Source organism: Lygodium microphyllum, unplaced genomic scaffold, assembly GCF_053477565.2.
Source record: "Lygodium microphyllum isolate KBCC unplaced genomic scaffold, Lygodium_microphyllum_v1.1.10 scaffold_31, whole genome shotgun sequence".
Classification (NCBI taxonomy): domain Eukaryota; kingdom Viridiplantae; phylum Streptophyta; class Polypodiopsida; order Schizaeales; family Lygodiaceae; genus Lygodium; species Lygodium microphyllum.
In genome coordinates, this window is record NW_028229514.1 from 18392048 (window position 1) to 18464136 (window position 72089).

At 38.2% G+C, this 72089-nt stretch overlaps 1 pseudogene; it reads left to right on the top strand.

Annotated features, from left to right (window-relative positions):
* Window positions 1-32186: 32186 nt before the first annotated feature.
* On the top strand, window positions 32187-34503 carry LOC148009388 (threonine synthase, chloroplastic-like; annotated as a pseudogene).
* Window positions 34504-72089: the final 37586 nt, after the last annotated feature.

Consider the following 72089-nt stretch of genomic DNA (forward strand, 5'->3'; position numbering starts at 1 on the left):
ACCCCGTAGGTACACCAGATGTACAGGGGTCTCCTGGGTATGCCCAAGAGCGTGATCCCATGTGGGAGAGGACACATCTTAGGGACACCCTAAACGAGTATGGATACCTTTTAGATGATAGCATATGAGTCATCATCATGAATGATGAGGGGAGGAGGGTGATGGCTCGTATGAGAGAGTTATGCTAACAAGTTTTTCAGCACAACGTCTTGGATCATTGGAAGAACATACTGGAGGGAAGCAAGGACTACATAGTAGCATCCTTGCATGAGGAGTTTTTGATACCCGCCGTAGCATATAGATTTTCCAAAAGTTGGATGATGGAGTGCATACATGTGTACATGGCACACAAATGATCGGACACATGTAAGGCACTTAAGAGTGGGGCCTCAAAGCCTGAGTGGCTAGACGTGAATGATTGGCACCGACTTAGGGAGGAGGCTACAGATTCTCCAGGATGTTGGAGATAGTAGTGCCAAGCGGCAAGGGCACGACTGGCACAATGTCGTATTGCTGCGCATTCGAGGTGTGAAAACCACCCAAAAGTTGTGTGTGGGTTTGATACCTTGTACATATTTAGTTGTTGTGTTTATACTTTTGTTCTACGTGGAAGAGAAATTGGAGCAAGAGGAATTAATTAATAATGCTCTGGTTGACATGTATGCAAAATCTGGTATGCTTGTAGATCAAGATGTTGTTTCCTGGAGTGCCATGATTGCAGGCTACACTGAACATGGGCTTGGTCTTGTTGCTCTTGAATGTTACGAGAGGATGAAACAAGAAGGCACTAGACGAGACAGAGTGACTTTTCTGTTCCTTATGAAGGCATGTGGCAGCATCAAATGCATAAGGCGAGGTAGTCTGTTAAATGATCATATGATACGGCAAGGAATAGAATCAGATGTTGCTATTGAAAGCACGACTGTGGACATGTATGTCAAATGTGGAAGTTTAAACGAAGCATATAAAGTCTTCAAGGGCTTGCTGGAAAGAAATAAAGTGTCATTGAATGCTTTAATGTCAGGATATATTGAAAATGGGTTCAGTTTCACTGCCTTGGATCTCTTTAGGGACTCTGCTGGATGGTAGGGGTGTTTGTTTCTCTCTCTGGTACTTGCAGCAACTCTTGGAGGCAAATCAAGAAGGTACTGCTGCATATGTTTTAATGGTTGACATATATTCAGCTGCCTATAGGTGGAGGGATGCAGAAAAAATAGAGGAAATGAGGATAACTTTAGGGGCAAAGAAAAAAAAGCTGGGAACACATCAATTGAGGTAAACCTACAGTTGCAGGAGTTTGTCGTGGGTGGTAGTCAAAGCGAAATTGTGTTGGGTTTGTTAGAACTTATAAGTCCAGGCATGAAGCATGAAGGATGTGTCCCAATTCTGGACTCGATATCTAGGCACATGCTTGATTAAGAGAATGAAGAAGCTTATGAAAACAGTAATTTGTAGTCTGGTTCATTGAGGATTGTGCCTGCAAATTGGTGGTTTGGTGTATACAGGGTTAATAATCCTTCCAGTCCACTTCGTAAACTAGCCCTTAATACAAATATAAGTGTGGTCTGGATATGCAATAACTGGTTCTTTGGGTATTGAAGGCTTTTTCGAGAGGAAGCTTTTCTGGGGGGCCGCTTTATTAGTCTGAAGGCAAAAGAGGAGTCACTGGAAACAAAGGAGGATGTCGTCGGTCGGAAGGGGGGGCTTCTGTTCCCTTACAGGCCATCTAGCTGAGACTCTAGAGCTGATATTGTCATAACACAAGCAAGTCATCTAGTAGCATATGTCTCTTGGAAACTGAAGCCTTGTGAGAAGAATTCTGCTACCCACAACCTTGAATTATTCGTTGTTATCCACTCATTGAAGCTACGGAGACTACCTGCTGGGCTGAAGATTCACCTTAGTGACTAAGGCAATGCCTAAGCTGTCAAAAGATTAAAATTACCAGTATCCTCCCAGGACAGAGAGATTCCACAACCCCATGTTTCAGAGACTTATGAGCACATTATTTATCCACTTGTGTCAGTTTTTACAGGCCACTAGTTTTTATGCGACTGAAATCCTTCGACAAGAGGGCTGGTGTTCTCTTACATGATTCAGAGCATTTGTGGAGTTTTGGAGAGATGAATAGAGATCTTCAACTTCAATTAAAGCAAGCAAAAGAAGACTTGGTCTACAACTTTGGAACATGAGCTTGAAGCATGCCAACAGAAACTGAATTCTGTCAAAAAGGAAATGGGCAATACTTGGGAAAAAAGAAAGACAGTCACTGAGCAGGCGCAGAGAGGGGAGCTTGGACAATTCATGGTGATATTAATCTCTGATTAGCCTACAGATCAGAGATTTGCTAGAGATGTATGAATCAAGAGAAGAGCTTGAAGAATCCAAGGGGAAGAAATATACTTCTACTGTCAATGCGCTCTGTGTGCTGAAATCTAATTAGAATTGTAATCCCACTCTCTCATATCTCTCCATGGCAGATTGCCTGCTTCCTAACATTCTGAAAATCTTTAAGTCTGACTTTAGCACATTCAATAGCCCCTTCATGTGTCAAAGCTAGATTTGCAGTGGCGGTGTTTATTGGAGATGAGCAAAGATACAGAATTGTTTGAGTGCAAACAACCATTTACATCTGTCAGACTGTATACAAATATCCCAGAGTTGGAACTGGCATGCTCGCTGGCAAGAATTGATTCTGAGTATCCAGACCTTTTCATTGATTGTTATCATGAATTTCGACAATTAACCAGAAAGGAAAAATTGCAGAACAGGGTACTTTAGCCTGCCTTTCCCTCCGGTGCTGAATATACTTCAGACAAATACAAGTGTTGCAAGCTCCCTTGGATAGCCTTTCCTTACACAAATATCACTTATCTACCTGGATATGCTGAATGTATACAGGATGTACAGTGAATTCATATTAAGTAACATAGCGACAGAGAGTTTAGACCAGACCCTGACTGGTTCTATACACTTATGGTATTGACATTTGCACTTTTCAATAAGCCAGCCTTCAGAAACCTTGTATACAAAGGTCTAATTCTTGCTGAGAATGGGAAGGTGTCCTTTTACACCTTGTAAGCTCAGGCTTTCCTAAGTGTGGCCATGAATTGCAAAATCCTTGGCAAACTGTTTGTGAATACATCTCTGCTGTTGTGATTTTCAGATTCAGTTTCTCCTTGAACTTGGATTTCATATTGTTGGGAAGAATTTATTTTTGAAACCTTGTACTTCTCAACTGTGCACGGCTTTGAATAGAAAAGATCTAACACAAGATGATCCATTGATCCATCTTTTATCACCAATATCTCTTATTTTAGAACTGATCTTCTATCTTGAAATTTATCAAGGACTTCTGAATTCGCGACATTGCTTTCGAAACCTTTCGACAACGAGTGGTCCATCATCTTAGAAGTGGCAGCCACAAGACTGATTTGGAGGACTTTGTAAGTTTTTCTTTTGTTCTACTTGCTTATTTTTATGCAATCGTGTTTCTAATAATTATATTTTCTTTTCTTTGCAGCACTCCATTACAAACCACGATCCCACTGCCCTAGAGACTCGATATGCAGAGAGACATGGTCTCACGGCATTCATGGACCGATTGTATGGACATGGAAGCCTTGTAAGTCACTCATCTTTCTTATCTGTAGTTACTAATTTTAGTTAAAATGCATTATTGTATGGTGGACTGATGTGTAGTTGTTTCTTTTTTTGCAGAGTCCGTTCGATGCTCCTTTTTAGCGGGACGAGCTTTGGGATGGCAAGGATCTATAGCTCGCCCTTTGATCTGTGTAGCACACATGCTCTTCTTTTTTGGTCATGTGATTTATGTCACTTTCATTACATGAACTTGTATTTATTTTATGTATTAGTTTTATGGATTCAAGTACACTTTGCCTTCATTTAGATGAGCATTGTACACATTAGTGAAACTCTTTTATATGGCCAAAATAAAGCACATAGTACTATTTGTGGTAGGGCAGCTTGCCACAATTTTTTTTTTCCTTTTACCATTATTATTAGCGTTTCAAAGTGTCATAAAGCGTCGCTATTAGCATCACAATGTGTGTCATAAAGTGTCGCTATTTGCATCGCATACATGACACTAATAGCGAGATAATTAGTAACACTGATAGAGATTGTTCTATGGCATCACCAATATCGACATTTTTTGCAACGACGGGGGAAAATTTCTTTATGGACATTTTCATCACTTTGAATGTCAGTATAAGGCCTATATCTTGTAGTGCTAGTCTCACAAATCCATAGGGATTGTGCCTTCAATTGACCCTTGTGACTAGTCAAATTCAATCCATTTAATAGAGATGGCTAGCCCCTTTAAAACTATGGCGATTTCTCAAATTCGAGTTGTTGCTAATTTCAAAAGCTAACTTTCAAATTTCTAGCCTAGAACTTGAGGTGGCTATTAAACCCTAATTTTTACTTGTAAATTGGGGTTTTAGTAGCTAGTGCTCTGATGCACATATTCTATGGTTAACATGTGTTCTAAATATTTGAGAAAGGCTAAGGGAATGTTTGAAGATTAGATACAAGATTGACAAGAGAAGAGTATCATGATTTTTCCTTTTGAAAATCCTAAAGATCCCTAACTTACTATAGATATTTAGGTTTTTGAGACCTTGTACACATGTATAGTTGACATTTATAAAACCCAAGTTTCTCAATGCCTAAGAGCTGAAATGATGTTTTCTCTTTAAAATCACTTATACATGTACCCTTTTTCTTGTGAAGTTTGAGTTTTTCTATTTGTAAACAAGGGAGTTGGATGCTAGAAGCTAGGCTACAAGGAAATTTTTTTTTTCTTGAGCTCAAATTCATGTACTTGACTACAACAAGAGGGACATGTGTATCACTGTGCACAAGGTTCAAAGCATTGCATAGGGACCTAGTAAACCCCATCTCATATACTTGAATGCCATTGGGTTGAAGCCCACTATAACTATATTTAGTAGACTTAAATGCACATGCACATTAGTTTGCAACCTCATTGAGCACACAACTTAAGGGTCATTCAAGAATAACATCAATTGAAAGTTACGGTTTCTATTGCTTAACACTATCATTAGGAGTTGCTTTTGAGTGTGAGTGTTGAGAGGAGTCCTATATTCAACTAAGAGGTTAGAACTTGAGTGGTAAATGACCTAAAATTAATCAAGGAATGCTACTTCCATAATGCATTAGGCATTCAAAACACTAAGAATATAAATTTTCAAAATTACATGCATATTTTCTTGTAAATATGGAGTGTTTTGGCATGTATGGCGGGCATGATCTTCAATGAATTTCTTTACACCAACATCAAATGATTGGAAACATTTTCCAGTACGACACAAGCATGTTTTTTAAGGATTGTACTAATGGTCATGGAGGTAAACCCCTAGCAGGCATTAGTGTAAGGTTTGGGCTTCATTTCAAACTTCATACATTGAAAGTTCTATGAGGGGATTGGGTGAGACTTGCCCTTTGAACAATGGAGAGGTAAGAAAGAGGATAGTATATGCATTTATCTATGTATATGTGTTTTTGATATATAATATATCTTGGTGTTTTTGAAAAGAACGTGTGTTATATATTTACAAATGCACTTTTTCCCGTAAACACTATATTACGGAATTTGGGAATTCTTATATAGTTTGGGAATTTCCAATATAGTTAATATTTGGTCACATGATCAAATCTTGTTCCCTTACTTGAAAGTGTAGTCTACCCTAATTACTATATAGGTCATCACAATCTAAAATATTGCCATCATCAATTAGGCCATTTGTCCTAGATTTCTTTTAGACTGAAAAATCCATTGCTCAATTGGTAGAAAACTACCATTACATGCCTTCACTAGCTAAAGTATGTTGACTTATGCAACTATAGCTAGTAGATATATCATCTAAGGAATTTTTTATATGTGTGTGGTACTATTTTATGGGCTTTCCTAAGCTAGAAGAGTTAGGAATGTAGGCTAGTTTGAGTAACTCACAAAAATGTAGGCATCATTACCATATGAATTGTGGAACTTTTTTTCTTGAAAAATGAATAGCCAAATCAACCATCCAAAAAGATAGATAGCATGCCATGCAAAGATCAAGGGCTATTAGTCAAACCCAAGATACATGGACACATTTGAGTCACTATCATCATATAGCTTTATCAAGTTAATATTGAGATTATGGAAACAATCCTATGAATGATGGTGCGCAGATCGGTCGCAGATAGCTCACGTGGTGAATCCCGGAAGGTCCCCAAGAACAAAGTACTCTACTTTTTAGCACAAAAACCCATGTAAAAACAAGCACGACATGAGACAAGAGACAAATTGGGTTCAATCTCCCCCATGCCTTGTGTGAGCGCTTCACAAAGCATGTATTTAATATATATTTCCAATCTTTATGCTCAAAAATAGCCCAATTACAAAAATATGACAAGCTTTTAGCTTTTGAGTTTGCTTTCTACCAGAAATAAGAAAATAAAGCTAATGGACGGTGCCCATAGTGTCTGGCACGCCCAAACTCAATGTCCAAATAGAAATAACATATCCAGGCGCATAAGCGCATACAAAATAATAATAAATAATCGATGTCTCTATAGACATAACAAAATATAGGCGTGGCGCCTATCAAAATATAGTCCAAAGGTCGAAAACCCGCTAGACTCCAATGCTTTCCTCCGCCACTGCTGCTATCTCTACACATCAACTGAAGCATTCACAATCGTTAGTAAAATAACACAATTAAGCCGATAAAAGTGAATACCTAGCAATCTTCAGCTACATAAATAAATCAACTGGTTAGAAATAAATCCTAACCTTAATTTATTACGAGTGCGCACTCTAAACTCATAAACGTTTATTAATTTAATATGCATTTTGCGGAATCACCCGCTATGGAATCACCCATGTACACACTAAATTAATGAAACGCCCGAAAAGGACAGGCGTCCCCATCAACTTCTCGCACAAAGAATCCTCTTTGCGTATGAGTCCCGGTCATCTAAGTTTACGGAATCCACCGTAAAACCTCACGGAATCCACCGTGGAATATGCCTCCTGGCATCATACCCCCGGGGTGGGATAGCAATTGACCTCAATTGCTATTAGCTCAATGTGGAGCTAACAGAGTGGGGAAAGCATTTAAGTCTCTAGCGTGCATCCATTGTGCTTCCTCTACAGGATGGTTCTTAAATTTCACTAAATATCTAGAATACCTTCGGCCAGTTCTAGTGGTCATGTAGTCAGTGTCTATGATGGCTTCTGGTTCAAGTATTTCAGTCTCTTCTTCTAGTAAAGGTGGGTTTTCATAGACAGGGTGGATAGGTAATTGTCCTCTAAATGGTCTCAATAAACTAATATGAAATGTATTATGAATTTTCCAATGGGATGGCAGTTCTAACTTGAATGCATTGTCATTAATCTTATGAATGATTCTAAATGGTCCGTAGAATCTAGGGGCTAATTTGACAACTGGATGTCTATCTACACTTTGCAGTCTACGCTTTTCTATTCTAAGCCAAACATAATCATCAACTTTGAAATTCATGGCTTGTCTGTTCTTGTTGGCTTGTTTGGTATATGATTGTTGAGCTTTAGCAATCATATCCTTGACCTCATCAAAAATAGTGTTATGCATAACAGCGATATCATCGGCACTTTGTATTCTATTAGACAAAGATGCAACAGGTGTAGATAATCTATGTCCATAAATAACTTCAAAAGGTGCTTTCTTTGTAGATGTGTGCGGTGTATTGTTATATGCAAACTGTAATAAATGTAAATGAATATTCCATGTCTGAGGTTTAGAGATAGTGTATGCACGTAAAAGATCTAGAATGGTGCTATTTGTGGCTTCTGTTTGTCCATTCGTTTCTGGATGAAATGCAGATGAGAAATCAATCTTTGTGCCTAGATTTGCAAACAGTGTAATCCATAAATTATTACAAAATCTAGAATCTCTATCTGAAATAATCACTTTCGGCAATCCATGGTTAGTAAAAACAGTTTTCAAAAATAATTGTGCTGCTTGTGATGCTGTTAGAGTTTTCTTACATGCAATGAAATATGCTCGCTTACTAAATCTATCTACAATTGTCCAAATCATGTCATGGTTAGATTTAGTATTTGGTAAACCAGTAATGAAATCCATAGATATATGTTCCCAAGGTTTAGATGGAATAGATAAAGGCATTAATAATCCATATTGTTTACCATGATGTCTTTTTATTCTTTGACAAATCAAACATTCAGAGACAAAATTAGATACATCTGCATCCATATGCGGCCAATAAAAATCTTCAGTTAACATGCGTAATGTAGAAATGATACCTCTATGACCTTGATATGGGGGACAATGAATTTCATTCAAAACAAAAGATCGGAATGGAATAGTAACACACAGTCTCTTTTCAAAAAACATGAATCGATCATTATATGACAATGAATCAACAGGAATGAAATTATTTTGAACTAATTTTTGCCAATCAGAATGAAAAGTAATATCCTGGTGATATGTGTCTTTCATAGCAATCAATGAATCAAAAGATATGATAGAAATGTTATGAATTGCAGGTCTTCTACTCAATGCATCAGCAACTACATTTTCTTTTCGAGGTTGGTATTGAATGATAGGATGGAAACTTTGAATGAATGAAGCCCATTTGATATGGCGGTCAGAAATTTGGGGTTGGCTAAGTAGATGTCTAATGCTTTGCTGGTCTGTCTTTATCATGAATTCTGAACCCATTAAATAATGCTTCCATTGTTTTAATGCTTGGACAACTACTAAGAGTTCCTTGTCATAAGTGGAATATTTAAGCTCAGAGGGTTTCAGCTTAGAACTAGAATATGCTATTGGATGGTTGTCTTGCATAAGCACGGCTCCTATTCCTGATCCGCTAGCATCGGTCACAACTAAAAAGAATGGTCTGTTAAAGTCAGGCAATTGTAGAACAGGGGCATTGGTCAATGCACGTTTAAGTAAATCAAAGGATTTCTGTTGGTTTTCAGTCCATTGATAAACAATGCATTTCTTAAGAAGTTTGGTCAATGGTAAAGCAAGTAATGAGAAATTACGTACAAACTTCCTATAGAAACTAGCAAGACCAAGGAATGAGCGTAATTCATGTACATTTTTAGGAATAGGCCAATGCAATATTGCGTCAATTTTCTTAGGATCAACTTTAATTCCTTCTTTTGATACAATATGACCCAGATATTCTATTTCTGTCTTAAAGAATTCACTCTTGTCAGGATTTGCAAACAATTGATTTTCTTTCAGTAATTGAAAAACTAATGATAAATGCTCATAATGCTCTTTTTCACTTTGACTGAACACTAAAATATCATCAAAGAAAACAATCACACAATATTGATATTTTAGAAAAATACGATTCATCATTCTACTGAAAGTGGCAGGTGCATTAGTTAATCCAAATGGCATAACTAAGAATTCGTAATGGCCAAATTGTGTCCTGAATGCAGTCTTAAATATGTCGGATCTATCTAACCTCACCTGATGATATCCAGATTTAAGGTCAATTTTACTAAATATAGAAGATCCTTGCAGTTTGTCCATAAGGTCATCAACTCTAGGTATAGGATACCTATTCTTTATAGTGATTTTGTTTAATGCTCGGTAGTCAATACACATTTGATAAGTATTATTCTTTTTCTTGACTAAGAGCACAGGTGCACCGAATGGAGAACTGCTAGGTCGAATTAAGCCTCTATTTAGTAATTCTTCTACTTGACTCTGGATTTCTTTTTGCTCTATTTGATTGTGCCTATATGGGGCTTTGCAAGGTGGTTGTGTGCCAGGTATTAAGTCAATCTTATGGTCTTCTGGACGTGATGGAGGTAAACCAGGTGGTAGGTCTTCTGCAAAACAGTCCTTAAAATATGCAAGAAATTCCTTATGCCTAGGGTGCATATGAGTTTCTTTTGCGTGCAATTCATTCACCCAAATGAGATATGATTTAGTATTCTTGCGTAGTGCACGTTTTGCTTGAGTATGCGAAAGCAGTGGAAACATATGAGATGCATGCATACCAAATAATGTAATAGATTTTCCTTGAAAATTAATATTCATTGTGTGTGTGGAATAATCTATATTGGGATTATGTTGGTGTCTCCATGGCATTCCTAGAATAATGTCGCTTGACTGTAATGGGACAACTAAGAAATTTCTTCTTTCAATATATGGACCAATTTGAATTTCTAAATCTTGAACTTCTTGTGTGCTATTGTACCTAGTGCCTAAAAATGCAGCTTTTATGCGATTATACGTAGGTACAGTATGCAATTTCAATTCCTTTACCAATTTTGCTGAAATAAAGTCATGGGTACTACCGTCATCATGCAATATAATTCTTTCTTTTCCATGCACCATACATTTCATAGTCAACAATGAATGTAAAGTAGGCATACCTGGTAAAGTGTCGGAAGTAGTAGTAGGATCATCTTCTTCTTCAGTGAAATCCGGCATATCCTCATGCTTGTCTTCGTCCATAGCTCCAAGGTAGTTGATATGTGCTGATGGCTTCTTTGAATGACAATTTGCTACGAAATGCCCTGGCTGGTGACACTTGTAGCATACGATGGGCTTGGCTTTGGTCACATTATTTGCAATGGCTGGGAGTCTGGGTATATTTGGATTTGCTTGAGGAATAGGCTTAGGATTTGGATTGACAGTGGATGGTAATGCAGGTGATTTAGGCCAATTCTTGCGAAAAGATGGTGATGAAAAACGACCTGGATTAAACCTTCTGAAATTTGAATTGAATTGTTTAGATCCATAATTACCGTTTGCTTGAAATGGCTGTGGTCGTCGATCTCTTCCACGTAACTTATCTTCAGTGTCGTGAGCTAAGGAGATGGCGTCTTCAAGGGTAGCAGGCTTAAACATATTCACTTCAGCGTAGTAATGTCCAAGAAGTCCAGACATGTACTTCCGCTTATGTGTCGTCTCTCGTACGTCTTCAAGCATGTGTAGCTGTAGGAGTGCATTCCAAAAACGCTCTGTATACTGTGGAATAGGCTCACGATCGCGCTGTTGAAGTAAATCCCATTGCTTGATAGCCTTCTCATGAAATTGCGGTGGTAGAAAATTTTGCATGAACTTCTTCTTGAAATCTTCCCATGTAGCAGGACATTCTATGCTCTTGCGGACTACAGTCCACCAAAGTGATGCTCTATCTATCAGATGATTAGTAACACACTTGATTTTATCTTTCTCGGGATAAGTTTCCTCATGGAAATAGTCATCAAACTGGCTAATGAATGATAAAACAGTCTTTCCTTTTCTTATGCCATTGAAAGTGCGAAACTTGAAACTTCGTTTACTTATCTTGGATTCCTTGCGAATGGTTTGTGCTTCAAGAGTGGCGTCGATGGTACGACGAATCAGATCTTCAGCTTGTGGTTCTTCTTTATCAGTGTACGCTCCTTGTAGCTTTGTCAATTGCGCTTGCAAGGCTTGCCTAGCTCTTCGCTCTTCTTCCAATTGCAGCATGATAAGATCCAGCTTTTGTTCCATGGTAGGCTCGGGTAGGTCGTCTTCAGCCATAGGATCATCCATATGTGGGGTAGTCATCCTGTAAAACTCAACAAACCTTTCTCACTCAAAATCAGTTAGCGGGATGAGCGTAGCTCAAAATTTGGGGTTACAAGGCTATGTATTTTTGGGTATTTTCTTCTTCAATTTTCAGAAATTCTGCAATATTTCTGTCTCCGTTTGCTAAAAGTTCTTCAACGAACTTGTAGATAGGTAGAACAGCTTGCTGCGAACAACTTTCCAGTTCAGAGTTTTTGCAAACGAACAAGTCTTCTATGAGTTTTAAGCACTAGTCAGTTCTGATTTAGTCTGACTTGCAGAGTTGCAGACTTAACAGACTTGCAAAGTTGTTGACTTGCTGGACTTAGCTGACTTGCAGAACTTGCAGGACTTGATTCCAAGTGACTTACTGAACTTGACTTCTGGAGTGTGTGACCCGGAGTTTACAGACTTGTTTGCCTTAACTGACTTGCAGAGTTTGGAGTGACTTAAGCTTAATGAGTTAAGCTTAAGCTTAATAAGCTTAAGTTATGGTAGAAAGCAGCACGTGGTGAATTTTCGTGGGGGGGAGGGGGGGGCGTTTTGACAGCGCAGAAATTTCGGGCTGATCTTCTTACACCTCGAGATGATTTTGAGAAGCTTAGGCTTCTCTTAAGCTCTTAAAGCTTTGTAATTAAGCTTTTAATGAAGAAGATTAAGAGCTTTCTCACTGTTTTTTCAACGACTTGTTGATGGAGGTGTTTGAGTGGTCCTCCGCCGACAGAGCCTGGTCCTTCGCGATCTGACAGTGGAAACAGGGGTTCTTGATCGCCAGAAGTCTGCCTGTATCGACGGTTCGCGACGAGATTGACTGTAGAGGCCGTTTGTTTCTGGAGCTCCGCCTTCGCCCGAGATTGGTAGCGATTGGAAGCCCTTGATCTCTGCTCCGCTCTGATACCACTGGTGCGCAGATCGGTCGCAGATAGCTCATGTGGTGAATCCCGGAAGGTCCCCAAGAACAAAGTACTCTACTTTTTAGCACAAAAACCCATGTAAAAACAAGCACGACATGAGACAAGAGACAAATTGGGTTCAATCTCCCCCATGCCTTGTGTGAGAGCTTCACAAAGCATGTATTTAATATATATTTCCAATCTTTATGCTCAAAAATAGCCCAATTACAAAAATATGACAAGCTTTTAGCTTTTGAGTTTGCTTTCTACCAAAAATAAGAAAATAAAGCTAATGGACGGTGCCCATAGTGTCTGGCACGCCCAAACTCAATGTCCAAATAGAAATAACATATCCAGGCGCATAAGCGCATACAAAATAATAATAAATAATCGATGTCTCTATAGACATAACAAAATATAGGCATGGTGCCTATCAAAATATAGTCCAAAGGTCGAAAACCCGCTAGACTCCAATGCTTTCCTCCGCCACTGCTGCTATCTCTACACATCAACTGAAGCATTCACAATCGTTAGTAAAATAACACAATTAAACCGACAAAAGTGAATACCTAGCAGTCTTCAGCTACATAAATAAATCAACTGGTTAGAAATAAATCCTAACCTTAATTTATTACGAGTGCGCACTCTAAACTCATAAACGTTTATTAATTTAATATGCATTTTGCGGAATCACCCGCTATGGAATCACCCATGTACACACTAAATTAATGAAACGCCCGAAAAGGACAGGCGTCCCCATCAACTTCTCGCACAAAGAATCCTCTTTGCGTATGAGCCCCGGTCATCTAAGTTTACGGAATCCACCGTAAAACCTCACGGAATCCACCGTGGAATATGCCTCTTGGCATCAAATGATTCTTTTGAAAATGAAGCTACCAACAAGACTTACATGGAATAGTAACACACTAGCATAGGAACAACTTAAAGGGACCTATTTACTATAATGGGAATATTAATGACTACCAATATGTATAATGCTTTGAGGCATAGAGAACCGCCCAACACCCAAGCAGTTAATAACTACAAAACCATTGGAATGCATCCGGCAATTTAAGCCAAGAGATTGAATAATTATGCTACATAAAAAGCATAACATGTAATTAGGGATAAATGGTTCTTACTCAAACCAAATATACATGAACACATTTAAGGCACTATTGTCATGTATATTTACTAGGATAATGATGAGATTATGAAACCAATCCTACCAATAACACTTCCATTGATTGTTATGAAAACAACCATAGTAACAATACTATGGTAGAAACATTTAAAATGGCACTATCTACTACAATGGCAACTTCAATAGAATGACTAGAGAACTACCCAACACTAAAGCAACAAAAACTCCAAACCCACAAGAAAAAACCATGCACTTGAACCCAAAGGAACAATGATACAAAGATTAATGGTCAAGTATAGAACTCACATGCATGCAATTGTAACATATTTATAGCTCAATAGAGGGAAAAGAATAACAAATGCTATGGCCACAATCACTCGAACACAACATATAAGGGGATATCCACATTCCAACCCAATCTTCAATGAATTTGATGTATGCTACTTTCATAGGAAAATTATTTGGAAAATTATTTTGTCGAAGAACCAACTATAAAATATGTCTTCACATCGAGCATAATGGTGCCTCTATAATTTTATCCCTAATTCAACAAAATGACATTCTCAATCTAAGGCTCACACACCAATAGAGTTGGCATCACATTTCTTTAACACTCCACGTGATGTGGAGAAGTAGAATCACTTGGGATATATTCAAGGAGATTTCAACTCCAAGACATTTCCAACCAAAAAATCCACAAGCCACTTCGATACTTCCATTATCACACTTGTAGTCACCAGGCCTTTGATAATAGCATTTTCAAAATTTTTGTTGGGTCTTTGATGCAAGTGAGTATACTCCTCTCCAACTCCATAGCTTCACAAACTCCTTTCTTTAGATAACAATAAAATAGTGGCACTAACTGGCTTTGGCTCTTACACTCTCTCCACCACAACTTTGACTATGAATAATACCTTACCTTCAATCGCATCTCTCTATTGATGGCCACTCTCTTTCACAATCAACCTTGAAACTCCAATAATAAGCCATTAGATAGATCTAGACCAAGTGGAATTGCTTTAATTATCTCATTAAAGATAATTGTAATATGATTTTATAACATGAGCAATGATGAAGAATCTCCATGATCTTATCCCTATTTTTTTGCTTAATGTTGGCCTCTTTTCCATTTCCGGAACATCAACATCTCACCTTTTCTTTCTTTCCTCTCACTAGCATATGTTGCCATGATTTTTCACATTCTTACTATCCTTTGTCTCAAATCTAGAATTAACCTCCACCTCAATTGATTTGGCACCATCATAGGATCAAAATACCTACCTCACAATTGTGTAAATAATGGTGTAGCATAGACAAAACTATTCCATTTAGGGGAACATCAACATCTCACCTTTTCTTTCTTTCCTCTCAGTAGCATATGTTGCCATGAATTTTCACATTCTTACTATCCTTTGTCTCAAGTCTAGAATTTATCTCCACCTCAATTGATTTGGAACCATCATAGGATCAAAATACCTACCTCACAATTGTGTAAAGAATGGTGTAGCATATAAAAAACTAGGCAAAATACGAGAAAATGGCTACATGGACAAGGTGTAAAAGGTGTAAGGGGCTTAGTAAGGGTTATCTAGAAATATGAATCAAATTAGTCTCTTTATTTTCCTCACATCTTCCATGACTTCCCTTCCTCCCTTCTCTTTCTTCCTACCTTTCTCTCTCTTTCTCTAGTATTTTTCTCTTCTTTTCTTTCTCTTCTCTCTCCTTTCCATAATATCCTCTCCTCTCTCTCAATACTCTTTATTAGAATTGGTACCAGAACCTCAATCTTTGGTCCCTTCCTCTTTCTCTTTCCTAATCTAGATAAGTATAGTAGGTGGGACATGACCATTAAGGAGTAGTGATTGAGTACCATAGGGCGTTTGTAGTGTTTGTTGGGGATCTCACAAGAGCCATGGACAAGTTGTAGGTATGTAGATCATCTTTAGCATTTTGTCACCAACTTTGAGGTAAATTTTTAGGGGTTCTTAGTTCAAGACGGCTCACAAGACATGGAGAAAGGTTTAAGTGTCATTACTTTTTCAAAAGAGATTCCTTCTTCTTCATACTTCAAGGCTTCCATGAAAAAATCAACAACAGCAAGAAATCTCTACTCACTAGATCTTATGTATTGATATCCTTCTATAGCTTGATTCTTTGGAGTGTCTTGTGAGCAAGGAAACTATCATAGCACTTACATCTTGCAAAACATGGAGATGGAGTACATGATCATATTTTGTGCTATTTTCATTGATTTCGAGCAATGTAACAGTAATGAAAATTAGCAAGGACCCTCCCCCATGGGTTTCTAAGCTTTCTCTTGCATGTAAGGTATCATCACAAATTGATATAGAAAGCTATCAAATTTTCTTGAGAATTTCTCTCTGGAGACTCGTATACATAGCCATGTTTTGCAAAAACCAAACACTTCATTCATAAATCTGGCCAACAACAAGATGTGGACCAAAAATTACATTTATTTTAATCGAGATAACAAGTGGCTTCTTTGTTTTACTATAGCCACAGTTATAGGATGTCACCCTTTCCTACTATGATGATCATAGAGCAATACAATGTGCAACCCTCATATACCAACCATGATTAGTGTCCACAGGCCATGCTCCAATCTCATACAATCCATGCTCAATGACATTAATCTCAAACCCATGGTGGTCAAGCAAAGCAACACAAGGAGTCTCATGCTCCCCTATTTTCACTACCATTTTGGTGGTAGCCCCTGCCTAGTGATTTCTTATGTAATGACTCTGAGGAATAAATCTTGGAGTCTCTTCCCCGCATTGTTGCATTTGCTTTACTCCACCATGCATATTGATGAAATACAACACATTTTCAGCCACTTTCTTCTCTTTTCCACATACTGCACCCTCTAATTAGTAGCATCATCCATTGATAAACCAACACTTACATCATCATGCTTATTTTAAGCCTGAATGCCCAACAAACCAATTTCCTCTTGAAATTGTAGCAATGTGCTAGTGGTATCTATAAGAAAATGATACTTCCTCTTAATTATGTCAATAATTTCGTCATGAAATTTTCTCTTGGCGATGCCAAGCACCTCTCCAAGGTGAATTTCCCTTGACTTTTTTAAATCCACTATTCAAGAACCATCTTCAGATCCATGGCTATCTTAATATTAGACTACATCTTGTATATCGGTTGCTTGTTCTTCTTTTTACCCTCTTGTTTGCTATCTTATTTTTTTCCATACACGAGCTCTTCCATAACATTCTTGAAAGGAAACTAATTTGCAACTTTAGGCTGATCCACACTTCTTCTTGTCACTCTCTTAGATAACCTTGCATTATCTTCATCTCTCTTCTATTTCTACTCCACAAGTACATCCATGTTTTTTCTAAATATGCATACACTGAATATGCATCTACTGGTGGTTCCCAATTAGTCATGTCGTCATGAATATCTTGCCATGCATGAGACATTTTACTATTAGTAGTTTTTCTCTTTTCAAATGCATGAAAAAAGCATGTGTCCATATTGCAACCTTCGGACGAACCACACTTGGCCAAGCATTCTATCCAATTAGAGACCAAAAGTAGCAGCATGTACAACTGTATAAGCATTTAAAATAGCCAATCCTTCCAATAACTTTTGCATATCTCCCATTCCAAAAATTCAAAGAAAGAGGAAATCCCATTTCTTATGCATGGATCTTGCCATCTTTCCAAAAGATGAGCTAGCATACCAGGGCCTCTTGAAAAGCAACACAATCCTTCCTTTGATACTGCGAACTATCATACCACATACATCTTTTCCCTAGTTTAGGGGTTGCTACCCTTCCCCTTTCCTCTTATCCTTCTCATCCAATTTTGTGACCTTCAACTCAAGATCCCACATACCTTTAACCAATTAATCTAATACATCTTCCCTAATTGTGGAAACTACAGGTGCAACTCTATAAGGTTAGCCATGTAAGCAGGTGGCTTACTAGATACATGATTTGTTTTGCTTGTAATAGTGGGCAAGCTAGATATATGCAATCTTTTTCTTCTTCTATGCTTTTTCATCAATGTAGAAACAACATCCTTAACATGTCTCCACTCTGTTTTAAGCCATTTCTCTGTAGTCTAATCCTCTAATAAATTATCAAGCTTCTCTTGAAGCTCAAGGTCTACCACTTCTAGAAACAATTCAATTTTTTGACTTGCAAGAGCCTACTATTTCGCAAGATCTAACTGCTCAAACTGACTTTCAAATTCTCTTAATAACTCTATAGCATAAGACCCTTATTGGGTTTTAGGACCCACTCCTAAAAGGTCTTGTGGGTAATCAAATTGGTGTCTTAAATATAGAATTCTTCCTAGAGCATTTTCTTAAAAGCTACCTAATCAACATCATGCATGTACAATTCAATAACTCAGGCTTTAAATTCATGCACAATGACCCGTACAAAATACAAACCCTATGCAAGTTGAGACATCCAAAGAACTCCCTCTTTTCAGCATAGATATGCAAAGACCATGGAATCAAAAGATAGGCTACATGCACATGTACACCACAAAAACATAGTGTGGGTGAAAGGAAGAATAGGATTATTGGAGAAGTAACAAGGGCAATGATGAATTACATGCATATGTCCTTGACTTATTAGGCGGAGGTAGTACATACTGCAATCTATATAATGAACAGGACACCTAGAGCTTTGACTCATCACATGTCTCCATATGATAATATGTATAGAAGGTCACCTATAGTTGCATATCTTAGGGTGTTTCGTTGTGTATATTATATTCACATCCCTGATGGTTTGAGGAAAAAGATGGAACTAAAGTTTTCTAAATGCATTTTTCTAGGGTATCCAAATGGGAAGAAGGGTTACCACTACTATGATCCTATCAAAAAAGAGGTATATATAAGCAAGAATATGAGATTCAGTGAATATGAATCTTGTTATAGATGGAAAGCTATAGTTAAGATAGATGCATATGAGAGTAAAGATGACTATGTTTATGGAAAGAAAATTACAGCAAATAATGGTCAAAGAAATCATTATACTAAGGATATGTTTAGACCTCAAGATTATGAAGAAAGTAGTGGTAGTTATGGTCCATGCAATGGCAGGTCGAGGAGTGCACAAAATGTTAGCTATATATAGTCTGTCTATATATAGCGCCCCAAGTCCCCTCTATATATTCCTATCTTGTGTGCTCACTTGATGCACTTCTGGGGTTCCACTTCTGGTGTCTCGTGTCTCTCTTCTCCTCTCTCTTCCTCCGTTCCTTGTCTACTGTTCAACATGGTATCAGAGCGAGGTTTCACAATTACGCAAAGATAAGTTTTTCTTCTTTGTTCATTCTTAGATGTTACTTTCATGTATATGGTTTCATATTTATGTTGGTCATATATATATTGCTTTTATATCATATATATGTTAATAAATCTTTATGGCTATACTTTGTTGCAAGTTTTGACTTGAGTTATGGCTTTGAAGATGTGATATAATCATGGTAATTATGGCTTTAGGCTGTTCTCTGTGAGAGACAAGCAGAGCCTCACGTCCTCTCTCTCTCTCAAGAGCCTTGCATCCTCTCTCTCTCTCTCTCTCTCTCCCCGATCTTGATAGTGATTACCTTAGGTTTTTCAACTATTCGATCATCTGGTTAGTCTTGATGACCATAAACATAAATCTCTGAGGTATGGCGTCTGCTTTACTTGAGATCCAAGGATGGATTTTCTGGATGAGTTTTACTCGAAACCAGACTGTAACACCAGGTAAGACCTTCGTCAGCCTCAGAGTGTGCGATCTTGCGAAGGTTTAATAACTAGTTGCTCCTCAAGGAGCGGTCTCAGAGTGTAGAGCAACCTTAAACCTAATTAATCATCGTAATCATCATCATCAACAGCAGCACCCGCTGCCACCCCACATTACCGGTAGCTGGAGCAGGCTATCACGACTTGGTCAATTTGGGATTACGATGTGAATCCAGACTATCACGACTTGGTTCATCGGCGATTACGGTCAGATTCACAGAATTGAGGGCAATCAGAGAGATTTTTACTGTTGCATTAGGCTATTAAGGCTTTTGATTAGTCCTGGATTAAGTTTGGATTCACAGAATTGAGGCCAATCGGAGACAGATTTCTTTTCGATCCAAGCAAATAATGAGACAGAGCCATGACGACCATCTCAGGCCATCTTCTTGTGGGGAGGAGGGCCAGATGCTGCCTCCTGGAGAGAACGGCATAAGGGGGGGGTTCATCAAGGCGCTCGGGAGGGAAGGGCGAACCCTTCTCATCCCCGCGGAAAAGCAAAGAAATAGGCAGTGCGTTGCATAGAACCATGAAGGCCACAAAGGCGAGCTCTCGTTTAGGGGCTCCCTTGGAGGTGAGCTTCCTCCGCTCGAGGGAGCAGCCAGGGCAACCTTCCACGTATAACCAATCCTTCTCGACGTTTGTGTCTTTTATCTGCAATAGAGGCTCCTGATGGTCTGCACTTGTGCTATACGTCCCCATGGACGATTGATAGAATTGCAGAAACCTAGAACCGGTTGCCTGTCTTTCCTCTCCAATTAGTGTTTCATGATAAAGCATGCACGCTATTCCTGGATACAATGCGAAGCTCATGTCATTGTTTCATAAGTTTCATAGCTTATATTTCATATTTTTCATGTGGTTTCTTTTCCCTTAATAATTTTTTCATGTGGTTTTTTTTTCACGTAAATGAATAATTTTTCTACTATGATGATCTTGCAAATTAATCCATTCTTGTGCTTTCGGATGTTGATATTTCCATTTATTCAATCAAGGTTTTATTCAATGCTTTGGGATGTTGATATTGCATTATTCAATCGCTTCATGCTGCTCGTTCTCATCCATTATTCAATCAATGTAAAATTTAATGCTTTTGGATGTCGATATTTCAATTTATTCAATCGATGTTATTCAATTACTATTTCATTTAATGCTTTGGTATGTTGGTATTGCAATGCTTCATGATGCTTGCCCTCGTCGCGTCTATATTCTAGCTGATAATAAATTGTTTTGTTTATATTCTTTCCAGCTGATGAGGGTCTCTATTCCGGCTGATGACAAATTGTTTCGTTTATATTCTTTCCTAATGAGCGTCTAAATTCCAGCTGATGACACATTATTTCATTTATATTCTTTCCAGCTGATGAGCGTCTATATTCCAGCTGATGACAAATTATTTTATTTATATTCTGTTCATGGGGCCCCACATGTGTTATGTTGTCTATAGAGCGGCGTCGTGAACCGTCTCTATAGACCTTGTGTTGTTCTAATATCACTATAACGTTTTTCTTTAAGTTTTGATGTGACAGATATACTGCTTACATCCCAAGTTCAGTTGAAGGAATTTCTTGGAGATTTTATCTTTTGCAGTGATGTCGCTTATCCTACATGTTGTATATTTAGGAGGCCTCTGAATAGGCTGTTGTAATTCATGAGTGATGTAGCTCCTTTGATGCCTATGAATAGGCTCTTATAAGTTCAACTTTGTAATTTTATATTTTGAATATTAATATAACGGTAGGCCTATAAAGAGCTGTGGGTTTTTCCCTTGAGCCCCCAAGGGTTTTTTTCATCCATAGTAAGGGACATTTATTTGAGCGGGGGATATTAGCTATATATAGTCTGTCTATATATAGCGCCCCAGGTCCCCTCTATATATTCCTATCATGTGTGCTCACTTGATGCACTTCTGGGGTTCCACTTCTGGTGTCTCGTGTCTCTCTTCTCCTCTCTCTTCCTCCGTTCCTTGTCTCCCTCGCGCACTGTTCAACACAAAATAGGGTAGAAACTGCACAAGGACAGAAGACTATGGGCTAAAGTTCTAAGGATAAGTCTATGGATGATGAGTTTGGCATACTACATGTTATGACTCCAAAGATAAAGAGTTCAAGAAATTATGTTCCAGCACATGTAAGGATGATTGAGACACCACCTAATGCATCTCATTTGTGGAGATTAGATAAAGTAGGGTATCTAGTATTTAGCATGTAGAGTCTACTTTTTTTGAAGAGGTGGTTGGAAGCAAAGATTGGAAGAATGCTATGGATGAGGCAATGGATGTATTGATAAAGAATGAGATATGACATCTATTTGAGTTACATTATGGCAAGAAGGCAATTAGCTGCAAGTGGGTGTATAAAGTCAACTACAAAATATATAAAGCAAGGTTGGTTGCGAATGGTTATGCACAAACATATGGTTTGGACTATGAGGAGACATTTAGTCCAGTGACTAAGATGACTACAGTGAGATCTACAATTATGCTAGCATCTATTTATGGCTAGAATTATACCAAATGGATGTGAAGAATGCTTTCTTAAATGATACATTGAAAGAGGAAGTATATGTGGACTAGCAAGAAGGGTATATACACACTAAATATTTGCATTATGTGTGTAAGTCAAGGAAGAAATTGTATGCATTGAATCAAGCATTTAGAGCTTGGTGTAAGAAGATCAACAAGTTTTTATGTAGCATGGTATTTCAATAAAGCATGGATAATTATTCACTTTATGTAATGCATATAGAGGATGGAATGTTTGTGATAGCCATTTACGTTGATGATCTCATCATAAAACATAGTCTTGAGAGAGAGATTGTTGAAGTAAAGCATGGGCTGCACAATGAATTTGACATTAAGGACCTTGGTTTATTAAGGTACTCTCTTGGCATTGAGGTGATTGAAAATCCACATAGAGTTTGGTTAGTGAAGAGGCAATACTCATTGGAGATGTTAGAGAAGTCCATGGAGAGTACAAATTGATTAGCATACTATTTTATCTCTAATAGACAGAGGCTATGGGGCATGTACATTCTATCTAGCATCATTATGATGACCCACTAGAGCATCTAATATAGGCTATCTAGCTAGTTGTATAGGAGCAAGATACTCCTCCTAAAATATCACCTTCCATACCTCAACTATCTACTTAGGCTACTTTTGCATCTTCTCCTTATGAAAAACAACATATGACTATGAATGAACTTCCTAGCTTGCATATCCCATATGTGATAGCCTATCTCAACTACATCCCCATAACCAACAAATATATATTTCACTCATTTAGGATCCAACTTATTGCATTTTTCCTTGAAAACATGGCAAAAAGCTTCACATCCAAAGACACACAAATAAGCATATGATGCCAATACCAGTGCATGGGAATCTCTTTATTAAGTGTGCAATAGTAGCAATTTCCTCTACTAAAAAATATTGTGGTAAGCTCATATGGCTAAGCATACTATAGACTCTCTCTTGAATCATCCTATTCATATGCTCAACAATACCATTTTGGGGTAGGTGTGTATAACGTGCGGTCAACTAATGCTTAATACCCACCCATCACAAAACTTCTCAAATTCTTTAGAGACATTTTTACCCCCCTAATCTAAACTTAGGCATTTCAGCCTATACCCAGAATCAAGCAAAAGCTAAAAGATAGCCAATGCATTTGATTTTTTCTTTATGGGATATGCCCAAACCTTATGTGAATCATCATCAATGAAAGTCACAAAATATTTTATTGCACTTAGATTTACATGGCATAAGACCACATACATCACAATGAATAAGAGCCAAATTCTCATCCATGTTCATAATGCCAGACTTCTTATGAATACTACATGTCTAAATCACCATAAATACAATGGTCACAAGAATCACGATATTTGTAGTCAAGGGGTAAAAGATACTACAAACAAGAAAGCATTTTCATTCCTTTTAAGGACATGTGCCCAAGGCAACGATGCTATAAAGCTAGATGTGGTATTTCAACCACAACCAAAACCTGGTCAATATATCTACATATAAATAAACAAGTGATAGAGGTTGCTACCTTGGCACCTTAAGCAAAGACAAGATTTCCATCAGTAATCTTCCATGCAGAATCACAAAAAGATACATGATATCCTATATCAGCCAATGTCCAACAGAGAGTAGGCTTTGGTTCAAAGTTGGAACATGGTATACATCATGCAAAACAAAAGTGCTACATGAAGCAAACTATAGTGTAACATCACCAATACTAATAATATCCTATGCTAGTCATTTCCTAGTCTCATAGAACTTGTCATGTTTTGTTATGAATGAAATTAAACCCTATATGTCATAACACGGAAAAAAGCCTCTGAATCAAGTAGCCAACACTGACCCACTAACTAGCATTAAGAGAAGAAGTTTCCAAGATGTAATCATCATCTAACTTAGGCTGCACTACATTTCTCTCTTTAATCTTTACATTGCACTTGGTATGGAAAATGTTGTGATCATAAAAAATTTTCTACACTTTTCCCTTGCCTTTGTTTTTGCACGTATCATCGCACATCTTATGGCACTACTACCAAATATGACCCTACTTATCATAGTACTACTGATATGTAAGAGAGGCCTTACAACCAAGTTACAACCACATGACTTACTATGAGACCGAGAACTTTATGAATCACTACCACAATAGTCATTACTATTCTTACCATCATGTTAGTCCCTAACAATCAATGCATAAGAAGTACAGGTTCCATCTACATTATTCTTGTTTATCTCCTCTATGAGTAAGGCACCCTTAACATCCTGAAGTTTCAAATCATCCTTAGGTATATTAGTATACATGGCACTACACAAAGTGTCCCATGACTCACGAAGTGTCACATACAAGAACAAGGTAGGGAGATTATCCTTAAACTCAACGCCCTATGAAGTCAAATGTTTGAAAATTGAATAAAAATCATTCAAATGTGCAGATACACTAGTCCCTTCCTTCATATAAGTGGGTCCATAACTATCAAGCGTTATCCTTACGTGCCACAACATTGAAGTACAACTCTTTAGACAATAGCAATATAAGAGTGGAGTTACATACCTCATCCAACTCATCCCAAGTATCCTAATCAATGCCTTCAAGCTTTACACTCTTGGTTTTCAAAGGCCTAACCTGCATCTTTTGAACCAATACTTTCCATATTTGTGTCTTTCAATCGGTGAAAATTTGTGCCATCAAGCTTTTCAACATTAAAAATAGTACTATCATTCGAAGAACCATTTATAATGATAGTATACCAATGTAAGATACAATAGAATGGACCATTGTTAATGATTACAAATAAGCCTATAAAAACTCAACCAAAACAAGGGAAAAAGAGGAGGGAATAATAAAGTATAGAGCTATCCACAAACTACAAACAATAGACTGTCAAACTACAATGTTTACTCTCCAAGTCAATGTAGAGAACTATAATTATAGTAATGTTGAAATAAAGATAGTTGTATATGTCAATCCAACTTTAGGTAAATAGCCAAGAAAGCAAGCTTCCACTACCAAGGATTCCATGGCATGTTATGCTTCAATTAGAGCAGATTGCATGTGAGACAGATATGGTTCTATGTTCCTTTTCTATGATTGGTGCACAGATCGGACGCAGGTAGCTCACGTAGTGAATTCCCAAAGGTCCCCAAGAACAAAGTACTCTACTTTTTAGCACAAACACCAATGTAAAAGCAAGCACGACATGAGACAAGAGACAAATTGGGTTGAATCTCCCCCATGCCTTGTGTGAGCGCTTCACAAAGCATGTATTTAATATATATTTCCAATCTTTTTGCTCAAAAATAGCCCAATTAGAAAAATATGACAAGCTTTTAGCTTTTGAGTTTGCTTTCTACCAAAAATAGGAAAATAAAGCTAATGGACGGTGCCCAAAGAGTCTGGCACGCCCAATCTCAATGTCCAAATAAAAATAACATATCCAGGCGCATAAGCGCATACAAAATAATAATAAATAGTCGATGTCTCTATAGACATAATCAAAATATAGGCGTGGCGCCTATCAAAATATAGTCGAAAGATCGGAAACTCGCTAGACGGAAACTCGCTAGACTCCAATGCTTTCCTCCGCCACTGCTGCTATCTCTACACATCAACTGAAGCATTCACAATCGTTAGTAAAATAACACAATTAAACCGACAAAAGTGAATACCTAGCAGTCTTCAGCTACATAAATAAATCAACTGGTTAGAAATAAATCCTAACCTTAATTTATTACGAGTGCGCACTCTAAACTCATAAACGTTTATTAATTTAATATGCATTTTGCGGAATCACCCGCTATGGAATCACCCATGTACACACTAAATTAATGAAACGCCCGAAAAGGACAGGCGTCCCCATCAACTTCTCGCACAAAGAATCCTCTTTGCGTATGAGCCCCGGTCATCTAAGTTTACGGAATCCACCGTAAAACCTCACGGAATCCACCGTGGAATATGCCTCCTGGCATCATACCCCCGGGGTGGGATAGCAATTGACCTCAATTGCTATTAGCTCAATGTGGAGCTAACAGAGTGGGGAAAGCATTTAGGTCTCTAGCGTGCATCCATTGTGCTTCCTCTACAGGATGGTTCTTAAATTTCACGAGATATCTAGAGTACCTTCGGCCAGTTCTAGTGGTCATGTAGTCAGTGTCTATGATGGCTTCTGGTTCAAGGATTTCAGTCTCTTCTTCTAGTAAAGGTGGGTTTTCATAGACAGGGTGGATAGGTAATTGTCCTCTAAATGGTCTCAATAAACTAATATGAAAGGTATTATGAATTTTCCAATGTGATGGCAGTTCTAACTTGAATGCATTGTCATTAATCTTATGAATGATTCTAAATGGTCCGTAGAATCTAGGGGCTAATTTAACAACTGGATGTCTATCTACACTTTGCAGTCTACGCTTTTCTATTCTAAGCCAAACATAATCATCTACTTTGAAATTCATGGCTTGTCTTTTCTTGTTGGCTTGTTTGGTATATGATTGTTGGGCTTTAGCAATCATATCCTTGACCTCATCAAAAATAGTGTTATGCATAACAGCAATATCATCGGCACTTTGTATTCTATTAGACAAAGATGCAACAGGTGTAGATAATCTATGTCCATAAATAACTTCGAAAGGTGCTTTCTTTGTAGATGTGTGAGGTGTATTATTGTAAGCAAACTGTAATAAATGCAAATGAGTATCCCATGTTTGAGGTTTAGAGATAGTGTATGCACGTAAAAGATCTAAAATAGTGCTATTTGTGGCTTCTGTTTGTCCATTTGTTTCTGGATGAAATGCAGATGAGAAATCAATCTTTGTGCCTAGATTTGCAAACAGTGTAATCCAGAAATTATTACAAAATCTAGAATCTCTATCTGAAATAATCACTTTCGGCAATCCATGGTTAGTAAAAATAGTTTTCAAAAATAACTGTGCTGCTTGTGATGCTGTTAAAGTTTTCTTACATGCAATGAAATATGCTTGCTTACTAAATCTATCTACAATTGTCCAAATCATGTCATGGTTAGATTTAGTATTTGGTAAGCCATTAATAAAATCCATAGATATATGTTCCCAAGGTTTAGATGGAATAGATAAAGGCATTAATAACCCATACTGTTTACCATGATGTCTTTTTATTCTTTGACAAATCAGACATTCAGAAACAAAATTAGACACATCTGCATCCATATGCGGCCAATAAAAATCTTCAGTTAACATGCGTAATGTAGAAATGATACCTCTATGACCTTGATATGGGGGACAATGAATTTCATTCAAAACAAATGATCGGAATGGAATAGTAACACACAGTCTCTTTTCAAAGAACATGAATCCATCATTATATGATAATGAATCAACAGGAATGAAATTATTTTGAGCTAATTTTTGCCAATCAGAATGAAAAGTAATATCCTGGTGATATGTGTCTTTCATAGCAATCAATGAATCAAAAGATATGATAGAAATGTTATGAATTGCAGGTCTTCTACTTAATGCATCGGCAACTACATTTTCTTTTCGAGGTTGGTATTGAATGATAGGATGGAAACTTTGAATGAATGAAGCCCATTTGATATGGCGGTCAGAAATTTGAGGTTGGCTAAGTAGATGTCTAATGCTTTGCTGGTCGGTCTTTATCATGAATTCTGAACCCATTAAATAATGCTTCCATTGTTTTAATGCTTGAACAACTGCTAAGAGTTCCTTGTCATAAGTGGAATATTTAAGCTCAGAGGGTTTCAGCTTAGAACTAGAATATGCTATTGGATGGTTATCTTGCATTAACACGGCTCCTATTCCTGATCCGCTAGCATCAGTCACAACTAAAAAGAATGGTCTGTTAAAGTCAGGCAATTGTAGAACAGGTGCATTGGTCAATGCACGTTTAAGTAAATCAAAGGATTTCTGCTGGTTTTCAGTCCATTGATAAACAATGCCTTTCTTAAGAAGTTTGGTCAGTGGTAAAGCAAGTAATGAGAAATTACGTACAAACTTCCTATAGAAACTAGCAAGACCAAGGAATGAGCGTAATTCATGTACATTTTTAGGAATAGGCCAATGCAATATTGCGTCAATTTTCTTAGGATCAACTTTTATTCCTTCTTTTGATACAATATGACCTAGATATTCTATTTCTGTCTTAAAGAATTCACTCTTGTCAGGATTTGCAAACAATTGATTTTCTTTTAGTAATTGAAAAACTAATGATAAATGCTCATAATGCTCTTTTTCACTTTGACTGAATACTAAAATATCATCAAAGAAAACAATCACACAATACTGATATTTTAGAAAAATACGGTTCATCATTCTACTGAAAGTAGCAGGTGCATTAGTTAATCCGAATGGCATAACTAAGAATTCGTAATGGCCAAACTGTGTCCTGAATGCAGTCTTAAATATGTCAGATCTATCTAACCTCACCTGATGATATCTAGATTTAAGGTCAATTTTACTAAAAATAGAAGATCCTTGCAGTTTGTCCATAAGGTCATCAACTCTAGGTATAGGATACCTATTCTTTACAGTGATCTTGTTTAATGCTCGGTAGTCAATACACATCCGATAAGTATTATTCTTTTTCTTGACTAAGAGCACAGGTGCACCGAATGGAGAACTGCTAGGTCGAATTAAACCTCTATTTAGTAATTCTTCTACTTGAGTCTGGATTTCTTTTTGCTCTATTTGATTGTGCCTATATGGGGCTTTGCAAGGTGGTTGTGTGCCAGGTATTAGGTCAATCTTATGGTCTTCTGGACGTGATGGAGGTAAACCTGGTGGTAGGTCTTCTGCAAAACAATCCTTAAAATATGCAAGAAATTCCTTATGCCTAGGGTGCATATGAGTTTCTTTTGCGTGCAATTCATTCACCCAAATGAGATATGATTTAGTATTCTTGCGTAGTGCACGTTTTGCTTGAGTATGCGAAAGCAGTGGAAACATATGAGATGCATGCATACCAAATAATGTAATAGATTTTCCTTGAAAATTAATATTCATTGTGTGTGTGGAATAATCTATATTGGGATTATGTTGGTGTCTCCATGGCATTCCTAGAATAATGTCGCTAGACTGTAATGGGACAACTAAGAAATTTCTTCTTTCAATATATGGACCAATTTGAATTTCTAAATTTTGAACTTCTTGTGTGCCATTGTACCTAGTGCCTAAAAATGCAGCTTTTATGCGATAGTGCGTAGGTACTGTATGCAATTTCAATTCCTTTACCAATTTTGCTGAAATAAAGTCATGCGTACTACCGTCATCATGCAATACAGTTCTTTCTTTTCCATGCACCATACATTTCATAGTCAACAATGAATGTAAAGTAGCCATACCTGGTAGAGTGTCGGAAGTAGTAGTAGGATCATCTTCTTCTTCAGTGAAGTCCGGCATATCCTCATGCTCGTCCTCGTCCATAGCTCCAAGGTAGTTGATATGTGCTGATGGCTTCTTTGAATGACAATTTGCTGCGAGATGGCCTGGCTGGTGACACTTGTAACATACGATGGGCTTGGCTTTGGTCACATTATTTGCAATGGCTGGGAGTCTGGGTATATTTGGATTTGCTTGTTGGATAGACTTAGGATTTGGATTGACAGTGGATGGTAATGCGGGTGGTTTAGGCCAATTCTTGCGGAAAGATGGTGATGAAAAATGACCTGGATTAAACCTTCTGAAATTTGAATTGAATTGTTTAGTTCCATAATTACCGTTTGCTTGGAATGGCTGTGGTCGTCGATCTCTTCCGCGTAACTTATCTTCAGTGTCGTGAGCTAAGGAGATAGCATCTTCAAGAGTAGCAGGCTTGAACATATTCACCTCAGCGTAGTAATGTCCAAGAAGTCCAGACATGTACTTCCGCTTATGGGTCGTCTCTGGTACGTCTTCAAGCATGCGTAGCTGTAGAAGTGCCTTCCAAAAACGCTCTGTATACTGTGGAATAGGCTCACGGTCGCGTTGTTGTAGTAAATCCCATTGCTTGATTGCCTTCTCATGAAATTGCGGTGGTAGAAAATTTTGCATAAACTTCTTCTTGAAATCTTCCCATGTAGCAGGACATTCTATGCTCTTGCGGACGACAGTCCACCAAAGTGATGCTCTATCTATCAGATGATTAGTAACACACTTGATTTTATCTTTCTCAGGATAAGTTTCCTCATGGAAATAGTCATCAAACTGGCTAATGAATGATAAAACAGTCTTTCCTTCTCTTATGCCATTGAAAGTGCGAAACTTGAAACTTCGTTTACTTATCTTGGATTCCTTGCGAATGGTTTGTGCTTCAAGAGTGGCGTCGATGGTACGGCGTATCAAATCTTCAACTTGAGGTTCTTCTTTATCAGTGGACGCTCCTTGTAGCTTTGTCAATTGCGCTTGCAAGGCTTGCCTAGCTCTTCGCTCTTCGTCTAATTGCAACATGATAAGATCCAGCTTTTGCTCCATGGTAGGCTCGGGTAGGTCGTCTTCAGCCATAGGATCATCCATATGTGGGGTAGTCATCCTGTAAAACTCAACAAACCTTTCTCACTCAAAATCAGTTAGCGGGATGAGCGTAGCTCAAATTTGGGGTTACAAGGCTATGTATTTTTGGGTATTTTCTTCTTCAATTTTCAGAAATTCTGAAATATTTCTGTCTCCGTTTGCTGAAAGTACTTCAACGAACTTGCAGATAGGTAAAACAGCTTGCTGCGAACAACTTTCCAGTTCTGAGTTTTTGCAAACGAACAAGTCTTCTAGGAGTTTCGAGCGTTAGTCAGTTCTGATTTAGTCTGACTTGCAGAGTTGCAGACTTATGTGACTTGACGAGTTCCAGACTTGCAGAACTTATTCGACTTACGAGACTTGAAGAACTTGATCAGAAAATACTTGCAGAACTTGACTTCTGTGGTGTGACCTGGAGTTTATAGCTTGCAGAGGTGACTTGCCTTAGATGACTTAGGGGAGTAAGTAGCTTAGTGCTTCTCAGGAAGCGTCGCGTTTTTTAGGACAAGAGGATGTCCACGGCGGAATTCGCGGCCTTCAGAACAGCCCGCCGTCACGATTTGATTCGTTTTTCTTTTTTTTTTATAGGCTTTAAGTCAATTAACTAAGCCTTTGAAACTTTGAGGTTTAAGCTTATTTAGCTATGGAAGATATGAGCTTATCTCTGATTGTCCACGACTTGATGAAGGAATTGAAGAAGTGGTCCTCCGCCGACAGAGAGTGGTCCTTCGCGATCTGAGAGTGGAAACAGGGGTTCTTGATCGCCAGAAGTCTGCCTGTATCGACGGTTCGCGACGAGATTGACTGTAGAGGCCGTTTGTTCCTGGAGCTCCGCCTTCGCCCGAGATTGGTAGCGATTGGAAGCCCTTGATCTCTGCTCCGCTCTGATACCACTGGTGCGCAGATCCGACGCAGGTAGCTCACGTAGTGAATTCCCAAAGGTCCCCAAGAACAAAGTACTCTACTTTTTAGCACAAACACCAATGTAAAAGCAAGCACGACATGAGACAAGAGACAAATTGGGTTGAATCTCCCCCATGCCTTGTGTGAGCGCTTCACAAAGCATTTATTTAATATATATTTCCAATCTTTTTGCTCAAAAATAGCCCAATTACAAAAATATGACAAGCTTTTAGCTTTTGAGTTTGCTTTCTACCAAAAATAGGAAAATAAAGCTAATGGACGGTGCCCAAAGAGTCTGGCACGCCCAATCTCAATGTCCAAATAAAAATAACATATCCAGGCGCATAAGCGCATACAAAATAATAATAAATAGTCGATGTCTCTATAGACATAATCAAAATATAGGCGTGGCGCCTATCAAAATATAGTCGAAAGATCGGAAACTCGCTAGACGGAAACTCGCTAGACTCCAATGCTTTCCTCCACCACTGCTGCTATCTCTACACATCAACTGAAGCATTCACAATCGTTAGTAAAATAACACAATTAAACCGACAAAAGTGAATACCTAGCAGTCTTCAGCTACATAAATAAATCAACTGGTTAGAAATAAATCCTAACCTTAATTTATTACGAGTGCGCACTCTAAACTCATAAACGTTTATTAATTTAATATGCATTTTGCGGAATCACCCGCTATGGAATCACCCATGTACACACTAAATTAATGAAACGCCCGAAAAGGACAGGCGTCCCCATCAACTTCTCGCACAAAGAATCCTCTTTGCGTATGAGCCCCGGTCATCTAAGTTTACGGAATCCACCGTAAAACCTCACGGAATCCACCGTGGAATATGCCTCCTGGCATCAATGATCAAGGTATGTCTATGAGATACATTGACATTTATGCTTCTTTGGAGATGGTGTCTAGAGTGGAAGTGGCTATCCCAACTAGCTTTCTAGAGGTTCTTTTGAGATGTTGGAAATATGGTGATGATAAAGCTTCTTTGGTGGCTATGGTGGTAAGGGCACATTGTGGTCATCTTGAGGTTGTTCTAGGGAGCTAGCAGATGGTGGATCTCTAAGATATGCCTATGAGCTACATTGACATTGGTGCTTCTTTGAAGATGGTGTTTAGAGTGGAAGTAGCTATCCCAAATAGCTTTCTAGATGCTCTTCTAAGATGTTGGAAATATGGTGATGATTAAGCTTATTTGGTGGCTATGATTAAGCTTATTTGGTGGCTATGGTGACAAGTTTTTAGTGTAAAGGGTTCTTTTATCACAACAATGAGTTAGTGGGATAGTCTATTTTTCCCCATTTTGATGGGTGCATTTGATGGTTGATACACTTTTGAAATAATTGCATGCATTAGGGCCACTAAAATAAAAATTTCCCTTGCTCATGTTTCAATGCATTTGTAGGAGGTACTCGCATTTATCATAGCTATGGAAGTGCTCAGAAGAATTTCCAATGCAAATTTGTGGCTACTACAAACTCCAATCAAAGGTCATTCACTTTCTTTACTAGGGTGTGCAATGGTAAATCACAATTACAGTATTATGCTTTGCATGAAACCTTTTTTCCATGCAAAGCTCAAAGAGAATATTTAATAACATAGTTATCTATCTAATGTAGCTTGCATAATGTTTTTTCTAGCTGAACTAGTAAGAAGAGTTAACGAATAGTATTTTTTGACAAATGTTTTTAGCTAAACCAGTAAAAAGAGGCGGAGTCTGAATAGAGCACTATTCGTGAGATCTGATCACCCATGGAGACTCGCCTCTTCTACTTCCACCTCTAGGAAAAATAAGGCAATTGACATTTGTGACAATGCGTGCCACCATGGTTTGTTTGAGCCACCTACTACCTTCTGTGCCAACTAAGTTCCTTTTAGTCCACATGACCCTATCGCGACGAGGGGTATTTGTTGGACAAGGTCATTTACAAAATCAAGGATGGTTTGCTTCTTGATGTTGAGCATGATATGGAGGCCCTAAGGAAGGTGATGTGAAGTACTTGAACTCTATTTGATTCCTATGTCAGTAAAACTACTTGGCCGTTTTGGATCAAGTGCTTGGAGTAAGGAAAATTGTGTACTTCCTTACATGGACAATGATGATATTGTAAATGCTTTTCAAGGGAATTTGAATTTGTTCCATGCATAGCAATTTGACAATGAGATGTTGAATTTGAATGACTTGTGGGTTAAGTAGTGTGGTATTAGTCACACATGGAGCTTTAAGGATCTTGGCATGACGGTCTTGTTGAGTCAAGAGAAGAGGTTAAGGAAAATGAATAAACCTCTCATTGATGTCAATTGTGCATCAACTATTGATACATCTGTAACACTTTCAACTTACTTTTCTGCAATTGGCATTCCTCCTATTGTGTTTCTTCCAGCGAACAAAATTTGAATTGCCCAATTGGTGCAACAAAATGCCAATGGGGTAGTCTTATTGAGCTTGGACACCAATTTTGATAGGTGCATGCATCTAATTTGAGAAGTGATAGAAGCAATGCACATATACTTGGCTAATTCTTTATAAAGCCTTGACTTGGAAGGCCAGAAAACTATAGCCATAGAGATTTTGAGTAGGACATTCCTCACTGGGTTATTGTACCTCGAAGAAATCATGGGAACATCTATGCTTTCTGTTAGGTGTTTATTACGTGCAAAGAACTTGTCTTGACTAATTGGATTCCCAGGCTAGTTGGTGCACAAGCTGCAATAACAAATGCCAATCCAGTGTATCTATATTATAAGACTAGGTGGAATAATTATACACCTATGAAGGCCAACCCCACTTTTGCATATGCTATTCAAACTAGTGCTTTAGTATCCATTGATCATGTAGTTTATGCCCTTTGAAATTTTGACAAGATTGTAAGAGGTTATAAAAGAAGAACCAATGGGTGATGGTGCTTTGGCTAATATGACTGAAATGTTTACTTGCCCATGTACTTACATGGCACTATCTGCCTTGATGAAGTTGTGTGAGGGGAATCTAATTGGGCCCAACCAATCATACTATTGTTATGAGTGCAGCTCAAGGCCTCATGTTCAGTCATTCCAAAATTGCTTACCAATTGAAGGATATACCAGACTTGCAGTCAAAGTATGCTACCCTCCCCATTGAAATAAATGTTAATTTAGGGTCTCTCTCATAGGCACATTTCTAAGAAGGAAACTAACCTAGAGTGTCAATATCTTTGAGGTTATTTGCACATTTCATGTTGACAAGTGGAATGTGCAACCACTATTTCTATGGTAAATCACATCTCTCATTTTGGTAAGAGCATGGTGTTTCAGATTTATCTTTATGGTGCAAAAAAATGCTTTATGGGTTGGAATTTAGCATATCTCTGACATTGTGTAATAAGGACAAGCTAATCATGGAATTTTGCATATCTTTGGTATTGTGAAATAAGGACAACTTTATCATTATGATACCCATAAGTTTGTTCTTATGTCTCCCATTACAAGCTTCATACTTCTTTATTATCTTTTATTACTTCCTAGTCTTTTGAGTTAGCTGGTGATTATATCTTTGATGTTTTGAGCTTTATAGATTTGAGTGCTAAGTCAAATACTACTATGGAGCTTATATGATACCTATGAAATGGGCACTAATGGACTATGGCATAGGCACAATTTTTAGCAGCAAACTGACCCAAATTTCTACTATCTTTGAGGTCACATGCACATTTCATTTTGACATGTGCAATGTGCAACCACAGTGTTTTTGTTGTAAATTTCATCTTCCATATTTTGATAAGTGGCACATTTTTCTTTGGAGTTATCTTTATGCTACACAATAATTAAGATTTATGGGTTGGAATTTTGTGGATCTTTGATGTTATGTACTAGTAATAGTGACACTAGTAGGCACTTTTGTTTTAGAATAAAACACTAGACATCATCTCCTATTGCCATGCCTTTTGAGGGATGTGTGAATTATAGTAAGGTCAAGTTGATCATTAAGGTACCCACAATTTTTTTCATATGTCTCTTGCAATAAGTTTTGACCACAATGAATATTATTATGATGATGAAGTCCTTGATTGATGCCCTTTGTTAGTGGTCATTGAATTCAATAGAGAGTGTCAAAACTATTACTCACATTTGGAGCTTACTTAAATATTTTGGATATGTATGGAAGATGCCACGTAGATATTCTATGCAATATTTCCTCAATTTGAATGCTTTTATTCAGATGTAACTTATTAATGTTATGCAAGGTGAAGTAGAGAAAATCTCTTTGAAGAAGTCTAAATCTCAAGGACTCGCAATGAAGGTTTTGTGGAGTATCTCCAAGATACTATTGGTTCTAATTAATACATGGAAAAGATTCAGGAAGGCACCAAATAGTTTGTGACTTTGTTGAGACTTTCGTTTTACTTTCTAAATTATCCTTGAGATCTTTATCCTTGTAGCATTGGTGTTTTTCTTTTCTTCTAAACTAGTATAACACAAACATACAGAGTGAGTAAACATGGAGATTAACAATTTGAAAAGGTTAATTGTCTTATGTGTAGGGTACATACCTTATTACATCTATGCCTCCATATTTCATGACTTTTTAGACGGATGTGCAGTGTGTTTCACGAGACTATGTGCAAACATAAGAAGCATAGCTATTAGCTTTCGTTTTATGCATGTGTGCAAACATGCATTAGTCTATTCATTCTATATCCTTTTGCTCATGTTGATGGATTATGCATAAGGCTTTATAACTACTATAAATTTTTGCCAGGATTTCACTAGATTCAAGGCATGGATAAGCTTTAAAGCTAGATGAAGGTGTTTTAGGAAAAATTGAATATCTAAGCCCACGTCGCTTTTAGAAAACTTCAATTTTATATCCTCCTAGTTGAGAGGACAAGAACTTAATACAACATGTGTAATGTATGCTGGTATATATACTTATTTATCTTAGTTCTTTTTCATGTTCCTCATATCTTGTTGTCAACTTAATTTTGTGGGAAAGATACTAGTGTGAAGACCAACAAAATCATAGGAAGAAGGGACTGTTACTGCAAATAAAAAATGGGAGACATTTGTAAAGTCTTGAGAGCTTGTATAGGAGACATGATGGTTGGATTGTTGATTAAAAGATGGAATGCCATATGGAGAAGGCGATTTTGCAGCTTGGATTCCACACAAAGCTTGCTAAGACAAAAATTCATGGGGCATTGTATGGACTATGGAAAATGGTGACCTATCTCACCATAATCTCTTAAGTAATGGATTAGATTTGCAAAGATGTAGATCTAAGTCAATTCTTAAAAGTTTTTGCAATCACGTGGGTTCGAAATAAGGTATTTTTAAAATACCATTTTTATATATTTTTTACACACACACAAGGATATAATATAAAGAGGTTATTTACACATTGAATAGAAAAGGGTTGTGTTTTATTCAAGAAAAATTCACAGATAAGGATATTTATAAATAGGCCTTGAACGCACCTGATGTCTATATACAGATAGTAACTTCCCCAAGGACTATTTGCATGATTGTTTGCAATAGTCAAATGCCAAATCTGTTAATGTAGGTAGTTGTTCAATGCTGGCTATTTCCAATACTCACAGACTTGGACGTAAGGTTTTGATACGTGCTATATATCAATTGTACAAAAAGAAGCATCTCCATGTTCAACATCCTAGGCTTGCAAATTGCGATAGGAGAAGAAGTAGCATTGATCCCCATAAGCAAAAGGAGTTGAAACAATTATCTTTTCAGTCAATCGCATGATGAATCAACATGTATATGGATTTTCTTTAAGATTTCAATTTTGTAAGGCTAGATATTCTCAACATGTTATCAATAGATTCAGGTCCTTGGAGCTACTTTAGTGGAGCTTGGAGCTTGATGGATACCCTATACAATAACAACATTAATATAGCATGTCACATGCACCTTACATTTGTAGAGCATGAGATCATTGCTACAATTTCCCTCTCTTTTTATGTTTTATGGAACCAAAGGCTCTTGCCATACTAAAAAAAGGCAACCCCACATGTGAACATGTGAGTGGGCTTACTGAACTGCTATGCAGTGTAAGGGCCTTTATGAGCTCACAATCATCATCATCATCACCATTGGTATCAAACTATTCAGCCCTCTCCTTATGCTATTTTTCAAGGAGGAATATGTGAGAGGACCATTTTTTGGAGCCCATTTGCAATTTTGCTGATGGCATTGGACTATAGCTTACCTGTAGCTCCATCTTTCCCTAGTTGTGACATGTGGGATTGATCTTCACAATCTTGCAAGCTTTGTTGCTTCAAGTGGAGATCCTTGTGGCTTGAAATAGATGCATGTTATGGCTTCTTATTTAGAAAGATGGACACAAAGGGAGAGGAATCAAGAGTTGCAATATTTGGCTATGGTTGCTTTCTTGGGTGAAGTAATAGTAGGAGAAGAGACTACTGAAGTAGGTCATAGAACCTTAAAAGCTAAAAGTAAGAGTGGATTTGAGAAGAGAATATAGGCTTTTAGCTTGTGTCAAGCTCCAAGTAGAATGAACATTGCTAGAGTGAGCTAAAGAAAGGCTGAGAAATGCTTTGCACCTACACATGATGTCCAGCAAGAAAGGCATACAACTCTTGAGTGTTTTTGGTCATTGTACATTCACCAAGAAATATTTGTGAAGAAATAGTGGAAATGCTCAGTGTATTGCAGTATGGATTCACGATCTCTTTGTTGTAGAAGATCCCATTCTTTGATTGATTTTTCATGAAATTGGGAAGAAAATTCTGCAAAATTTTCTTTTGAAAGGCCTCCCAAGTAGTAGGACAATCAATACTCTTGCAGATGACTGTCCATCATAATGATGCTCTATCTATTAGATGGTTAGTGACACATTTGAGTTTATCTTTTTTAGCATACTGCTCTTCATGGAAATAATCATCAAATTGACTAATAAAAGCGAGAATATTTTTTTTGTCACGTTGTCCATTAAAAGTATGGAGTTCGAAAATTCTTTTACTTATCTTGGCTTCTTTCATGAGGGAGTGTGCTTCAAATGTCGCATTGATCATATGTTGTATAATATCTTCGGGTTGCACTCCATCTTGATTAAAAGTTGATCGTTGAAGAGTACCTAGTTGAGTTTGCAAATTTTGACATGCTCTTCATTCCTCTTGAATTTGCATGATAATTAGGTCCAGTTTTTGCTCCATGGTTGGTTCTGGTGAATCACCTTCGACCATACAATCTTCCATATTTTTGTGATCTTGCTTCTTTTGTGAGTATGGTAATTGATGACGGTTTTCTTTCAAGTGGGAAATAGATTGTGTAGCAGTGTGCTTGCTGGAAATTGACTCTCTCGATATGTAGGTGTGAACAGAGGCTTGTTGAAGTTGTAAAGCGAGTTCGGGATTGGTTATGTATGAACTTCCAATATGGAAAAGATTGCAGATTGAGTTTTGAGCCTTAGTAAGGCTTAAAAGCTTAAAGATTTAGATAAAAGAAAGCTTAACTTAATCATTCATTAGTGTGAGGACATGGACAACTTTTTCAAAGCGACAATGACAATCAGTACATGCTATCGCCGCCGATTGTCAAACTTTGGAGGGCTTAAGCTTTTCATAAAGCTTATTAAGCTTTATAAACTTAATCTTATTGGAAGCTTCTTATTTACCAACGTCTTTATGAAGGAGCTTCCCAAGTGGTCCTTCATTGCCAGAGAGTGCTCCTTTGCGATCTCACAACACAACAGGGGGTTCTTCAGCGCTAGGAACAAGGTGGTATTGACGGTTCATCGCAAGACTGCTTGTGGAGCATGTTCATTCCACGATCTTTGCCTTTGCACAAGATGGTAAACAATTGGAAGCCCTTGATCTCAGCTTCTCTCTGATACCAGTGGTTCATAAATTGGATGTTGTATGCACGCGTAGTGAATGCCAGAAGGTCCCTAAGAACAAAGAACTCTACTAAAACTCATAAAGTAAGAAGAAGGTTTTACATGACATAAAGAAAAAAGACAAATTGGGTACAATCTCCCCCCATGGCTTGTTTGAGCACTCCACAAGGCATGTATTTATAACTTTATTAATCTCCAAGATAAAAAAAATCCCAATTTACAATTAGCATGCATTGGCTTTTGTGTTTGCTTTTGTCCAAATAAAGAATAAAGCGGTTGGGCATCCCTAAAGTCGGGTTGTGCCCAAATACAATGTCCAATAATGAAATATTTAAATCGAGCACCTATGCGCATACAAAATAATAAATGTTTGTCAAGCACTTCAATAAATAAGTGGGCCTAAATAAACATTAGTCCTACGCCTTTAATGATGAGGTGTGCACCCATAAAAAATGATAATTTCTTCTAGGTAATTCGAATACACACCATCACCTAGTGCTTCCCAACGCTACTGTTGCGTGCTCTAGACATCAACTAAAGTATTCACAATTGTTAGAAAATAAAAAAATTATACTGACAAAAGTGAATACCTAGCATTCTTCAGCTACAAAATAAATAAATAGGTTGAAACTTTGTCCTAACCTTAATTTAATATGAGTGCACTCTAAAATCATAAACATCCATTAATTTAAATATGTATTTTATGGAACCACACACTGGGAAATCACCCTCATGTACATTAAATTAATCTGACACCCGAAAAGGATAGGCATCCCGTCAACTTCTCGTATAAGGAATGCACCTTGTGTACAGGCCCCGACAAATATAGTTTTACGGAATCCACCGTGGAATAAAAACCTCACAGAATCCACCATGGAATATTCCTCCTAGCATCAGATGATTACCAAGGCTGCTTAGTGCACCATATTGCCCACTTTGAAGGGGATAAGATTTGATCATGTGGCAAAATATTAACTACGTTGGAAATTCCCAAACTATATGAGAAGTGTCAAATTCCCTAATATAGTATTATAATTAATAACCCCCTATATATTGTGAGTTTTCATGCCCTATAATTAAATGAAATGGCATATCTACTTAGCCATAGGACCAGTTAGAATAGGAAGCGGTTCATAGCACACACGAAGAAATGGATTTAAAAAGAGTAGGGAGAGAAATATTAAATCGACCTTTGACCACTAAAAGGGCAAAAGACCTTTCGACACCTTTCAACCTTTGACCATGTGGTCAATGACAACCTAGAAACTTCACTATATAGGATGCAAAGAGTAGGGAGAGAAATATTAAAAAGAAATGCAATTTATGAGTTATCACATGGTTTTAGGACGAAAGGTATGAGAGTATCGAGAGAAAGAATAAAAAGAAATATAATTTATGAATCACCAAAGTCTAAGCATACCAATTGAGGCCAAATCAAAGCCTTTTGATTGATATCTTGTACAACCTATGAAGATCTATGCATGCAATGCAAGTAATAGTACAAACCCTTATGATGGGGGATTGGCCAAAATCTTTGAGTCAATAGTTTAGAGAATACCCCAGCATAGATCAAATCCTTGTTCCACATAAGCTCTAAGCATTCACATATGCAATGTCCCTCCTAAGGAAAATTGGAGCATGCTCTTCTAATTTAGACACATATATCATCTAACCTCTTTCTCAACAATGACATGCTTCTCCATCTTGCAACATTAAGCTAAAATTGGTAGAAAACTACCAATACATGCCTTCACTAGCTAAAATATGTAGCTACTACACATCTCATCTTGGGAAGTTTTTCTATGTGCACGGCATTATTTTGTGAGCTTCCCTAAGTTAGAAGAGTTAGGAATCTAGGCTAGGTTGAGTAACTCACAACAAAGTAGGCATCATTACCATATCAATTATGGCACAATATATTTCCATGAAAAATATCTAAGTAGGCATCATTACCATATCACTTATGGCACAAGATATAGCCCAATCAACTATCTAGAAATATAGATAGCATGCCATGTAAAGCTCTAGGGCTATTAGTCAAACCGAAGATACATGGTCCCATTTGAGCCACTACCATCATATAGCTCTATCAAGTTAATCATGCGATTATGGAAACAATCCTATGAATGATTCTTTTGAAAATGAAGCTACCAACAAGAATTACATCTAACTTTACAAACACAAGAATAGTAACACACTAGGGTAGGAACAACTTAAAGGGACCTATTTACTATAATGGCAATACTAATGACTAGTAATATGTAAAATACTTTGAGGCTAAAATAAAATAAGAGATATATAGAACCTCCCAACATCCAAGCACCAAAGAACTACAAAACCATTGGAATACATCATGCAATTTTTGCCAAGAGATTGAATAGTTGGGCTATATAAATAGCATAACATGTAATTAAGGATAAATGGTTCTTCCTCAAACCAAATATACATGAACAAAACCTAAGGCACTTTTTTCATATATATTTACTAGGATTATGACAAGATTATGAAACCAATCCTACCAAAAACACTTACATTGAGTGTTATGAAAACAACCATAGCAACAATACTATGGTAGAAACAATTAAAATGGCACTATCTACTACAATGGCAACTTAAATAGAATCACTAGAGGACTACCCAACACTAAAGCAACAAAAACTCCAAACCCACAGAAAAACACCATGCACTTGAACCCAAGAGAACAATGATACAAAGATTAATGGTCAAGTATAGAAGTCATATGCATGCAATTGTAACATATTTATAGCTCAATAGAAGGAAAAGAATCACAAACGCTATGGCCATAATTAGTGGAACACAACATATAAGGGGATTTCCACATTTCAACCCAATCTTCAATGAATTTTATGTATGCTACTTTCATAGGAAAACTATTTGGAAATTTATTATGTCAAAGAACAAAATATCAAATAGGTCTTCACATTGAGCATAATGGTGCCTCTATACTTTTAGCCCTAATTAAGCAAAATTACACTCTCAATCTAAGGCTCGCACATTAGTAGAATTAACATCACAATTCTTTAAAACTCCAAGTAACATGGACAAGTAGAATCCCTTGGGCTATATTCAAGGATATTTCAACTCCAAGTTATTTCCAACCAACTAGGAATCAAATCCATGAGCCACTTCGATACTTCCATGATCACACTTGTAGTGACCAGGCCTTTGACACTAGCATTTTTGAAAATTGTCATAGGGTCTTTGATGCAAGCAAGTATAATCCTCTCCAACTCCATAGCTTCACTAACTCCTTTCTTTAGATAGCAATAAAAGAGTGTCACTAACTGGCTTTGGCTCTTACACTCTCTTTGCACCACAACTTTGACTACGAACAATACCTTACCTTCATTCTCTTCTCTCTATTGATGGCCACTGTCTTTCACAATCAACCTTGAAACTCTAATAATAATCCATTATATATATCTCCAAGTGGGTTTCCTATTGTATCCTAGTGCCTAATCCTTTCTTGAGTTAAGTTGGTGAAGCTTTTTGCTTTGATTATCTCTTTGAAGATCATTGTAATATGATTTTATAACATGAGCAATGATGAAGAACCTCCATGATGATTTGATACCTTATGGTTTTGTTTAATGTTGGCCTCTTTTTCATTTAGGAGGACATCAACATCTCCTCATTTCTTATTTTCCTCTTAGTAGGATATGTTGCCATGATTTTTCACATTCTTACTATACTTTGTCTCAAGTCCAAATTTTATCCCACCTCAATTGAGGTTGCACCATCATATCCTCAAAATATCTACCTTAGAATTGTGTAAAGAATTGCGTAACATAGAAAAAACTATGCAAAATACAAGAAAATACTTGGCTACATGGACAAGTTGTAAAAGGCATAAGGGACTTAGTTAGGATTATCTAGAAATAGGAACCAAATTTGTCACTTCATTTTCCTCACATCTTCCATGACTTCCCTTTCTCCATTCTCTCTTCCTACCTTTCTCTCTCTTTCTCTAGTATTTTTGTCTCCTTTTCTTCCTCTTCCCTCTCATTTTTGTAATCTCTTGTTATCTCTCTCAATCCTCTTCATGACACTTGGTACCAAAGCCTCAATTTTTGGTCCCTTCCCCTTTCTCTTTCCTAATTTAGATAGATATAATAGGTCGGACAGTAGTGATGGAGTACCACAATGTGTTGTTAGCCTTTGTTGGGGATCTCACAGGAGCCATGGGCAAGTTCTAGGTATGTAGATCCTATTTGGCAACTCATCACCAACTTTCAGCTAAAATTTTAGGGGTCCTTAGTTCAAGAAGGATCACAAGACATGGAGAGAGTCTTAAGTGTCATTAATTTTTTTAAAAATAGTTGTCCTTATTCATACTTGAGAGCTTTGATGGAAAAATTAGTAAGAAATCTTTGCTCATTAGTTCTTAGGGATTGATGTCCTTCCCTAACTTGATTCTTTTCAGTGTCTTGTGAGCAAGGAACTATCATATTGCTTACATCTTGCAAAACGTGGAGATAGAGTACGTGATCCTATTTTGCATTGTTTGCATTGATTTCCAACAATATAACAACAATAAGAATTAGCAAGGACCCTCCCCCATGGCTTTCTAAGCTTTCTCTTGCGTATACGATATCATCACAAATAAATATAGAAATCTACCAAATCTTCTTGAGCATTGCTCTATGGATATTCTTATACATAGACTTCTTTTGCAAAAACTGAACACCTCATTCATAAATTTTTCCCAACAACAAGATGTCGACTAAAAATTACATTCTATTGGCTTCTTAGTTTTACAATAGCCACAATTATAAGATGTCACGCTAACCTACTATGATGACCATAGAGCAACACAAATGGTATATTTTCTTTTAAAGTAATGATTACTAATGATCAAATCAACTTGTTTAGGTGGTATTTGCAACAAATAAAAATTGCCAAAATAGAGAATTGACCCCCAAAATTAATCATTGAATCATACTAGGCAAAGACCTTTTGACACCTTAAATTCGTTTCACATATATAGTGAAGTTTCTAGGTTGTCCTTGACCACATGAAACTCTTGCATTATCATCTACAAAGCTTGTAGGTTCCCTTCCCTATTGCTAGCTTCAACAAACGATCAAAAACTAACAAGACAACTTTTACCAATTGAGCACCAATGCTTGAGCTGCTTTCTTCAACTTGATACGCATAAGTATCCACATTTTTTAAGTCCACTAATTCATGTTCTAATGTTTTTGTGCATTCTCCTAATAGTCTTTCAAAATATTCTACAAAAAGGGAAACCACCTCCAAAACAAAACCTAGGATTCTCATTCATCAAGTACGCAACCTCTTGAACATGCTTGTTGTTGTCTAAGATGCACCATAAAAGCTTAGACATTGTCAAATTGTGTGTGGCCCTTTGAATGTATAATATCAATAGCTTGTATATCCCCTTTTTGTATCAAGATAATACATAGCAACTTATGCTATTCACAAGAGGGAACTTCTCTTCCAAAACAGGCAAAAGAAGTACTACAATCTCTACTAAGTGGGGAGAAATTTCATCAAAGCATCCCTTGGCAGCTACATCAAGATCTAAAACAATTACTTATCTTTCTTTCCAAGTACTAATTCCCTTACTTTTCACATTATCCTACAACATTGGCATCAAGATTGCAAGCATTTGAGTCAACTTGGGATCTCATGCTTGACTGCCAAGTTCCATGGACCGCTTATTGTTCAAGCATTTCAAGCGAGCACTAATGGCTACCTCTCACATAGCTGACACACTATCCCTCTCTACGAGTGTAGTGAGCTTACCTTGATGCCCAATTGAGTTGCTTCCTATCTCAAGCACTCCGATTGAACAACCACCTACATTAAGACATTTGACATTTGATTGTTGCAAACAATCCTGCAAATAGTTCTCGGGGAAGTTACTATATGTATATTCTCTACATCATGTGCATTTAAGGCCTATTTGTAAATATCCTTATCTGTGATTTTTTTTTGAATAAAACATAACCCTTTTCTATTAAATATTTAGATAACCCCTTTATATTATACCGTTGTGTATGTGAAAAATATATGAAAATTGTATTTTAAAAATACCTTATTTTGAACCCATGTGATGCACACATATATTCATGAGTAACTTACTCAAGAATTAGTGAGACATTTGACTACAAAAACTTTAAAGAATGAATCTAGATCTACATCTTTGAAAATCTAATCCACTACTTAAGAAATTATGGTGAGATAGGTCACCATTTTCCATAGTCCATACAATGCCCCATGAATTTTTGTCTAAGTAGGCTTAGTGTGGAATCTAGGCTACAAAATCTCCTTCTCCATGTAGCATTCCATCTTTTTAATCAACAATCCAACCATCATGTCTCTTGTAGAAGCTCTCAAGACTTTACAAATGTCTCCCATTTTTTGTTTTTTCAAAAATATTCTCTTCTTCTTGCGATTTTGTCGGTCTTCACACTAGTATCTTCCCCAAAAAATTAAGTTGACAACAAAATATGAGGAACATGAAAAATATGTGAGATAAATAAGTATATATACTAGCATACATCACCCATGTTGTATTAAGTTCTTGTTCTCTCAACTAGGAGGACATAAAATTGAAGTTTTCTGAAAGAGATGTGGGCTGAGATATTTATTTTTTCCTAAAACCTTCATCTAGTTTTAAAGCTTATCCATGCCTTGAATCTAGTGACATCCTGGAAAAAAAGTATAATGGTTATAAAACCTTATGCATAATCCATCAACATGAGCATAAGGATATAGAATGAATAGACTAATGCATGTTTGCACAAAGTCTCATAAAATACACTACACATCAATCTGAAAACACACATGAAATATGAAGGCATAGATGTAATAAGGTATGTACCCTACACAAAAGACAATTAACCTTTTCAAATTGTTAATCTCCATGTTTATTCACTCCTCATGTGTGTGTTACACCAGTTTAGAAAAAAAGAGAAACATCAATGCTACAATGATAATTTAGCAAGTAAAACAAAAGTCTCAACAAAGTCACAAACTATTTGGTAGCTTCCTGAATCTTTTCCATGTATTAATTGGAACCAATTGTATCTTGGAGATACACCACGAAACCTTCATTGTGAGTCCTTGAGATTTAGGCTTCTTCAAAGAGATTTTCTTTACTTTACCTAGCATAACATTAATAAGTTATATCTGAATAAAAGCATACAAATTAAGGACATTTTGTATAGAACATCTACATCGCATCTTCCATACATATTTAGAATATTTAAGTAAGCTCCAAATCTGAGTAATAGTTTTGACACTCTCTATTGCGTTCAATGACCACTAACAAAGGGCATCAATCAAGGCCTTAATCATCACAATAATCTTCATTGTGGTCAAAACCTATTACAAGAGACATATGAAAAACATTGTGGGTACCTTAATGATTAACTTGACCTTACTACAATTCACACATCCCTCACAAGGTGTGACAATAGGAGATGTTGTCTAGTGTTTTATTCTTTAAAAAAAGTTCCTACTACTTTCACTATTACCGGTACATAAGATCAGAGATCCAAAAAAATCCAACCCATAAAGCTTAATTCTTGTGCAACATAAAGATAACTCCAAAGACAAATGTGCCACTTGTCAAAATATGGAAGATGAAATTTAGTAGCACTTTGGGTCATTTTTCTACTAAAAAATGTGTATATGCCATAGTCCATTAGTGCCTTGTGCATACCTTAATGATCAACTTGACCTTACTACAATTCACACATCCCTCACAAGGCATGGCAGTAGGAGATGATGTCTAGTGTTTTTTCTTAAAACAAAGTCCCTACTACTTTCACTATTACTACTACATAAGATCAGAGATCCACAAAATTCCCACCCATAAAGCATAATTCTTGTGTAGCATAAAGATAACTCCAAAGACAAATGTACCACTTGTCAAAATATGGAAGATGAAATTTACCACAAAAACACTATGGTTGCACATTGCACACCTGTCAAAATGAAATGTGCGTGTGACCATAGAGACAGTAGCACTTTGGGTCAGTTTGCTGCTAAAAAATGTACCTATGCCATAGTCCATTAGCACCCATTTCATAGGTATCCTATAAGCTCCATAGTAGTAGCTGACTTAGCACTCAAACCTATAAAACTCAAAACATTAGAGATACAATCACTGGCTAACTCCGAAGGCCAAGAAGTAGTAAAAATAATAAAGAAGTACAAAGCTTGTAATAGGAAACGTAAGAACAAACTTATGGGTATCATAATGATCAACTTGTCCTTATTACACAATATCAGAGATATGCAAAATTCCATGATCAACCTATCCTTATTACACAATGTCAGAAATATGCTAAATTCCAACCCATAAAGAATTTTTTTTGCAGCATAAAGATAAATCCAAAACACCATGCTCTTATCAAAATGAGAGGTGTGATTTACCATAGAAATAGTGATTGCACATTTCACCTGTCAATATGGAATGTGCAAATAACCTCAAAGATATTAACACTCTAGGGTTAGTTTCCTTCTCAGAAATGTGCCTATGAGAGAGACCCTAAATTAACCGTTATTTCATTTGGGAGGGTAGCATACTTTAACTACAACTCTGGTATCTCCTTCAGTTGTTGGTAAGCGATTTTGGAATGACTGAACATCAGGCCATGAGCTGCACTCATAACAATAGTATGATTGGTTGGGCCCAATTACATTCTTCTCTTGCAATTTCATCAAGGCAGATAGTTCCATGCAAGTGTGTGGGAATGTAAACATTTCAATTGTATTAGCGAAAGCACAAGCATCCATTAGTTCTTCTTTTATAACCTATTACAATCTCATCAAAATTTCAAAGGGTGTAAACTCCATGATCAATGGATACTAAATCACTAGTTTGAATAGCATATGCAAAAGTGGGGTTGGCCTTCATAGGTGTATAGTTATTCCACCTACTCTTATAATATAGATGCTTTGGATTGCCATTTGTTGTTGCATATTGTGCAATGACTAGCTTGGGAATTTGATTAGTTAAGACAAGTTCTTTGCACGTAACAAACCCCTAATAGAAAGCATAGATGTTCCCATGATTGCTTCGAGGTATAATAACCGAGTGAGGAATCTCCCACTGAAAAATCTCTATGGCTACAGTTTTTTGGCCTTCCAAGTGAAGGATTTATTTAGAATTATCCAAGTATATGAGCATCGATTCTATCACTTCTCAAATTAGATGCATCCACCTGTCAAAATTGGTGTCCAAGCTCAATAAGACTACCCCATTGGTAATTTGTTGCACCAACTAGGCAATTAAAATTTTGTTTGCTCGCAAAAACACAATAGGAGGAATGCCAATTGCAACAAAATAAGTCAAAAGTTTTATAGTTGTATCAATAGTTGATGCACAATTGACATCAATGAGAGGCTTATTCATTTTTATTAACCTCTTCTCACTACAACATATAGATCCAATAGCAACATTTAAAGCGACAGAATTGTTCGTGGAAAAAAATTTCCCCATTATTACTATTCGTGTCACTATTAAGGATGTGAACAATTTGTCGCTATTAGAATCTCTATTAGCATCGCTATTTGCATTACTATTAGTGTCCTTAATCAGGTTTGCGACTCTCATAACGATGCTAATAGTGACAAAAATAAAGACCCTAATAGAGACACTAATAGTGACGGTTGTAGAGTAAATTTCTGACACAAATAGCAACGGTTATAGAGGGGGAAAATTTTAGGTGGCAGGGCATGCAGCCCTACCACCCTTCTAGCTATATTCTTGCATAATTCATTTGGCAATGTCACCTATACCTAATGTCTAAAAATTGTGTATCAATATTTCAAAAAAAAAGGAATCATTTGATTCAAAAGCTAGATATAATCAATTTGAAAAGGTATTACGACATAAGGAGCTTTTTCATCACTTGCTTAGGTCCAAGAAGAAAAAGAGCTTGTGATTGTAAAAGCTAGATATAATCCATTCAAAAAAGTATTACTCAAGGAGATTTTTTATCACTTGTAAGGCCCAAGAAGAAGAGCTTCACTTCAAGCTTTCATTATAGTTAGGACCCTGAGGTATGGATAAGTCCCATTGATCTTCTACTCACTCCAACTTATTCCAAACTTGTTCAAGTATTTTTGGGGGATCGTTTGGACATTTGTAAGAGTTATACCATGGCATTGGAGCTAGAAACACTTATATAGGGAATGGTAGTGTCTATAAGCTCTACTTCTTTCTTCTTGTTTTTACGTGCGTCTAAGTCATCTTCTACCTCTTCTTTCTTGTCTTCACCCTCAATCTCAATGGATGGAGGTGTTTCAACAACAAAAGAATCAAGCTCATCCTCCCTCTTCTCAAACTCCATTTCTTGAGCTCAGACTAGTTGTTGTACTCCAAGTAGCTCCTTGAAACGAACAAATTTCTCTTTACCAAGTGATTTGGTAAAGATATCTGCTACTTGGTATTTTATCTTCACATGAAGTAGATCAATCTATCCTGCAAGTACCATTTCCTTGATGAAATTGTAATGAACCTCTAGGTGTTTGGATCTAGTGTGATAGAGAGGGCTGCTAGCCACAACACCACATTACTAAGATTCTCACAATGCAATGTGACTTTTCTATCTAACTGGATACCCAAATCATGTAGTAATTTCACAAGCCAAATTACTTCGCATGCTGCTAAGGTTTCACCCCTGTAATCTGCCTCTATATACTAGATAAAGCAATGGTGGGCTGATTCTTACTACTCTAGCTGATCATATTGTTGCCCAAACTGAAAGCATAACCACTAGCTGACCTCGTATCATAGACACAACTAGCCCAATCATCATCCGTATAACCTGTCCACTCAAATGATTTTCCATGCTCATAAAACATCCCATAATCATCAATACCCTTCACATACCACATAATCCTCTTCACTGCATCTAAGTGTGGCTTACCAGGTTTTTGCATAAATTAGCTAATCAATCCCAATACATAACTCAAGTTAGGACAAGTAATAGTAAGGTAAATGAGACTGCCCACAACACAATATTAGTGAGTTTGGGAATCTCCCAATTCCCATTTTTCGAATACTAAAAAGGTGGCACTCGGATAACATGCACATAAGTTCTTCAAAACCATATGATGTGACCTATCATTGGAAAGTGCTTGAAAAATGGAATCCATTGACCTATAGAGTGCTCGATTTGGAGTTATAGTGTTCAAGTTATGACAAATCCAAAGATCTGACCACGTGTCCCAAACTTATGGGAATTTCCCATATTCCCCAATATGGTGTTTCACCATCTATCTGTACATAGTGACATTCTCAATCTTGATCCCAACATCAACTGCAAGTTTGACATTCTAATCCAATGGTGTTTCCATGGCTTTACACTCCATCATGCTATATTTCAGCAACATATCATGAGCATATTGTTTTTTCAATAGCCATATACCTTAAGGTGTAGACACAACCTCAATCACGAGAAGACCAAGATCCTTGACTTTGAATTCAATCTATAACATTGCTTTAATTTTAGCAATCCCATGATCATCATCTCCAAGGATGATAAAATTATCGACATAAATCACCAGAAAAACATAACCATGCTCTGTCTTCTTCGTAAACAGGCTGTGATTTGCATGACCCTCAGGCTGCTCCATATAAACCTCAAGTTGTGTACAAAACCCTCAGGCTACTCTATATATACCTCTTCAAGCAAGTCATCATTCAAGGATGCATTTTTGACATCCATCTACCATCATTTCTAGCCCTTAGAAGCCGCTAATGCAATGACTATTCTCACTATGACCACCTTGGCAACCAATCTAAAAGTCTCCTCATAATCTAGGCCGTACTATTGTGCATATCCCTTTGCAACCAACCGCGCTTTATACATTTCCAATGAACCATTTGACCTGCATTTCAATTAATAAATCCATTTTCTTAAAGACATCAAGCACCTCATCCTTGTACTTTAGAATGTATAGCCATGTGTATCAGCACAAATCATCTATCCAACCGACAATAGATTCTTGCAAATTTTATTGTGCCATCTATCCAACCGACAATAAATTCTTAGCAATAGAAGGCACATGTAGTGCATCATGTAGTACATGTACCCTATTTTAGACAACCAATAATGGATTATAACAATCTTGAATAAGAGCTTTCATGTATTTAAACTTATCTTTGATGGTTAGAGATGGTTTCCCTAAGGTATGGGGCCCAAATTTAAGTGATAGAACTCTTCCAAAGCTTAAAAATTGAACCCTGAAGTGTTATGGTTGCTTTTATCACTATTTTGTCTATTCAAAACAATCCATTTCAATCTACAGAAAAACTCTCTTCCCCTCTCCAAAAGCATGCTCCATGTATCCTCTTCCTTTCCCACTTGTGAGGGCTCTTTCTCCATGTCTCACACTTGCTTTGCATGAGCTCCTTTCCTCTATCCAAATGTCAATCGAAGCAGCCAACCCCTCAGTCTATTTACACCAGATTTTTATGAAAATAGCCTCCTTTTCTTCACACTTTTCTCATTCTTGTTGATCAAATGATTAGTGAGTCACTTAGGTGACTTTGTACTCTCTATCTCATGTCATATACCATAATACTTATCATAGTGCATATCAAGACTTTTGAAGACCCAAGTGTTGCATGATCATGTCATATGACTCAACAGAGATAAGTCGTGCCTACCTCTAAGGCACTCAACTTTTTGCCTTTTCACACCATAGACTAAAGATTGCATGACACCTAGTATATTGCAGCCTCAATGAGGCTTGCAAGGAGGCTCTCTAGTCAGGTTGATTGGTGATAGACATTGGCATTACTAATGAGATCCCCACATCGCATTCGGATTGCATGAGTGTTATTCACTTGGTCCAGAATCCAGTCTTCCATGCAAAAACCAAGAACATTGAGGTGCATTACTACTTTATTTGAGAGGTTATTTATAAGGACAAGTCCATTGAGCTTCAACGGACCAAAATCCTACATATCGACTCACTAAGGGTCTCTTAGTGGAGCGTCATGCCTTCCTTAGAAAGTCGATGGGCATTCGATGGGCGTTGGATGAGATGACATATTTCCTTATCTTATTATACTTATGTGCATTTATATTTTGCTATTTTTTCTTGTTCGCCCCTCATTAAGGGCACATTCACCTTTAAGTGGGAGGTTGTTAGGGGTAAATGTGCTTGTGCCTAGCCACATGTATGTTAGTTACACAGACAATAACTACACTGTGTATTAGTTACCCACACACTTGTACATTGTAGGTGGAAAAATGCCCATCACTGCCATTTTATTATTTATTCTTTTAGTGACATTTGAATAAAGGAAAGGCCACGGTCACACATTGTGACTATTGGAGTTCCCATACTCTCTCTCTCTCTCTCTCTCTCTCTCTCTCTCTCTCTCTCTCTCTCTCTCTCTCTCTCTCTCTCTTACTCCTTCCATCATAGCTCTTGCTTCCACTTCATTGCTCATTCCTTTCAGAAAATGCAAAAAATTGAAGAGTATGTGGCTATAAGAGATGACACATTATATAAGTTAATGCATATTGGCAATGTTCTCTTGGTGACTCGAGATGGGAAATAAAATAGACTTGGGGATGTTTTATATGTACCTAATATCACAAAAAACTTGGCTTCAATTGGTCAAATGGTTTATTAAGGGTTGCAAATAAGGTTTAATAAGTATGGTTGCTTCATTGAGAAATTCAAAAATGGAAAAGCTAGCAAACTCATAGCTTGTGATCAAAAGAAAGATAGGTTATTTGCTTTGGATACAAGAACCCCCATCCTACATATTCTATCTATGTTGAGGTTGGGCATGGACAAGATAAAGATGTCAACTATTGCATAGAATAATCAAAAATGTGAATTTGCAAAGTCTTAAATAGATGCAATCTAGACAGGTTGCTCATGGGCTTCCACAGTTTGGTTATGTAAATTATGATCATGTATGTTAGGCTTATCAATTTGGCAAGTAGACCAAACTCTCACTTTTGAAGAGGGGGAGAATGAGTAGTTATCCTTTGGAAACAGTGCACTCGCACATTTGGGGTCCATGTCAGAATGTTTCCTTGAGTGGAAAATGCAAGTTCTATATCACTTGCGTTGATAATTTCAACACGATAACATGGGTGTACTTTTTGCAACATAACAGTGAAGCATTTAAAAATTTATTAGAGTTTAAAGCCATAAATGAGTTCTCTTAATATTTGAAAGACCATGGAATCAAAAGACAGGTTGCATGCAGGTGTATACCAGAACAACATAGTGTGGGTAAAAGGAAGAATATGATTATTGAAGAAGTAACAAGGGAAATGATGAATTAGATGCATCTTTCCTTAACTTATTAGGCTGAGGTAGTACATAATAAAATCTATATCATGAATAGGACACCTACAACTTTGACTCATCACATGTCTCCATATGAGAAGATGTATAGAAGGTCACCTAAAGTTGCATAACTTAGGGTGTTTGGTTATGTATGTTACGTTCATGTCCCTGATGGTTTGAAGAAATAGATGGAACTAAAGGTTGTTAAATGCATTTTTCTAGGGTATCCAAATGAGAAGAAGGATTACAACTACTATGATCCTATCAATAAAGAGGTCTATATAAGTAAGGATAAGAAAATTTAGTGAAAATGAGTCTTGTTATAGATGGAAAGCTATAGTTGAGATAGATGGATATGAGGGTAGTTATGATTATGTTTATGGAAAGAAAATTACAAAAAATAATGGTCAAAGAAATCAATATACTAAGGATATGTCTACACCTCAAGATCATGAAAAAAGTAGTGGTAGTTATGGTCCATGCAATGACAAGTTGAGGAGTGCACAAAACAGAGTAGAAATTGCATAAGGAAAGAAGCTTATGGGTGAAAGTTCTAAGGATGAGTCTATGGATGATGAGTTTGGCATACCACATGTTAGAAATCCAAAGATAAAGAACTAAGGAAAGTATGTTATAGCACCTGTAACAATGATTGAGACACCACCTAATGCACCTCATTTGTGGAGATTAGATAAAGTAGGGTATCTAGTGTTTAGCATGTAGAGTCTATTTGCTTTGAAGAGGTATTTGGAAGAATGCTATGGATGTATTGATAAAGAATAAGACATGGCATCTAGTTGAGTTTCATTATGGCAAGAAGGAAATTAGCTGCAAGTGGGTGTATAAAGTCAACTACAAAAGATATAAAGCAAGGTTGGTTGCGATTGGTTATGCACAAACATATGGTTTGGACTATGACGAGACATTTAGTCTAGTGGGCTAAGATGACTACAATGAGATCTACAATTACACTAGCTTCTATTTATGGCTAGAATTATACCAAATGGATGTGAAGAATGCTTTCTTAAATGATACATTGAAAAAGGAAATATCTGTGGACTAGCGAGAAGGGTATATACACACAAAATATTTGCATTGTGTGTAAGTTAAGGAAGGAATTGTATACATTGAATCAAGCATTTAAATCTTGGTGTAAGAAGATCAAGAAGTTTGTATGTAGCATGGGATTTCAACAAAGAATGTCTAATTATTCAATTTATGTAAGACATCTAGAGAATGGAATGTTTATCATGGTCATCTACATTGATGATCTCATCATAAAACATAGTCTTGAGAGAGAGATTGTTGAAGTAAAGCATGGGCTGCACAAGGAATTTGACATTAAGGACCTTGGTTTATTAAGATACTTTCTTGGCATTAAGGTAATTGACAATCCACATAGAGTTTGGTTAGTGAATAGGCAATACTCATTGGAGATGTTAGAGAAGTCCATGGAGAGTACAAACCGATTAGGCTACTATTTAATCTCTAATAGACAGAGACCATGGGACATGTACATCCTGTCTAACATCATTATCATGACCCACTAGAGAATCTATTGTAGGCTATCTAGCTAGCTATATAGGAGCAAGAGACTCCTCCTAAAATATCACCTTGCATACATCAACTCTCTACTTAGGCTACTTATGCATCTTCTCCTTATGGAAAACAACATATGGCTATGAATGACCTTCCTCACTTGCTCCATGTCTTAAGCATTGGAGTATAGCTAAATGAGTTTTGAAGTATTGGAAGCCACTAAAGATTTTGGGTTAGTTTATTGGCGCCAACAAATCTCTGATTCTCTACATTTATTTCAAATTTTAGTTATATAGATGCTCATTGGGCAAGATATCACTTATCTATGCACTCTACATGTGGAAATTGTTTCTTCATCTCAATGATTGTCTTATTTCTTGGACTGGCAAGAAACAAGGTTATGTTGCTATTTCCACTACATAGAGGATGAATATGTAGCTGCATCTTTAGCGGCTTAAGAATTAGTATGGCTTTGGCAAGTTCTATTAGATATATTGGCCATCCTCTTCTCTCCAACACACCACTTTGATGTGATAATCAAAGTGTTATTAGTCTTGCTAAAGACTATGTTCAACATAACATGTCTAAACATATTATAGTGCATTATCATTATGTTCGATATGAAGTAAACAAACGCACGATCATGATATTGAACATTGTCCAAGTGATTAGGTGATTGCAGTTATACTCACCAAAGGACTCAATGAAGCACGCATCACTTTGCCACGCTGCTTAGAACTTGGAGTTGTCTCAACTTCAATCTTTGAGAATTAATCTACTATGACATTGTAGTGCCATTGTACATACTCCTTGTAGGCACCATACACTTCACATATGCGCACACGCTCTTAGACTTCAGTCATCTTTGTATATACATATTCAGTTTCACTTCACATGCACGCATTCACTTTACATGCACACAAGAATAATCATTTTTTATAATGTTTGTACATTTTTTATATAGGAGCTCAGGTTCTTGATTCACAGCTAGAGACCTTTGTTTGAGTGGGGGTGTTAGAGCTATATAGTGTATCCTATCTAAACTAGGTTTCCCCTATATATATGTAGATTGTAATCAATATGATATAGTCTTTGGGAGTGTACATGGTGTGTCTCATCTCTCCCTCTCGCGTCTCTACATATCTTCTCTCTCTACATCTCAACAAGTCAACAATGCAAGCATTTTTCTTATGAATTCTTAGGCTTTTATTCTTCGCAATGATAACTATACCATCATTTTTTTGTTATCTCATAATCTAAGACTTGTAGTTCATTTTGTAATATTGGTAAAGTGAATCGGTTTGAATATCCTAAGTTAAAAATAGTTACATATTTGATTTAATAATTTTCAATGAGCTATATATGGCATAATTTCAACTTAATTATTAATATAGTGAAATTTACTTTTTAAAAAATTACTCTTCATTAATATTTTTTAATCATCTACTTTAATTATTCTAACCCACTTTAAATGAATTATAAATATCAAGAAAAGCTATTTTCTTATGATTATATGACTTATAAATATGAATGAGTTTATTCTTTAGATTTATGTAGTTTCGAAATACAAAAAATATATATTTGATTATTTTTCAACTTTCTTTACCTTTACATACTTTATAAATGCTAAAAGAATGTTCCTAATGCAAAAATTTTTACTTGTCCTAACATTTACATAATTTATACATTCTAAAAGAAATATTCTTAATGCAATTTCCTCTTTTTCTAACTAAATGAAATTATATTAATGCATATGAAATTGGAGGGAATTTATTTAATGTGTTTTGATGTTATGCAATTGACCCTACCCTTTGAAAACTCTAATTTCAAACCTTTACTTGTTCTAGCATTTATTTTCTATTGACTTTCAATTAAGCTATAATTTCTTTATCAAATATTGAAACTTCTTTATTTATGTTCCCAATTGTGTATTAAGTGAACATTAATTTAAAAAGGAGCCTAGTATTTTGTTGCGAGTGATGGCATTTCGATCATGTTTGTGACTGTATTGATAGCTTCCACACTTCCCACTCCCCAGTACAATCTCTTTGGAGCCATCACGAGAAGAAGTTTGTAGCACTAGCTTCAATCTTGATCAGGGAGTCTAAATGTTTTGGTGACTCCTGCGAGACCAAGACATTTTAGGGAGAGGAAGGACTTGTGTCGTAAGTATAAAAAGCACAAAAGGTAGACAAGTCCTTCATAAGTTGGAATGGTGCTCCCCTCGTTTGTTTATGATGATGTCCTGTTGCTCTTCTTCATATCACTCCATCTCTTTCTTCACTCTCTTTATCTCTTTTCTCCCCTTCTCTTCAACTACTCCTTTCTTTCTTCTTCTCTACTCCTCCCCTATTCTCTTGTATTCTTATGTTCCTCTTCTCCTCCTCTCTTTTTTTCTTTTCCACCTCTTCACTTCTCTTCATTCTCTCTTCCCCTCTCCTTCTCTTCTCTTTTTCCTCTCCTCTCCTCTCCTCTTCTCTTCTTCACCACCTCTTCTCTCCCCTCTTCCTCTTCTCCTCCTTCTCTTCTCTTCTTCTCCTTCTCTTCTAGACTTCTTCTCCACCTATCCATTCCTCCTTTTCTTCTCTTCTCCTCCTATTCTCTTCTTTCTCTCTCTCTCTCTCTCTCTCTCTCTCTCTCTCTCTCTCTCCCCCATTGGCAAGGGAGGGGGAGGGAAATCAAAATATTTTCCTAAGCCTTAGGCTAGCCTTGGCTTCATAGCATAAGGTTATCATCTTTAAAGAGGCATCCTCACAACTCGTGCTATGGGGTAGTTGACTACAATGTACTTCCACAATAGGTACGAGGTTTCCAGAGAGGTTGATGATCACACGTGAGAGAGAGTTGGTGATACACTACAAGGATATGAGGCTATAGCGACACGCATTAGCGACGACAAATAGTAGCATCGCGGTACCTAGAGAAAAAAAACGCAGGCCGAAACTCGAGCACGTCAATTTTCATGCATTCACGAAAGAGAGAGCGAGAGGGAGAGAGAAAGGGAGAGCGACCATCTTGTTGAGAGGGAGAGAGAGAGAAAGAAGGCTTCTCACTGTCACTGCCACCGGCGCCACCGTTCGCGAAGAAGAGGACGAGGTGTACTGAGGGCGAAGAGGAGCCGCCGTCGCGAACAGGAGCCACCAAACCCTTGTTCGAGTCTTTACGATGAGTGCATTGTCCATTCTTGCTTTGTTTTTTTCTTTTCTCTCTCTCTCTTTTACTTGCTTTTCGTATAATTCCTGTGTATTGAGAGAGGGAGAGGAAATGAGAGAGAAAGAGAGGGAGAGGGAGAGGGAGGAAATGGGAGAGGGAGGGAGAGAGAAAGAGACGGAGAGGGAGAGGGAGAGGGGGAGGGAGAGAAAATAAAAGAAGGAGAGGGAGTTTTCTCTCTCTTTTACTTGTTTTTGGTATAATCCATGTGTATTGAGAAAGGGAGAGGAAATGAGAGAGAAAGAGAGGGAGAGGGAGAGGGAGGGAGAGGAAATGAGAGAGGAAGAGGGAGGGAGAGAGAGAGAAAGAGAGGGATAGGGAGAGGGGGAGGGAGAGAAAATGAGAGAGGGAGAGGGAGTTTTCTCTCTCTCTTTTACTTATTTTTGGTATAATTCCTGTGTATTGAGAGAGGGAGAGGAAATGAGAGAGAGAGAGAGGGAGAGGGAGAGGGAGGGAGGGGAAATGAGAGAGGGAGAGGAAGAGAGAAAAAGAAATGAGAGAGGGAGAGGAGAGAGAAAAAGAGAGAAAAAAATTAAACATAATAGGGGAAGAGAGAAAGAGAGGGAGAGGTTGAGGGAGAGAGAAGAAATGAGAGACGGAGAGGAAGAGAGCAAAAGGAAATGAGAGAGGTAGACGAGAGAGAAAAAAATGAGAGAATGAGAAGACATAGAAAAAGAGAGAAAAGATGTTATACATAATAGGAAAAGAGAGGAAGAGAGGGTGAGGGTGAGGGTGAGGGTGAGGGAGGGAGAAGAAATGAGAGAGGGAGAGGAGAGAGAAAAAATGAGAGAAGAAGAGGAGAGAGAAAAAGAGAGAAAAGATGTTAAACATAATAGGGAAAGAGAGAAAGAGAGGGTGAGGGTGAGGGTGAGGGTGAGGGTGAGGGAGGGAGAGGAAGAGAGAAAAGGAAATGAGAGAGGGAAAGGAGAGAGAAAAAGAGAGAAAGATCATTAAACCTAATAGGAAAAGAGAGAAAGAGAGGGTGAGGGTGAGGATGAGGGAGGGAGAGGAAACGAGAGAGGGAGAGAAAGAGAGAAAATGAAATAAGACCTTACAATAAGTTCATCCTAGGCTCATAGGGGTTAGGCCAACCCAAACCTAAGGGATATATGGCTAGAGAACCCTAGCACACTTGCACCTCCTAGCATAATGTCCTTCCTATAAAGAGACCTCTCATACATGGAGCTTGTCCTAGCCTCCACCACACTCAAAACTATCCCCTTGGTGAAGGGATCTAGCCACTAACCTTGGTGGAGGTTTAGTGTATAACCAAATATCCACCTATGAAGGCACAATAACTTTTGTAGAAGTATACAATGAAGGCAATCAGCCTATCAGTTAGAAAAAAATTCATTTTTCATAACGTAAATCCAAAAATAACTTTGGATATTTCATAAAAATCAATCTCTTCATAAAAAGACAAATACAAAAAACTAAAACAGCATCATTCATATGCTTCGCAAAAGAAGATGTGATCCACAATAACTTACCCTTGTTATGTTAAGTACAATAATAGCTAGTAGTAAAGATAAACAATTCCATCCCAAGTATATCATTGTACTTTATTTATCTTACATTATTTCAAGTTACTAGTCCTGGTAGTACATTAGGTGATGAGTAGCCTAGGTAGTAAAGGGTTTTTTCTACATAACTTCTAGATTGTCCCTTATGTTCATTACCACAAGATCTCTTAGGAAACTCATCTTCAACTATCAATTTTAATTAAAAATATAATATAATATCACTTGCAAGGAAGGATACTCTTTTATCATTAACCCTCTTTCATCCTTAGAATAGTCTTAGGAACAAATTTCTGCTCTAACAAGCATATATTTAAGCATAATAACTATTTTAAGGTTTCTTCCATGAGTAGTAGTAGTATATATGCAACCATCAGGCTAGTGATCATGCTTTTGTATCTGTGGAGATCCCAATCTCATGCCCTCATAGAGATTGTAGTGTGCAATAGTGTGGAGAGAAGGTGGGTGAGTTGTAAATGGTAAAGGGGAATTCTATTGATGATGATGGAGAGAAGATGAGGTAGAAAAGACAATTCTATTCTTAGTGAGTGCAACCTACCCATAGTATGGCATCCATGACCGATTAAAATCAGTAAGACTTTGAAATCCTACCTCGAGTATTATAACTATTGTTTTGTGGTGGATTTTCTTGCCATAAGTCAATGTTAATTTGTGCTTGTGTTCTCCACGGTGTGTTGGCTATGGGTGTCAAATGCTCTAGTCAGATTTCTCTCTCTTTCTCCTATCTCTTCTCTCAACTCTTCTCTCTCCCTCAATCTTCCCTCTTTCTCTCTTCCTATACTCTCCCTAAATCCTTCTCTCTCCCCCTATCTCTTTTATCTCTCTATCTCTCTTTCTATTTCTACCTCTCTCACTTCTCTCCTCTTCTTCTCTAACTTTACTCTCTCCCTAACTCTTGTCCCTCTCTTTCTCTCTATATAAGTAGTCAAAGTCGTAGTCGCGGTCATGGTCGTGGTCGTGGTCGTGGTCATGGTCGTGGTCGTGGTCATAGTCGTAGTGGTAGTCATAGTCATAGTAATTGTGGTCGTGGTCATGATCGTGGTTGTGGTCACGGTCATGGTCATGGTCATGGTCGTAGTTGTGATCATGGTCGTCGTAGTCATAGTCGTAGTCCTGGTCGTGGTCATGGTCATCGTCATGGTTGTGGTTGTGGTCGTGGTCGAAGTCATAGTCATAGTCATGGTCGTGGTCATCGTAGTCGTAGTCATAGTCATGGTCATGGTCATGGTCATGGTCGTGGTTGTGGTCGTGGTTGTAGTCATACGCCTCGCCATCTTGAACAACAAGACCTTCATCGTTTTCAATTTTGTCTACGTTACGACAAACAATTTGTTTTTGTTATCATTCTTTTTTTCTTTCTTAAATTGTTCTCCTTTTCTTCCATCTCTCTCTCTTTTAAGAATGAAAAAGAGAATGATAACAAAAACAAATTGTTTGTTGTAACGTAGACAAAATGGAAAACGATGGTCTTGTTGTTCAAAATCACAAGGCATATCTTAATTAGCGTGTCCCATGTCCTTGCTCTCAATGCAAGCTGGAAATTAGACAAAAATGTCGATTGTCTATAGAACACGTATGACGCTTCGGCGAGTTTGAATCTGAGATCATTGATCAGGCGATTGCGGATTTTCAGCAAACAGTAAGAAAAGTTAATATCAATTATGCATTATACTTGTAAGCTGATTGAATACAATATACAAGAAGATTGGATATGGCTAGCAAATTTTCTATCCAGGGAGGTGACGTCTCGTCCCAAGGAGGAGTGCACCCTTTGCGGCCAATTAGAAGAGTTTGTGGGCGTGCGATGGATGGAGTGCATTAGCCAATCCACCACTTGGAAGGCACTACCCAATCTATACCGTCAATACCAGAGGAGATAGGCAGCCTTCCAAACCTACCTACCATCGTGGAGCTTGAGATGGAGGCAATGATCGATGCATTGATTTCCATGGATGTTGAGACTTCTGATCCGCTTAGAGAGGAAGCATCCATACCATTATATGATGGGTGCCGAGTATCTCGCCTAAAGACACTGCTTGCACTTCTAAGTGTGCAAGCAAAATACGAGTGGAGCGACGCAACTGTTACAGAGTTGTTTAGGTACCTTGTACGTACACTTCATTGATTTCTTTTCAGTACTATTATTAAAAAATTTTATGCTTTTTCAAGGTATTTTATGATTTTTTTCAGGTTATTGAAATATCATATATTACCACATGCAAATACTATGCCTAAGTCTCGTGATGATGCACGATATGTTTTACAAAAGCTTGGCATGGACTACAACAGAATCCATGCATGTATCAACGATTGCATAGTGTTTCGAGGAGAATACGAGACTATGGAGACATGTCCAAAGTGTGGTGCTCACAAGTATCGACAAGACTTGCAAGGGCAAACCATCCCTCAAAAAGTTCTCAAACACTTTCTGCTTATCCCCCGTATAAACCACATATTCCATACGTCCGGCATGGCGAGCTTGACAAAGTGGCATGCACAAAATAGGTCCACAAATCGAGTTGAATGAATATCAGTGGATTCACATGCATGGAGCCACATTGACTCTACCTTCCCAGGCTTTGCTTGAGATCGAAGAAATCTTCGGCTCGGTCTTGCAATGAATGGCGTGAACCCATTCGGGCTGTGCTCAACTTCTTACAGTGTGTGGCCTATAGTCCTTGTCAACTATAATATCCCTCCATGGCTTTCTACAAAGAAAGGGCATCTCATCCTTAGCTTACTCGTCCTGGACCGCTACAAAGTCAAAAATATGGATGTGTATCTTCGTCCATTAGTCGATGAGCTTAAGATTTTGTGGCAGGAGGGGGTCACCATGCAAGATATAAGCAAGCGCGATGGTCGACGGTCCGCTAATATTCGAGCCATTCTCATCTAGACGATGCATGACTTTTTGCGATTTGAAGAGTGCTTAGATAAATAGGCTTCCATTCTTGTTGGTAATATCTATATTTTATATCGTTCAAGTTTGTATTCACTAGATAGAGGTGTCTGATTACCTCAGGTTATCATGCATGTCCATTGTGTGGGCCTCACTTAGACTCCCGAAAGTCATGAACCATGAAGAATTAGATGGCATATCAAGGACACGCCACTTTCTTGCCAGAGGGTCATGAACTCAGGGAATATTTTCTTGGACGACCTCCAATACGTATGAATGCCGCAAGCTAGTACGAGCTAAAAATGGTCCACGCGAAGTTACATCCAAACGGAATGTGACGGTTCTCAGTTTTCTACAAGTTGCCATATTGGACCCACTTACAGATCAACCACGTGTTGGATCCCATGCACATTTTCAAGAATGTGGGTAGCTTGCTATGGAACCACATCACAGGAAAGAGAGATAGTATGGGGGCATGAATGGATTTGAAGGAGGTAGGCAAGATGGAGGAGCTTTGGCCGCAGTCGAGTGCTAACGGTCGCGTGTAGCTACCTCGTGCTCCTTGGGTTTTGTCCACTAAAGAAGAGCGCATTGTGAATCCCATGACTAAAATCCCATGATTGACATTAGATATATCAGGTTTGTACTACGAATGGATTGTAATTGGCATGCAAATTTTGCTATTTGGAGTGTAGCCATTGTTCATAATGCTTTCTCATTTGTGGTAGTTTGTACTACCGATCACGATCGCAGGATGCCTTACTCCAGAGATACATGGGGCCACTTATAGGTTGTCGACTTCGGTGCAATGGATCTCATAGAAGAAGATTAAGATGTCCTCTATTGAATCCACGAGATGGGGAGCAGTGGAGACAGTCTGTCTCTTTGAGAAATACCTACCTACCAGCATGCTCACGATACAAATCCACCTTCTTGTGCATCTTATAGATGAAGTAGAGATTGCTGGACCTGTCCATACAAGATGGATGTTCTTCTTGGAGCGCTTCATGAAAATCCTGAAAGGCTTCGTGCGACAACGAGCGTGGCCAAAAGGTAGCATGGCTGAAGGTTGGTTGGTGTCTGAGGCGCTACTGCATATTTCACAATGGCTACCAACGGTGGATCCAGACAACAAAATGCTATGGTCATTGAAGGGCGATGATAGACTGACCGGAGATGTGGTGGTTGGAAATGGGGTAGAAAAAAAAATGGATGCTGAAATGGAGGAGAAGGTGAATCGCTTTTGTATGTTGCACCATGCCTCTATGGAGACATGGCTCGCCAAGTACTAGATCGCTAGGCAACATCGAGAGGAAGCGCGATCTGAATTTCAATGTAGTACACGACATCAACCTATTCGATATCCCGAGGGCATGGAGGAGATGCCGCAATTCATGTCAACGCGATGGTTACATGGAGCTTTGACCACAATGTCTTGCGAAGGGGTGGAGATCTCAATGGAGAAGTGGGAATTCTTGAGGGGATGTAGTCCAAAGGTGATGACGTGTTTAGGATTTGTCGTATCTTTATTTTATATGGGCCAACTAGTTTGAGTGTTTCAATGTACAGTACACTACAAGGGTACACACATATAGCGACGCTAAGTTGTGACATTTTTTTTTCGGCGTCGGTATTAGCATCGGTATCTACGTCTTTAAAAATGTCGGTATTTGCAGATACCGACGCTAATACCGACGACTTACTACGGCAAAATTTCGTCGAAACCCGAACGTTTGTATCATTTGAGTGCACGAAGGGAGAGAGAAAGAAAGGATTGTGAGCAAGAGAGGGAGGTGAGCAAGAAAGGTGAGCAAGGGAGGTGATCAAGGAAGCAAGCCGCAACCGCACGCGAGGAGAGGAGCGTCGCCCACACGAAGAGGTCGTGGAGGAAGAAGAGAGCACAACGGTATGCCCTGTTTTGGTTTCTTTACAATCTTTGTTTTGCTTTGCAATGTAGGTTAGAAAGTGTTGGTTTGTCTTCGATCTTTGTGTTGCTTTGCAACGTAGGTTAGGAAGTATTGAAAGAGAGAGAAATGGAAGCGAGTGTTCTCAAAATTTTTCTTGTGTTGGTTTTTATTCTTTGCAATGTAGGTACGAAAATGTATGTGTGTGAGCATAGTTTAGAGCTGACCTCAAAGATAGATAAGTTTAGAGCCGACCTCAAAGATAGATAAGTTTAGAGCCGAACTCAAAGAGATAGGTAAGAAAATTTAAAAAAAAAGACCTGAAATATATGTAGTGGAGTGGTCCCAATATACAATATAGAATCGTTATTAGATTATCATTCCATTACATCGCAGTCAAGATGTCTAGCACTCACGACCAACATGGTGGTGATCGTGAGGCTTGGCTCAATCAACGTGTCCCCTGTCCATGCACGCAATGCAAATTGGCCATTCGTCGGAAACGTCGTTTGTCCATAGAGCATGTGCAACAGTATGGAGAGTTTCGAGTTGAGATAATCGACCAAGCAGTATTGATTTACGAGATTGCGGTAAGTTCTCTCTCATTACTATATGACATGTACTTGATTTAAGTATAACAGTTTGGGGTTATCTTAGAAGTTAGCTCCTTAACGTCCTTTACAGGGTCAGGGCCATGTCAATACATTGCCCTCCGCAGATCTCTTGCGTCCAGTAAGACGGGTTCATCCATGCTCTAAAAAAATGCCACTCGAGATAACTAATTGTCTCATAGAAGGTGATAACTCTCAACCCCCTTCTATGGGTGAGAATGCTGGAGACATGGACGATCCTCTTGCTTTTTTGGAGCCCAAGTTAGAGGACATGATCGAATCATTGCTTCCGACACACTCGAAATCCCAAGATCCTTTAATTTCAGAGGCTGCCATTCCATTGTATGATGGGAGTCGGGTATCCCGTTTGAAGACACTTCTTGCATTGTTGAGCATACAAACAAAGTATGGATGGAGCGATGCGAGTGTGACAGAGCTATTCAGGTATATTATGATGTGTATGATTCTTTATTGAAAGCCATTAAAATGTGCTATATAGCACTCTAATAACGTGCTTCATTGCAATTTGTAGAACATTGAAATCTTATATTTTGCCTATCCAAAACACGATGCCTGAGTCTCGTGACAATGCAAGACAAGTGTTGCGAAAGCTAGGCATGGATTATAATTGCATTCATGCTTGCCCCAATGATTGTGTTCTCTTCCGGGGAGAGTTTGAATTGTTGGCCACATGTCCCAAGTGCGGTGCGGACAGGTATTGAAATGACTTGCAAGGACAGACTGTTCCGCAGAAGGTTTTGAGGCACTTTCCGCTAATACCGTGTATTCGTCACATTTTTCGAACCAAGATTTTTGCAAATTTGACTACATGGCATGCGGAAAATCGATCCACTGATGGTGTATAACGTACACCATCTGACTCAGAAGCATGGCATCACATTGACGAGACTTTCCCTGACTTTGCAAAGGAGGCGAGGAATCTACGATTCAGTCTTGCCATGGATGGGATAAATCCTTTTGGTTTACGTTCCACCTCCTATAGTGTATGGCCCGTGGTCCTTGTTAACTACAATATACCACCATGGCTTTCCACCAAGAAAGGACACCTTTTGCTCAGCTTGCTTGTGCCTGGACGATACAAAGTCAAGAATATGGATGTCTACCTCTCTCCACTGATTGATGAGCTAAAGGAGTTGTGGGAGGGAATTGTAGTGGAGGATATGAGCAAACATATTGGTAGGCAATCCGCAACTATAAGGGCAATTCTTATGTGGACCATGCATGACTTTCCAGGTTATGGAGAATGCTCTGGTAAAGTGTGTTTTCTTATTTTGCTAGTTTTCTTTGAGCGATGTTGGTATTATGACATGCCTCATTGTACATGTGTGTTTTGTAGGGCTAGTCACATCAGGTTACCATGCATGTCCTCTGTGTTGACCAAGGTTGGATTCTCGTATGTCAAAATCTATGAAGAAGATGGTATTTGAGGGACATCGAGCTTTTTTGCCAGAGGGACATGTCATGAGAGAAGGATTACTTGGTCACCCTCCTGCGAGAATGAACGCACTGAGCTGGTTTGATCACAGGATGGTGGACCAAGACTCGCTTCCCAGTGGAATGCGATGCTTCTCAAATTTCTATGAGCTAACTTATTGGAAAAAACTGAAGATTAACCACCTTTTAGATCCCATGTACATTTTTAAGAATGTAGGTAGCTTGCTATGGGACCACCTCACTGGGCAGCGATACACACTAGGAGCGAGGATGGATTTGAAAGCAGTGGGAAAGATGGAACCATATTGGCCTGTGAGTGGCGTCGACAGTCGAGTGCGATTGCCGCATGCTCCTTGGGTTTTGTCTGGCAATGAAGTGCAACGAGTAAAGGAAAACATCAAGTCCTTTCGCATGCTGACTGGCCTAATGCGTTCTCTCAAGACAGCATTCACAAAGGATGACCAACTGACAGGACTCAAATCCCATGATTGGCATAAGATGTGTCAGGCATGTACGGTATGAGGCTGCGTATGGCATGATTATGCATATTAGATTTCAGAATCTCCGTTTGTTTATACACAATGTTAAGATCATGGTTTTCACAGTTTGTATTTCCGATCGCAATCGCGGGGTCTCTGATATGGGAGGTACGGACAGCCATTTACAAATTGTCCGAGTTGGTTCAGTTTGTCTCCCAAAAAGAGATTCACACATCATAGATTGAATCCGCGAAATGCATGGCAGTAGAGACTGCTTGTCTTTCGGAGAAGTATCTTCCCACTAGTATGCTCACGATACAAACCCATCTTCTAGTGCATATTGTAGATGAATTGCAGGTTGCAGGTCCAGTCCATACTCGATGGATGTTTTTCCTTGAACGGTTCATGAAGACCTTAAAGGGATTTGTGTGACAATGGGCTCGTCCTGAGGGTAGCATGGCTGAAGGTTGGTTAGTGTCGAAGGCCTTGGTGTAGATTTCTGAGTGGTTGTCCACTGTGGACCGGGATAAAGGCTTGATGTGGTCACTTAAGGAGGATGATCGTCTGAATGGAGATGTCCTAGTGGGAAATGGAATAGAGAAGAAGATGGACGCATCCATAGAGTCCAAGGTGAACTGATTTTGTATGCTGCATAGCACTACGATGGAGAAGTGGCTGCAATGGAATGAGGATGCTCGCGCTGAGCGAGAGTTTGCAAGATCTGACTTTTGACGGAGTACGCGGCAATAGCCCATTCAATATCTGAAGGGCTTAGAGGAGATGTCTCTACTCATGTCCACTAGATGGCTACATGAGGCCCTAACCAAAGCATCTCAAGATGGAGAAACAGTTACTGAAGAAGAGTGGGACTTCTCATGTGGATGCAATCCCAAGAAATTACAATCTATACTACAAATCGCAACTAATATACTTGTGGAGAATTTTGTATAGACCTTTCGGTGTATACTGAGGTATGTCAAGATGAGATTGTGGAACCCTAAACAAAAGTGACTCGATCAAAACGTTCCTCCCACTACATCATGTCCACTTTTTGCAAATCGGTTAGGACAGTTTGTATGTTTTTGGAGTTATATCGTATTTTTTATTATCTAATTTTTATTATTATTTTAAAATGAAGTCTTGCAAATTAAGTCTTAGTTTTATTATGTCTTACAATTCATTATCAGATTGACTTATTTTTCCTTGTACGTACAGGTTTAGGATTTGGGCACGGATGGCAGGATGAGCCGGGATTTTACAGATGACGACATCGACACGATGCTAGCGTGTTTCTCACCAGAGCAGCTAGCACGGGTCAGAGATAGAGCCAATGCACAGCTTTCCCGTTCCACCTCAGCACGATCGGCAAACTCTAGATGGTCCGATGCGTCGATCTCCAATAGACACTGTCGCAGGTCTCGCTTTGCTTCAGAGTCACGTGGTCGAGGAGGAGGTAGCTCCTGTTGTGGTGACGCGGATGCAGTCTCCCCCACTCGCATTGCCACCAGGGAGTTAATACCGTCTTTCACTGGCGGTGGAGGGCAGATGTCTACTGCTCCCACTCCTTCAAGCACCCCACTGATCACTCCCACTCCTTCACGCACCCCATCGATCACTCCCAGGGCCGACAAGAAGTACACGAAAACCCACTCCTCCAGGTATGTATTTTCACATGAGGATTTTCGCAGTAGCACTTATCAATTCAGATTGTGTTTGACACATTTGTATTGATGTCCTAAAAGTACCCGTTTGCAAAATCTTGCAGGTTACTCGTATCTCATAGATAAGGCCTCTGGCCATTGATACATGAATGATGATGGAAAAGCTATCATCTCTAGGATGGATGAGTTGTGCCAACAAGTATTTCAGCACAACATTACAGACAAGTGGAAGGAGATCCCAGATGCCAGCAAGGAGTACATAATTGATACATTGTATCGAGAGTTCCCTCAGCCCTCTACCAATGATAGATTTTCGAGAGGGTGGATGATGACGCGTATGCGTGACTATCAATCGCATAGGTGGTCTAATGCACACAAAGCAGTCAAGCAGGGCAAATCGAAGCTGAAGTGGCTGGATACAGAGAACTAGAGTAATCTCCAGGATGAGGCGACATCCACTCCAAACAAGTGGAAGCAGCAGAAGGATACAACAAAGGCGCGCTTGGACACAATATCGATGCATCACCTTGGTAGCAGTGGCCACGCAACATTCGTGGCAGATTTTGTAAGTATTAATAACGTAGAGTACTCTAATTTAATCACATCCATGTTGATGTATGTATTTTGAACATGAATCTCAAGTACGTTTTTTTCCAATTTTTGTGTGCCACAACAAGGTTTTACGAATCGCGACCTGACTGCACTGGAGGTGACATATGGGGAGAAGCATGGTTTGAGTGCCCTGATCGAGAAGCTCTAAGCTCGCGGAGGACCGGTAAGTAGAAATAAATAACATTTCTAATTTGAGAAATCTATCATTACATGTCAGTTTGTATTTGGCACTCACAATTATATATACATTTGTTGTTGCAGACTCCCTTCGATATGCCACTACAGCGATACGAATTTTCTGATACGGATGAGTCGTAGAGAACAGATTAGGCTACATAGGATTACTCCCCATCTTGTATTATGTATGGAATTATGGCCTCTATCCTCCATATGTAATAGCAAAGTATATATGATTTGGACTTCTATCTTGTAGCATGACTCCACATTTGCTTTGTCATAGTAGCACTTCTCAATTTAAGTTCTGTTATTTTCTTTATCAATGCAGTGCACATTTCTGTTAATTAATGTCATGAAAATACTTGTTTTCAAAGTCTTGTAATTATTTGGGATTGATTGTCTAACTTCTTTGACAGCAGGAATTGTCCCTTAGCCCTATGTGGCTCTAACTGTGGCAAAGTTGCATCTGCAGCTCTGCCACAAAAAAATTTTATTCTCTGTAACCGTCGGTATCAGCGTCGGAAAAGTATTCTATAATCGTCGGTATTAGCATCGGAAATTTACTGTAACCGTCGCTATTTTCGTCGGTATTAGCGTCGATATGTGCGTCGCTAACACATACCGACGGTTTTCTAGCGACGCTAATACCGACACAAATACCGACGATGGGGACATTTTTTATATATAAAGAAAACGTCGTTATAAACGTTGTTATAGCATGTATATGTTGTAGTGGTACAAAATATATAGTGCGGTGTGGTTGCGGGGATGACATTTTAGCGTGAGCGTATTGATAAAATGCGCTCCACAATGGACTATGGTATCATGGCAAGGTTTGAGCAGGAGAGCTGATGACGAGCAATAGATTCAAACACGGTTATAGATGAGATGGAGTATTTTGGAAACTTGCAAAGTATTGTTACGGTGGATTACTGTAGCTTCTCCATGATACTATTCGATGTGCAGTGGTTCAAAGAGGTACTTGAAGGAGCTAGAGCAACAGTTCGACAAGGTCCATTTGGATTTCTTGAAATAGATTCCAAAAAAAAAAGGACGGATTTGTGCAACACCTTTGTGTTGCCGGCCCATTGTGAACAGGTGGATGAACTCATTTGTTTGTTAATTGTATTACGACATGGTACATGTCACAATAGTTTAATCTGTCTTGTACATGTTTATGAACAGGTAATCATCTATCCAAACCCCTGACAATCTCGATGGTGGTATGTTATATCTTTAGCTCCCCGAAGTGCGAGAGTATATGATCAAAGCGATGTTCCGAGCATAGATGAGGAAATATGCAAATAGAGGGGTCGATATTGCAAGGGGTGGAGGCCACCGAAAGCTTGGAGCATGTAGAGGAGCCAACATCGGCTAACAATGATGGAAATACAGGAGTCTAAGAATTGTTTGAGAACGAGGTGGACTCATCCTTTTATGTTGACATGTTTATTGACCTTCTAGTGTATGCGGAGTTGTGTCAGGAGATTGTCATGGGACCATAGGATTCATACTTGGAGCATCCACTTACTCAATTCATTGACTAATCGCTTATAAGGGTACATAAGATATGCATTTTAAGTGAGATCATTTTTTTAGGATTTATATTACGGTGCTTTGTATGATTTAAATTGATTATGCTAACATCATTTTTTGTCTGTGCAGGTGACCTTTTCAAGATGAGTCGAGAGGTGAGCGATGAGGAGTTGCAGGATATCTTCAGGCACATGTCTCCAGATCAGATGGTGAGATTCAGAGACATGGAAGATCAGGAGTTGTCTCGGACATCGTCAGGTCGCTCTACTAGATCTACTTTAGCACGATCAGATGCTTCAACTTCGAGTAGACGAGGTCGATGCTCCAGACTTGGGCCAGAGGGAGGGAGTGCTTCAGGGTCAGGGGAATACTGTAGAGATAGAGCGGCAGTGAGCCCGTAGTTGGCATGGGATACAGATGCGACTCCTCACTCTCGTGGTGGTTACAAGGAGAATGGCTCAAGTGGATGCTATGGAGGCATGGATGCGGTATCTCCGTCTGGTCGTTCTGTTGGAGTTGCGTCACCTCTAGGATTTGTTACACCTGTGGGGACATCTACTCCAGTTACTCCGGCTTTTGCTCAGTCGTCTGTAGGTGGCACCCCTATGGGTGCTACTCCGATAGATACTACTCCGGTCGGTACACCGGATGTACAGGGGTCTCCTCGATATGCCCAGGAGCGTGGACATAGGTGGAAGATGACCCATCTTAGGCATACCTCAGAGGGATATGCCTATCTTGTCGATGATAGGTCAGGATCCATCATCATGAATGATGAGGGGAGGAGGGTGATGGCTCGCATGTGAGAGTTATACCAATACGTTTTTCGACACAATGTCTTAGATCATTGGAAAAACATACCGGAGGGAAGCAAGGACTACATAGTAGCATCCTTCCATGACAAGTTTCTGGTTCTAGCCAGAGCAGATAGATTTTC